The sequence below is a fragment of the Lathyrus oleraceus genome, chromosome 7, assembly GCF_024323335.1.
Source record: "Lathyrus oleraceus cultivar Zhongwan6 chromosome 7, CAAS_Psat_ZW6_1.0, whole genome shotgun sequence".
Lineage (NCBI taxonomy): Eukaryota > Viridiplantae > Streptophyta > Magnoliopsida > Fabales > Fabaceae > Lathyrus > Lathyrus oleraceus.
Genome location: NC_066585.1, coordinates 127,447,288 through 127,519,376, shown reverse-complemented (window position 1 = coordinate 127,519,376; position 72,089 = coordinate 127,447,288). Strand labels below are relative to the sequence as shown.

Genomic DNA, 72,089 nt, shown 5'->3' with positions numbered 1-72,089 from the left:
TTGCTCTAATATTTTGCATGATGACTCTTCTGTATGTCTAGTGTAAGCATGATTTTTTGTAGATTTTTTAAATTCATTTTTAATTTTGTTTGATATTTTTCTTTGCTGCTTGGTCATTTGTGAAATTTTGTTGAGTGTTCAACTTCCATGACTTGTGAAATTCTCATGCCTTATCATATGAAGCTGAAATTTTGTGGATTGATTCTTAACATGTTTAACTTCATTTTGGCTTTGGAGTGACTCATTTATCTTATGTCATTTCTGTTTTACACTTGATTGAAGTTGATGTTCAATTGGATACCTTGTTTGAGTTCATTTTTGCATACCATGACTTCATGATTTAATTCCCATACTTCTTCTGGTCCAAATAGCATGAAATTTGATATGCTGCTCATTGAATGTGTTCTGTTTGAGCTTGAATTTTCTTGGAATTTATTGAGCTATTTTGATATTGGTTTGATTGTGATCTTTCTGTTTGCTCCAATGTGATTCCAAAGTGTATAGTTTGACATGTTTTGAATATGAAATGGATTTGGTGCATAGTTTTGATGTGAGACCAATTAGATTCTACTCTTGATTGATAAATCTTGATTTTGATCAATTTTCATTTGCTGTTTTGAATTTTTCACCTCCTTTTGACCCTAGGCTTGTCCTAGTGGTCTTACTTCTCATGTTTGAGTTTGTTTTTCAGGTTAAGAAGCAAATGCTTTAAGGAGATTAATGCAAGTTGATTAAACTTGATTGATTGTTATGAACTAACTTGTTTATTTTGTAGGATGCTTAGCTCGCTTGCTTTGAGCTTTGTGCTTTGCACATGTGATTGATTGTGTTGTCTGTTGGTTCTTATGCTGTTTGTTTTGACTTTGTGATTGGTATACTGATTATATTTGATTGATTTTAGGTACCATAGTTGCTAATAGTTCTTTGAGAACTTGCATTGCTTTGCTTGATAGCATTTGCATTGAGGTAGAATCTCTTGTCTCCATGTAGTCTGGAAGACCTGGCTTGTTACCTAGCCAGGCACCTGTCTGAAGTCCTCCTTAAGAGGCAATGATTGTGCTTGTTTATTTTTGTCCCCAAGCAGGTGAAGTCCTTTTAATAAGGCAATTGGTAGACAAAAGAGATATGTAGCCTATCTCCTACTATTCTGTGAGTCACTCACCTTGCTCACACTACATGTGTTGATGCCTAGTGAGTAAAAGCCCAAGATCTATAGAGTCTAACCTGTGGAGAGAGTTCCATCTTTCTGAACTCCCACACCTTCTGATATTCAATGCTCTCCCTGACCAGAGATAAGAGTGATGAGGCACACCCCTCATATCCTTTCATCTGCTTCACCTTGGCTCTCAATGTCAAGGTTAAGAGCACCATTTACCCCATTCCAATTGACTTTAAAGTCAAACCCTTTTGCTTGAGCCTGATTGCTTGGTTATAGTGTGTGATAAATGACCTTGTTTGATTATTTGCTTGATTCATATGTACGTGTTTGCTTGCATGCTTTTGTGCATTTGTCATCATTGATTGTTCATTAGTGCATGATCATCATTGCATATCTTTGTGACACATTTGTGTTTGCCCATTGAGGACAATTGTAAGACCATGTTCTTTGGCCATTGTTCCTATGATTTGGAAGGGATAGAGTGTAAGACCATTTCATTGGTCACTCATATCCTCTTAGCCTTGTGCTTCTGTTTGTTTGTTGTATGTGAGGATGCAATTATAAGTCCATGTTGTTGGCATTTGTATTCCTATGATCATCTTGTGGAGGTTGGAATAAGTCCAGGTAGATTGGCATCTGACATCCCTATTTTGTTTTGAGGAGATTAGAGTAAGACCATTTATTGGCATCTGACATCCATATTTTGTTTTGCTTTGTGAGATTGGAGTAAGACCATTTATTGGCATCCGGTATCCCTGTTTTGTTTTAGGAGATTGGTGTAAATCCATTTATTGGTATTCGGTATCCGCTTTTGTTTGTGAGAATTGGAGTAAGTCCATTGATGGCATCCGGTATCACCTTGTCTTTTATTTTGCTAACTTGCTTTGTTGCTTTATTCCAAAGGACACACTTGAATCATCTTCTATATGATTTCAAGAGGTGAACTTCTAGGAAGTTTTACACTCCATCATCCATACCCTTTTTGTTTCAAAAATCCTTTTCACATGTTGCTTTCAAAAAAAACTTTGACATAGTGTGCAAACATTCTCACCTCTTTCAAATTAGAAACCTGGACTTTAAGTTCTTGATTTTTCAAACTTCACTTTTGTTAATACCTCTTTTTGAATCAATTTTAATCATACTTTGACCATATTTTGTAAATACTCATAATCAATTAACTTCACCCATTCAATTGTTTTGTGGCTTTGTCCATTGTTAATATGTTTTCATACATTAGCCATAGGTTTCAATTCTCATAGTGGTTGATGTAAATCTCACCACATCCTTAGTGAGTTGATTGTAAGTCTTCCATACTTATTATAGGGTTAACCCCTCACTAGTATGTTGAAGCTATCCTCGCATGGTGGATTGTTGGTATTGGTTGAGTTTTCTCCCGTTGAGAATGAAAAGCCTTAGTGCTCTTGTTTTAAAATTGAATTCACTAATTTTTGGAAATCTTTTAGCCGAACTACGGCGTTTTGATCCTTACCTTTGATGGAAGGTACGTAGGCAACGGGTTCATCCGTTCGAACACAAAAATAACTAACTTGTACACTCTTTTCTCATCTTCCCATTCATGTTTGCACAATATGTCATAAACAAATAAACATTTTTCATTCAACAAGTGTGAAAAGGGCTCCCTAGGAGTACCTAGGACGTGATGGGTGCCTAACACCTTCCCATTGCGTAATTTACCCCTTACCCAGATTCTCTGATCTTTTCATTAGTTTTCTATGTGTAAAACTTCTTAGGCTTTTGTTCGCTTTTTAGCCAGTCCTTTGGATAAATAAAAGTGTGGTGGCGACTCGATTTCTTTGTATACTTTGCTTATGGTTTAATCAATAGATCATATAGTAACGAATACACCGCTACAGAAAAGTGGCGACTCTGCTGGGGACATAGATCTTGGTGGTATTGCCTACTTTTCACCCTTGTTGTGTGATATATTGTTATTTGTTATATGACATATTTTTTGTACAATTTGGGATAACTGTATTGATTGTAATGTTTGAATTGCTTGATATACATATGTTGTTTGCTTTGGTGATCTCTGTGAGATGAGTTCTATACCCGAACTCGAGTGCACCCTAGGATAGGAGAATGGCATAGTCTTGTTGACTGGTGTGGAGTATTCCTTAGCCAGTTGACTTGCGAGTCCATTCACTTGGTGGAGGTCATGTTGGATTAATAATGTCACACAAGGTATTTGTGGTTAGACATTATTCTTTCAATCATGTGCCTTAGAAGCCAAGGACCTTAGTTTACCAAACCCATCTTGGCCTATTTTTAGGACGTAGTGCGGAGGTCGTTCAGATGTAAGATCTAATGCGATTGTTACGCGATACTACACTCATAAGAGTCTCTCTTGAGAATATTCTTGGAATACGAGTATTCGTTCCTCCGATAATATCCGAGAGATGGGACGATGATTATGGGAACCTCTGGTAGAACATGTCTGGCAGGTTTAAACCCTAGTACACTCCCTTTGGGTGGTTCTTAACCGAGACTCCATGCTCGTGACTCTCAGCAAACCCGTAATCAATAGATCATATAGTAACGAATACACCGCTACACCAACCTCCAGAGACAGGTACACACAGTTCCTGTCATGAATAGTCCATCCACCTACTTCAAGGAACCATTCAGGGAGATCACAGAACCTTCCACAGGTTCCAACATCAGTACTAACATAACTCCTTGCAAGATACCAGAAAGTATCACCCATGGATCTCATCCAGAACCAGAACAGGATGCCTGCTCTGATACCAATTGAAATTCTGGTGTAGTCAGAGTTCAGATGTTATACTCCATATCATGACATCTGATCTAACATTGTTGCAAATACAGTAAGACAGTTATATAAATTATGATCCAGTACTCATATGCACACATTCACAGATGTTACAACATCTGCTAATATACCACCATGGAAAAAAGAACATCCAGTTCTGTCCATCTAGTGCAAACACACAGTAGAGATCAAACATAGCCCTTATGTTTATTTATCCTGCCCAGTTATCAGCATGATGTCTCAACATTGGTTTGAACATCACCTGTCCCAACATTACAGATGAGTGAACTGTAACAGACCAACCAGTCCATCAATATCAGCAGTCAATGATGAATGTCATAACATTCTGTTTTACATTCAAACTGCAGGCTATGTGTCATATCTGTTATTCTCTTCATAAACAGACTAAAACCAGACTGAGTTATAACAGACAAAATATAGTGTGCAGAAGGTAAAAACACAAGCAATTGTTAACCCAGTTCGGTGCAACTCACCTACGTCTGGGGGCATACCAAGCCAGGAAGAAGATCCACTATCAGCAGTATTAATTCAGAGTTAAACTCCCCCGTTTACAACTCTTCACTTAATCCCTACCCAATGCAATCTATACCTAGGAACTCCTAGATAGAAACCTCCAGCTTCCATTCCTATCACTACAATTACACTGTAATGTTTAAACAACTTGAACTTGCTTCACAGCTTCGTTCAAGAACATAATAACTCTTGCCTACAGGCTTTGAGTTACAACATAATCTCATGCTTTCTAGCACTGAGATACACCTGGTAACCTTCCCACAAGTTGGGAGGTTTACCTCACACACACCCCTAATTTTACATCCTAAGAGGCTTACAAAACCTAGGTTACACTATGCTATTTATAACCTAAGCACCCAACTGGATTTGGGCCTTCAGAAATCGCAACAAACTTCTCCTTTGTTGTTACAAAGCCAGCAGAAAGTTTTTGCTACAATCAAGGTCTTCAATCTTTTAGCTCCTAAAATATCTCCATATTTAGTTCCTAAAATATCTCCATATTTAGTTCCTCTAATATCTCCATATTTAGTTCCTAAAATATCTCCATATTTAGTTCCTAAAATATCTCCATATTTAGAAACTGTTTATTCTGATTGAGTCTTCAAGACCTCCACAAATAGCATATGCTGTCAGGAATGAATGTCACAACATTCAGTTTGACGTCCAGAACATAGACCATATGCTAAGTCTGTTATTTTCCTGAAAACAGACTGTGCTAAATATTGTACTGTAGCAGACCAATCTGTCTATACTTTAATATCAGCTTACAGTAATAAATGTCAAAACATCCAGTTTGACATTTACACAACGGCCTTATGCTAGGTCTGTTATTCTCTTGATAAACAGACTGAGATACATACTGAACTGAAGCAGAAAACCAACCTGCCTATTATTCAGTATATGATGTCGCTGATGAATGTCATAACTTCCAGTTTGACATTCAGACAGTAGGCCTGATGCCAGGTCTGTTATTTTCTTGATAAACAGACTGAAAATAAATACTGAGTTATAGCAGAACACCAACTGTTCTATTCCTCAGTATCTGCTGACAGGGATGAATGTCATAACATCCAGTCTGACATTCAATAAATCCTGTATTAGCTAAACCTGCAGTATACTACTCAGAATGTCATGACATCAACCAAGACATCAGAGTACAGTTAGATGATCTAACACATAATGCAGTCAATCAAACATCTCCACAGCATGTCACGACATCAGTCGAGACATTAGAGTCCAGTTAGTGTTTTACCATAAAATGCAGCCAATCAAACATCTACAGTCTTTGCAAAGAATCGTCTCCAAGGTTGCTCGATCGATGGCTTGAAAGAGGTAATTCTTTGCCTTCAAATCCTTTAACTTCAAAGCTTCTCTTTCTGTTTTTTGTGCATTAGTCAATGCAGTTTCATCTCTTATCTCTGGTAATCCAGATTCCACAACCTGCCAATACTCCTAGGATCTCAAGAAGTTTTCCATGAGCATGCTCCAATGGTCATAGTGACCATCAAAGCGGGGAATAGTAGCTTGCACAAAACTATTGTCGAAAGCCATGTGTGCTGAAGGAAAAACAACTCTGTAATTTCTTGGTTCTCTCCCTCACAGTGTTTCTCTCACAGTGCACTCCCTCTCACGTAACCACGCTCTGATACCACTGATAGATATTGATAACTGAATTGGAGAGGGTAATTTTATTGAAAATAGATAGCCTTATAAATAGGCAGTACAACAAAACAATTCAACAAAGCCACGAACTTAAAATTTCCTAAAAACTAGCTACCCACTAAACAAACTAACAACACTAACAACACCTGTAAAGACTAAGTCTTTTAAACATATTAAAAAACAAATAATTAAATTAACTAACATTCACTGCTATAAAAAGTACATACAACGACGCTACTATTTATCCAACTTCCCGCCGGTCAAGCATGTCGTCTCGGTTAAACAAGTAGAAGTAGTTGATCCATTTGAAGTAAAAAATAACTACCATGTCTCTAATGGCCAACCAACTGAGGGAGACTTAATCCATATTTCTTTTGTAAAATGAAGCGACACATTACTATAATATATTATGATTGTTTGATTAAAAAAAAGGAAATTTCTACTAAACTATATTTTTCTTTTGTGATTATAAAAGGGAATGGTAAGTCTAGGGCATGACTATATAAATCAAATCCACATCACAAAAACTCCCGGGGGCTGTCACAAACATCACAGGCATATGATTAAAACAATCAAACCTCATGATGCAAATGCAGACACACAAATAAAGCAAGTCAGAAAGTGGAAAATAACCAACTTACCCCAATATTGATAACTTTGGAGCGGTGAGTCCGCCATACGTCAACCTCGAACTAGGTTTTCACCTGGGGAAAGGATGCATTAAACCTTGGTCGAGCACAATCCCTAGAGACGTGCAATATTTTTTTATCGCAAACTAGGAGGAAAAGGTTACTCCTAGAGAAAGGAACCTGAGACCATAATAAACACCAAAAATTTGGTAAAAACACAAGTAATAAACTAAACTATATATATCACGAAGACAAGAACAACATATATTTACATACATTAGGTACAAGCACGTCGGTCAAAAAAAAAAGGGCATCCTAGTTCGTAAACATCTTGGAGATTTATGCCTAGGACACTTATTAGGAACTCTCTAAACCTAAAATTATTCTAAATTTAGGATAGGAGTCGATATGTCTTGTCATCATGTCGCGGAGGTGGTAAGACTTCATCCTCTAAGTCCTAGTCAATGGAAACTTCGACTTCCATTCGAGTAGGGAAGGAGTAGTCTAAATAAATTGTTTGCCCATTTGACCAAAAGGTGTACCAATGGGCATACCAAAGTTAGAGGCTCCCCCACATACAGGGTACTCGGAATGTTGACCAAAATAGAAGCAACCTGAATTTCATTCCTTATTCACTGCATTGCACCTAATTACAGAGTTACGTGAGAGGGAGTGCACTCCCTCTCACTGCATTGCAACAAAGTAGACATCAGAGTAAATCAAGAAAATGAAACATGGGAAATAAGTCTCTTGTGTCACTCAATGAATATTTTCTTCCTTTCCTTCTCCAATTTGGCATCTACCAACAAGTGGATCTGAATGCACATTTTTAGTCGGTTTCTCAACTCCTCGTCAGATGAGACAACTCCACCAACGTAGCCAAGCTACTTATGTAACACCCTTCTACCCAAACGACATATTTAAATAGATTATCAGAGTACAACATGTAGAAGAGTTTACATTTCTTACAACATAACACTTATCGCATCACAACATAAAACATATTATTTATTTTATTAAAACTTCGCAGCGGACAACAACACAAATATTATCATTCATCATATAACAATTCATAATAATGTTTCAACATTATCTCAACAAAGCATCTCAACATATTAGTCATCATAAACAACGTAAATAATAACCAATTATCTATCGAATCCCATAACCCCGGTGTCACATGACCAGAGCATTTGACTCGACTCTGTAGAATAACTCTACACTTATTCTTCAAACCTCAACAATAGCTACTCCTCTTTATCTGCACATTGCTCATCATAGATGAACATAAACACATGCAGAAGGGGTGAGAATTACATTATTAAATAATAATATAACGACAGAAATATAAACATAAATATATTTCACATATGCCAACACAGCTCATCATAATCATCATAATCAACATACTCATGAACATCAACAAAACAACATATCAAATGCAATGCACACACCCATGCATGACTCAACACGACTCGGTATACCCATTTTGTGACCAACTACAGGATCACCACTCCCAGATTCATCACCATAGAATCCGAGTTCCCCGCAAGGAACCAAGTCTCTCAACAAGCCCGGAGTTAACAACATCATTGGAACTCAGTCCGTTCATCACTAGGCATCGGCCTTTCATGAATGCATGCACACCAAACATGCATCATAATCAACATAGCAACAACAGCATCATATAGTCATTTTATCATCATCATTAATAGCATGACATACAACTCAACAAAACAACAACAACATTACAACGATATCACATCGTTACATAACACATTTATAACTAAACACGTAAATTCAACATCTCATCATCATAAACACCTCATACACAATCATATAATCACTGTTAATTGTTTATAATACAATTACAGCGACTTACTAAGAGTCTCGCAACTCAACGTACTCAAAACTCACCAACATTAGCTTCACAGCACAGTTCGCGCCGCCAACATAGGGACGCGCCGCGAACTCCTCCATTACTCCAGGACGCGCCGCGAACGAAGGATCGCGTCGCGAACAATTAATTCGCTTCAGTACGCGCCGCGCAGCAGGGTTCGCGCCGCGAACGATGCGTTACAAAACTCCTCTGAATCCTGCCCAGTTCGCGCCGCGAACTGGGCTTCGCGCCGCGAATCGCGCGCGAACAGAAGCCATCTGCTACGGAAACCAGCGCAGCTTTGCTTCTCTACTCGCCATAACTCATACCCCACAGCTAACAACCCAATATCAACATTTAACAATCATATATACACAACATACTTCGATTATAATGCATATAACTCAACAAAACTCACAGATCGGAGAATTTCCATCAAAACCCCAACTTTCCCAATCTCCCTAAAATCCCCAAAATCCATCAACAATCCAACATATATCATGAATTTGCTCGCATATTATCGTTTAATAAGGTTCAGACCCCTTACCTCTTTGGATTGAAGGAAGTTCTGAGCAATCTTTGGCCTTTTCCTCTTCCTTCTCTTTCTCTTCAGCGTTTCTCCCTTTCTCTGACTCTGAGGCAAAAATACGTGAAACACTCTGAGTTCTCACTTTGGCCTCTTTTATCAAATTCCACTTTTACCCTTCCACTCTTCATATTCCATTTATTTTATTTATTTAATTATTATTAAAATAAATAACATCTATAATAATAATAATAATTCCCAATATTATTTAATAATTCATTTTACCTTCAAATAATCATATTAAATAATATTTAAATTAATCTAACAATATTCGGGGTATTACAACTCTCCCCCACTTTAGAAGTTTTCGTCCTCGAAAACATACCTCAAGCAAATAGAGCCGGATACGACTCCTTCATCTGATCTTCACGCTCCCAAGTCAAGCTCTCACCAGCTGGACCTCCCCAAACAACTTTCACTAGAGCAATCTTCTTACCTCTCAGGGTCTTCTCTTCTCGGTCATCTATCCGAATTGGCAACACCTCAACGGTCAAATTATCCCTCACCTGGATATCATCCAACTGAACAACATGCGAAGGATCCGCAATATATTTTCTCAACTGAGATACATGAAACACATCATGCAGATTAGAAAGCGACGGCGGTAAAGCTATCCGATACGCCACTTCCCCAACCCTCTTCAAAATCTGATACGGACCCACAAACCTCGGAGTAAGCTTTTTAGACTTTAAAGCTCTACCCACACCTGTCGTCGGAGTAACTCTCAAGAACACATGATCTCCCTCTTGGAACTCAAGTGCCTTTCTCCTCTTATCATGATAACTCTTCTGACGACTCTGAGAAATCTTCATTTTCTCCTGAATCATCTTAACCCTTTCAGTCGTCTGCTGCACAATCTCAGGTCCGAGTACAACACTCTCACCTGATTCATACCAACACAATGGAGTTCTACACCTCCTACCATACAATGCTTCATATGGAGCCATACCGATACTAGCATGAAAACTATTATTATAAGTAAACTCCACCAACGGCAAATAACTATCCCAAGAACCACTCTGCTCCAACACACAAGCTCTCAACAAATCCTCCAAGGATTGGATAGTTCTTTCAGTCTGACCATCAGTCTGAGGATGATAAGCTGAACTCAACCTCAACTTAGTCCCCAACGCTTTCTGCAAACTTTCCCAAAATCTAGAAGTAAATCTGGGATCTCTATCAGACACAATACTGGATGGAATACCATGCAGCCTCACTATCTCCTCAATATACAACTCTGCCAACTTCTCTAAAGAGTGATTAATCTTCATCGGTAAGAAATGCGCCGACTTAGTCAATCGATCCACAATCACCCAAATAGAATCATTACCTTTCACCGTCCTCGGCAATCCCGTCACAAAATCCATGGAAATGCTATCCCACTTCCATTCAGGAATCTTCAAAGGTTGCATCATACCTGCCGGTTTCTGATGTTCAATCTTTGACTTCTGACAAGTCAAACAGGCATACACAAACTTAGCAACATCTCTTTTCATACCAGCCCACCAAAACAACTTCTTCAAATCTTGATACATTTTAGTTGCACCTGGATGGATACTCAATCCACTCCTATGGCCCTCTTCAAGAATACTCTTTTTCAATTCAGACACCTCAGGAACACAAACTCTACCTTTAAATCGCAGGATGCCATTCTCATCAATCTCAAAATTACCACCATTACCCTGGTTAACCATAGTAATATGATCAACTAGAGCGACATCAACTTGCTGACCATTCCGAATATCTTCCAGAATCCCACTAGTCAACTTCAGCATACCCAACTTTACACTATCAGCGGAAACTTCACAACCCAAACTCATATCACGGAACTGTTCAATTAACTCAAGCTCCCGAACCATCATCATAGACATATGTAGAGACTTTCTACTCAGCGCATCTGCAACTACATTAGCCTTACCGGGATGATAACTCAATTCAAAGTCAAAATCCTTCAGTAATTCTAACCACCTTCTCTGCCTCATATTTAACTCTTTCTGATCAAACAGATACTTCAGACTCTTGTGATCACTGAACACTTCGAATCTGGAACCATACAGATAATGCCTCCACATTTTCAACACAAATACAACAGCTGCAAGTTCTAGATTATGCGTAGGATAATTCCTCTCATGAACTTTCAACTGTCTAGAAGCATAAGCTACAACTTTACCATTCTGCATCAAAACACCACCAAGACCCATCAAAGAAGCATCACAATAAACAACGAAGGACTCACCAGGATTAGGCAAGATCAACACTGGAGCACTGGTCAACCGCCTCTTCAACTCAACAAAACTCGCTTCACAAGCTGCATCCCACACATACACTTGACCCTTCTTAGTCAACTGCGTCAACGGCAATGCCAACTTAGAGAAGCCCTCAATAAATCTGCGATAATAACCAGCTAACCCCAGAAAACTGCGTATCTCAGTAGCAGACTTCGGAGTCTCCCACTGTAATACAGCATCAACTTTAGCAGGATCAACAGAAATCCCACCACTCGAAATCACATGGCCAAGGAAACTCACTTCCTTCAACCAGAACTCACATTTAGATAACTTTGCATATAATTTCTTTTCTCTTAACACCTGCAAAACAATTCTCAGATGTCCTGCATGCTCTTCTTCCGTCTTAGAATATATCAATATATCATCTATGAACACCACAACAAAATTATCAAGGTACGGATGAAATATACGATTCATATATTCCATAAACACACCTGGAGCATTAGACACACCGAACGGCATCACAGTGTATTCATAATGACCATACCTCGTACGGAAAGCAGTCTTCGCAATATCATCTGACTTCACTCGGATCTGATGATAACCCGACCGCAAATCAATCTTACTGAAAACATGAGCTCCAACCAACTGGTCCATCAAATCATCAATCCTCGGCAATGGATACCGATTCTTGATAGTCACCTTATTCAACTGCCGATAATCGACACACAACCTCATCGTACCTTCTTTCTTCTTCACTAACAATACTGGTGCACCCCAAGGAGAAACACTTGGACGCACAAACTTCTTCTCAAGCAATTCTTCAAGTTGCTTCTTCAATTCAACTAATTCAGTTGCCGACATTCTATAAGGAGACATCGACACTGGACTCGTACCTGGTACTAAGTCAATGGCAAATTCGACTTCACGTTCTGGAGGTAAATCACTTACATCCTCCGGAAACACATCCTGAAATTCACAGACAACAGGCAAATCTACACTCACCACTTTCTTATCCGCTTGCAGAGACGCAAATAAAGCGAATATCTGAGCTTCATCTTTCACAAAATCCCCCACCTGCCTAGCAGATAGAAATCTTGCCTCATCATTCTCACCAACTTCAGAAAACCGCACCGTCTTCCTATGGCAGTTGATAAACACGCCATAGAATTCTAGCCAATTCATTCCCAGAATAATATCAATTTGGTGCAAGGGTAAGCACACCAAATCAACCACGAACTCTCTCTCAAAGATCGTCAAATGACAACCTCGACAGACAACAGAAGTCTTCACAGAACCATTAGCAGGAGTATCTATCACCATACTTCCGCCTAGGGACGACATAATCACACCAATCCTGGTCGCACACTCATACGAAATAAACGAATGAGTAGCACCAGTGTCAACAATAGCAAGCAATTCAACATTATTAATCAAGCAAGTACCTTTAATCAGATTATCTTCTTCAGGAGCTTCAGCCCCACTCAGAGCAAACACCCTACCAGTAGTATGAGCTGCAGTAGCCGCCTTCTTCGGTTTCGAGCACTGCGAACTGATATGGCCTTTCTCGCCACAATTAAAACATGTCGGACCAGCATCCTTACATTCAGTAACTCTATGACCAGCCTGACCGCATCGGAAACATCTCAGCACTTTCTTGGTACAGCTATCAGCACGGTGGCCTGGCTCGCCACACTTGAAACATTTACCAGCTATGGGAGATCCTCCCCCACTTGGCTTCTTCTCATCTACCACCTTCTGCTTACCTTTACCATTCGGAGATGCATAAGGACTACCACGATCCTTATTCTTCTTCTCACTAAGACTCTTGTAATGAGCAGTCCTAGCCTTGCTATCTTCATCAAATATCCTGCACTTATTAACCAGTGTAGGAAACCTACGAATCTCCTGGTAACCAATGCCTTGTTTGATCTCGGGACGCAACCCGTTCTCAAACTTGACACACTTGGATTCCTCAGCATCAGCATCATTATAATGAGGACAATACTGCACCAGCTCTTCAAACTTCGAAGCGTAATCAGCAACAGACATGTTACCCTGCTTCAGTTCTAGAAATTCCATCTCCTTCTTACATCGCACATCAGCAGGAAAATATTTCTCCAGAAAGACCGTCTTGAACCTTTCGCAAGTCATCTCAGCACCTGGTACTTCAATTCTCTGGCGAGTGTTATCCCACCAGTTTTCAGCCTCTTCAGATAACATATGCGTACCAAACTGCACCTTCTGTGCTTCAGTACACGTCATCACCCGGAAAATCTTCTCAATTTCCCTCAGCCAAATCTGAGCACCATCTGAATCATAGCGCCCTTTGAATGTATGAGGGTTATTCTTCAGAAACCTTCCCAAATTCTTAAACTCGTCGACCGGCGGATTCTGCTGCGCCTGCATAGCCTGCGCCATAGCAGCCAAAGCCTCAGCAATCGCACGGTCATTTTCTCCAGCCATACTCTGCACAACACAACCACAACCGTTAAATATCGACAGTGTCATTTACACTAATCGACCAACAGGGAAAACATCACATTATGACTCGACTGGACTGACCAGGCTCTGATACCACTAATGTAACACCCTTCTACCCAAACGACATATTTAAATAGATTATCAGAGTACAACATGTAGAAGAGTTTACATTTCTTACAACATAACACTTATCGCATCACAACATAAAACATATTATTTATTTTATTAAAACTTCGCAGCGGACAACAACACAAATATTATCATTCATCATATAACAATTCATAATAATGTTTCAACATTATCTCAACAAAGCATCTCAACATATTAGTCATCATAAACAACGTAAATAATAACCAATTATCTATCGAATCCCATAACCCCGGTGTCACATGACCAGAGCATTTGACTCGACTCTGTAGAATAACTCTACACTTATTCTTCAAACCTCAACAATAGCTACTCCTCTTTATCTGCACATTGCTCATCATAGATGAACATAAACACATGCAGAAGGGGTGAGAATTACATTATTAAATATAATATAACGACAGAAATATAACATAAATATATTTCACATATGCCAACACAGCTCATCATAATCATCATAATCAACATACTCATGAACATCAACAAAACAACATATCAAATGCAATGCACACACCCATGCATGACTCAACACGACTCGGTATACCCATTTTGTGACCAACTACAGGATCACCACTCCCAAATTCATCACCATAGAATCCGAGTTCCCCGCAAGGAACCAAGCCTCTCAACAAGCCCGGAGTTAACAACATCATTGGAACTCAGTCCGTTCATCACTAGGCATCGGCCTTTCATGAATGCATGCACACCAAACATGCATCATAATCAACATAGCAACAACAGCATCATATAGTCATGTTATCATCATCATTAATAGCATGACATACAACTCAACAAAACAACAACAACATTACAACGATATCACATCGTTACATAACACATTTATAACTAAACACGTAAATTCAACATCTCATCATCATAAACACCTCATACACAATCATATAATCACTGTTAATTGTTTATAATACAATTACAGCTGTAACACCCCGATTAAAATAAGAGAATTATTTAATTGAGTTAATATTATTTTATTAATTTAATTAAATAAAGTTGAATTATTGGATTATTTTATTATTATTATAGATGTTATTTATTTTAATAATAATTAAATAAATAAAATAAATGGAATATGAAGAGTGGAAGGGTAAAAGTGGAAATGGGATAAAAGAGGCCAAAGTGAGGACTCAGGTTTTTTCACGTGTTTTGCCTCAGAGTCAGAGAAAGGGGGGAGAAACGCTGAAGAGAAAGAGAAGGAAGAGGAAAAGGCCAAAGATTGCTCAGAGCTTCCTTCAATCCAAAGAGGTAAGGGGTCTGAACTTTATTAAACAATAATATGCTGAAAATGGTGAAATATTGGATGAACGAAATTGGGATTTTAATCGAAGGAATTCGTAGAAATTATATGCAATGATGTTAGGATTTGTGAAATCGAATAGGGAACTATTTGTATTAGATGATATGAGTGATTTTGTGTGAAATTTGGACTGTGGAAGGATGAATTTGGATAGATCTCGTAGCAGAGAAAGCCATTGCAGATCTGGAAATCTGGTTTCTGGTCATACGCGTATGGCACTAGGCAATACGCGTATGAGATTGCTGGTACGCGTATGAGATTGCTGGTACGCGTATGGCACTAGGCAATACGCGTATGAGACTGCTGGTACGCGTATGGCACTAGGCAATACGCGTATGGATGAGGAAGATGATGTTTTGAACGTGTTTTGGTCTCTGTTGGTACGCGTATGGGAATGTGATACGCGTAGCATACGCGTATGGACATGGGCAATACGCGTATAGATTTGGTCAGGCGTGGGCAATACGCGTATGGGCATAGGCAATACGCGTATGGGCAGACTTGTGGTCCTTCCTGGGCTGTGGTTGTGCAGTTTTTGGTTGTTAGGCTGAGCGAGGTAACTTAGCTGATGCATGGTATACGAGAGATCATTTCCCGTTGCTTTGAGTGGTATAGATATTAGTAGAGTGTGATAATACTATGTTTGATTATGTGGCATGATGTGATATGCTTTTGTGATAGAATGTGTTAATGATGATGATAACATGACTATATGATGCTGTTGTTGCTATGTTGATTATGATGCATGCTTGGTGTGCATGCATTCATGAAAGGCCGATGCCTAGTGATGAACGGACTGAGTTCCAATGATGTTGTTGACTCCGGGCTTGTTGAGAGGCTTGGTTCCTTGCGGGGAACTCGGATTCTATGGTGATGAATCTGGGAGTGGTGATCCTGTAGTTGGTCACAAAATGGGTATACCGAGTCGTGTTGAGTCATGCATGGGTGTGTGCATTGCATTTGATATGTTGTTTTGTTGATGTTCATGAGTATGTTGATTATGATGATTATGATGAGCTGTGTTGGCATATGTGAAATATATTTATGTTTATATTTCTGTCGTTATATTATTATTTAATAATGTAATTCTCACCCCTTCTGCATGTGTTTATGTTCATCTATGATGAGCAATGTGCAGATAAAGAGGAGTAGCTATTGTTGAGGTTTGAAGAATAAGTGTAGAGTTATTCTACAGAGTCGAGTCAAATGCTCTGGTCATGTGACACCGGGGTTATGGGATTCGATAGATAATTGATTATTATTTACGTTGTTTATGATGACTAACATGTTGAGATGTTTTGTTGAGATAATGTTGAACCATTATTATGAATTGTTATATGATGAATGATAATATTAATGTTGTTGTCCGCTGCGAAGTTTTAATAAAATAATAATATGTTTTATGTTGTGATGCGATAATTGTTATGTTGTAAGAAATGTAAACTCTTCTACGTGTTGTACTCTGATAATCTATTTAAATATGTCGTTTGGGTAGAAGGGTGTTACATTAGTGGTATCAGAGCATGGTCAGTCCAGTCGAGTCATAATGTGATGTTTTCCCTGTTGGTCGATTAGTGTAAATGACACTGTCGATATTTAACGGTTGTAGTTGTGTCGTGCAGAGTATGGCTGGAGAAAATGACCGTGCGATTGCTGAGGCTTTGGCTGCTATGGCGCAGGCTATGCAGGCGCAGCAGAATCCGCCGGTCGACAAGTTTAGGAATTTGGGAAGGTTTCTGAAGAATAACCCTCCTACATTCAAGGGGCGCTATGATCCAGATGGTGCTCAGATTTGGCTGAAGGAAATTGAGAAGATTTTCCGGGTGATGACGTGTACTGAAGCACAGAAGGTGCAGTTTGGTACGCATATGTTATCTGAAGAGGCTGAAAACTGGTGGGATAACACTCGCCAGAGGATTGAAGTACCAGGTGCTGAGATGACTTGGGAAAGGTTCAAGACGGCCTTTCTGGAGAAATATTTTCCTGCTGATGTGCGATGTAAGAAGGAGATGGAATTTCTGGGACTGAAGCAGGGTAACATGTCTGTTGCTGATTACGCTTCGAAGTTTGAGGAGCTGGTACAGTATTGTCCTCATTATAATAATGCTGATGCTGAGGAATCCAAGTGTGTCAAGTTTGAGAACGGGTTGCGTCCCGAGATCAAACAAGGCATTGGTTACCAGGAGATTCGTAGGTTTCCTACACTGGTTAACAAGTGCAGGATATTTGATGAAGATAGCAAGGCTAGGACTGCTCACTACAAGAGTCTTAGTGAGAAGAAGAATAAGGATCGTGGTAGTCCTTATGCATCTCCGAATGGTAAAGGTAAGCAGAAAGTGGTGGATGCGAAGAAGCCAAGTGGGGGAGGATCTCCCATAGCTGGTAAATGTTTCAAGTGTGGCGAGCCAGGCCACCGTGCGGATAGCTGTAACAAGAAAGTGCTGAGATGTTTCCGATGCGGTCAGGCTGGTCATAGAGTTACGGAATGTAAGGATGCTGGTCCGACATGTTTTAATTGTGGCGAGAAAGGCCATATCAGTTTGCAGTGCTCGAAACCGAAGAAGGCGGCTACTGCAGCTCATACTACTGGTAGGGTGTTTGCTCTGAGTGGGGCTGAAGCTCCTAAAGAAGATAATCTGATTAAAGGTACTTGCTTGATTAATAATGTTGAATTGCTTGCTATTGTTGACACTGGTGCTACTCATTCGTTCATTTCGTATGAGTGTGCGACCAGGATTGGTGTGATTATGTCGTCCCTAGGCGGAAGTATGGTGATAGATACTCCTGCTAATGGTTCTGTGAAGACTTCTGTTGTCTGTCGAGGTTGTCATTTGACGATCTTTGAGAGAGAGTTCGTGGTTGATTTGGTGTGCTTACCCTTGCACCAAATTGATATTATTCTGGGAATGAATTGGCTAGAATTCTATGGCGTGTTTATCAGCTGCTATAGTAAGACGGTGCGGTTTTCTGAAGTTGGTGAGAATGATGAGGCAAGATTTCTATCTGCTAGGCAGGTGGGGGAATTTGTGAAAGATGACGCTCAGATATTCGCTTTATTTGCGTCTCTGCAAGCGAATAAGAAAGTGGTGAGTGTAGATTTGCCTGTTGTCTGTGAATTTCAGGATGTGTTTCCGGAGGATGTAAGTGAATTACCTCCAGAACGGGAAGTCGAATTTGCCATTGACTTAGTACCAGGTACGAGTCCAGTGTCGATGTCTCCTTATAGAATGTCGGCAACTGAATTAGTTGAATTGAAGAAGCAACTTGAAGAATTGCTTGAGAAGAAGTTTGTGCGTCCAAGTGTTTCTCCTTGGGGTGCACCAGTATTGTTAGTGAAGAAGAAAGAAGGTACGATGAGGTTGTGTGTCGATTATCGGCAGTTGAATAAGGTGACTATCAAGAATCGGTATCCATTGCCGAGGATTGATGACTTGATGGACCAGTTGGTTGGAGCTCATGTTTTCAGTAAGATTGATTTGCGGTCGGGTTATCATCAGATCCGAGTGAAGTCAGATGATATTGCGAAGACTGCTTTCCGTACGAGGTATGGTCATTATGAATACACTGTGATGCCGTTCGGTGTGTCTAATGCCCCAGGTGTGTTTATGGAATATATGAATCGTATATTTCATCCGTACCTTGATAATTTTGTTGTGGTGTTCATAGATGATATATTGATATATTCTAAGACGGAAGAAGAGCATGCAGGACATCTGAGGATTGTTTTGCAGGTGTTAAGAGAAAAGAAATTATATGCAAAGTTATCTAAATGTGAGTTCTGGTTGAAGGAAGTGAGTTTCCTTGGCCATGTGATTTCGAGTGGTGGGATTTCTGTTGATCCGGCTAAAGTTGATGCTGTATTACAGTGGGAGACTCCGAAGTCTGCTACTGAGATACGCAGCTTTCTGGGGTTAGCTGGTTATTATCGCAGATTTATTGAAGGCTTCTCTAAGTTGGCATTGCCGTTGACGCAGTTGACTAAGAAGGGTCAGGTGTATGTGTGGGATACAGCTTGTGAAGCGAGTTTTGTGGAGTTGAAGAGGCGGTTGACCAGTGCTCCAGTGTTGATCTTGCCTAATCCTGGTGAGTCCTTCGTTGTCTATTGTGATGCTTCTTTGATGGGTCTTGGTGGTGTTTTGATGCAGAATGGTAAAGTTGTAGCTTATGCTTCTAGACAGTTGAAAGTTCATGAGAGGAATTATCCTACGCATGATCTAGAACTTGCAGCTGTTGTATTTGTGTTGAAAATGTGGAGGCATTATCTGTATGGTTCCAGATTCGAAGTGTTCAGTGATCACAAGAGTCTGAAGTATCTGTTTGATCAGAAAGAGTTAAATATGAGGCAGAGAAGGTGGTTAGAATTACTGAAGGATTTTGACTTTGAATTGAGTTATCATCCCGGTAAGGCTAATGTAGTTGCAGATGCGCTGAGTAGAAAGTCTCTACATATGTCTATGATGATGGTTCGGGAGCTTGAGTTAATTGAACAGTTCCGTGATATGAGTTTGGGTTGTGAAGTTTCCGCTGATAGTGTAAAGTTGGGTATGCTGAAGTTGACTAGTGGAATTCTGGAAGATATTCGGAATGGTCAGCAAGTTGACGTCGCTCTAGTTGATCATATTACTATGGTTAACCAGGGTAATGGTGGTAATTTTGAGATTGATGAGAATGGCATCCTGCGATTTAAAGGTAGAGTTTGTGTTCCTGAGGTGTCTGAATTGAAAAAGAGTATTCTTGAAGAGGGCCACAGGAGTGGATTGAGTATCCATCCAGGTGCAACTAAAATGTATCAGGATTTGAAGAAGTTGTTTTGGTGGGCTGGTATGAAAAGAGATGTTGCTAAGTTTGTGTATGCCTGTTTGACTTGTCAGAAGTCAAAGATTGAACATCAGAAACCGGCAGGTATGATGCAACCTTTGAAGATTCCTGAATGGAAGTGGGATAGCATTTCCATGGATTTTGTGACGGGATTGCCGAGGACGACGAAAGGTAATGATTCTATTTGGGTGATTGTGGATCGATTGACTAAGTCGGCGCATTTCTTGCCGATGAAGATTAATCACTCTTTAGAGAAGTTGGCAGAGTTGTATATTGAGGAGATAGTGAGGCTGCATGGTATTCCATTCAGTATTGTGTCTGATAGAGATCCCAGATTTACTTCTAGATTTTGGGAAAGTTTGCAGAAAGCGTTGGGAACTAAGTTGAGGTTGAGTTCAGCTTATCATCCTCAGACTGATGGTCAGACTGAAATAACTATCCAATCCTTGGAGGATTTGTTGAGAGCTTGTGTGTTGGAGCAGAGTGGTTCTTGGGATAGTTATTTGCCGTTGGTGGAGTTTACTTATAATAATAGTTTTCATGCTAGTATCGGTATGGCTCCATATGAAGCATTGTATGGTAGGAGGTGTAGAACTCCATTGTGTTGGTATGAATCAGGTGAGAGTGTTGTACTCGGACCTGAGATTGTGCAGCAGACGACTGAAAGGGTTAAGATGATTCAGGAGAAAATGAAGATTTCTCAGAGTCGTCAGAAGAGTTATCATGATAACAGGAGAAAGGCACTTGAGTTCCAAGAGGGAGATCATGTGTTCTTGAGAGTTACTCCGACGACAGGTGTGGGTAGAGCTTTAAAGTCTAAAAAGCTTACTCCGAGGTTTGTGGGTCCGTATCAGATTTTGAAGAGGGTTGGGGAAGTGGCGTATCGGATAGCTTTACCGCCGTCGCTTTCTAATCTGCATGATGTGTTTCATGTATCTCAGTTGAGAAAATATATTGCGGATCCTTCGCATGTTGTTCAGTTGGATGATATCCAGGTGAGGGATAATTTGACCGTTGAGGTGTTGCCAATTCGGATAGATGACCGAGAAGAGAAGACCCTGAGAGGTAAGAAGATTGCTCTAGTGAAAGTTGTTTGGGGAGGTCCAGCTGGTGAGAGCTTGACTTGGGAGCGTGAAGATCAGATGAAGGAGTCGTATCCGGCTCTATTTGCTTGAGGTATGTTTTCGAGGACGAAAACTCTTTTAGTGGGGGAGAGTTGTAACACCCCGATTAAAATAAGAGAATTATTTAATTGAGTTAATATTATTTTATTAATTTAATTAAATAAAGTTGAATTATTGGATTATTTTATTATTATTATAGATGTTATTTATTTTAATAATAATTAAATAAATAAAATAAATGGAATATGAAGAGTGGAAGGGTAAAAGTGGAAATGGGATAAAAGAGGCCAAAGTGAGGACTCAGGTTTTTTCACGTGTTTTGCCTCAGAGTCAGAGAAAGGGGGGAGAAACGCTGAAGAGAAAGAGAAGGAAGAGGAAAAGGCCAAAGATTGCTCAGAGCTTCCTTCAATCCAAAGAGGTAAGGGGTCTGAACTTTATTAAACAATAATATGCTGAAAATGGTGAAATATTGGATGAACGAAATTGGGATTTTAATCGAAGGAATTCGTAGAAATTATATGCAATGATGTTAGGATTTGTGAAATCGAATAGGGAACTATTTGTATTAGATGATATGAGTGATTTTGTGTGAAATTTGGACTGTGGAAGGATGAATTTGGATAGATCTCGTAGCAGAGAAAGCCATTGCAGATCTGGAAATCTGGTTTCTGGTCATACGCGTATGGCACTAGGCAATACGCGTATGAGATTGCTGGTACGCGTATGGCACTAGGCAATACGCGTATGAGATTGCTGGTACGCGTATGGCACTAGGCAATACGCGTATGAGACTGCTGGTACGCGTATGGCACTAGGCAATACGCGTATGGATGAGGAAGATGATGTTTTGAACGTGTTTTGGTCTCTGTTGGTACGCGTATGGGAATGTGATACGCGTAGCATACGCGTATGGACATGGGCAATACGCGTATGGATTTGGTCAGGCGTGGGCAATACGCGTATGGGCATAGGCAATACGCGTATGGGCAGACTTGTGGTCCTTCCTGGGCTGTGGTTGTGCAGTTTTTGGTTGTTAGGCTGAGCGAGGTAACTTAGCTGATGCATGGTATACGAGAGATCATTTCCCGTTGCTTTGAGTGGTATAGATATTAGTAGAGTGTGATAATACTATGTTTGATTATGTGGCATGATGTGATATGCTTTTGTGATAGAATGTGTTAATGATGATGATAACATGACTATATGATGCTGTTGTTGCTATGTTGATTATGATGCATGCTTGGTGTGCATGCATTCATGAAAGGCCGATGCCTAGTGATGAACGGACTGAGTTCCAATGATGTTGTTGACTCCGGGCTTGTTGAGAGGCTTGGTTCCTTGCGGGGAACTCGGATTCTATGGTGATGAATCTGGGAGTGGTGATCCTGTAGTTGGTCACAAAATGGGTATACCGAGTCGTGTTGAGTCATGCATGGGTGTGTGCATTGCATTTGATATGTTGTTTTGTTGATGTTCATGAGTATGTTGATTATGATGATTATGATGAGCTGTGTTGGCATATGTGAAATATATTTATGTTTATATTTCTGTCGTTATATTATTATTTAATAATGTAATTCTCACCCCTTCTGCATGTGTTTATGTTCATCTATGATGAGCAATGTGCAGATAAAGAGGAGTAGCTATTGTTGAGGTTTGAAGAATAAGTGTAGAGTTATTCTACAGAGTCGAGTCAAATGCTCTGGTCATGTGACACCGGGGTTATGGGATTCGATAGATAATTGATTATTATTTACGTTGTTTATGATGACTAACATGTTGAGATGTTTTGTTGAGATAATGTTGAACCATTATTATGAATTGTTATATGATGAATGATAATATTAATGTTGTTGTCCGCTGCGAAGTTTTAATAAAATAATAATATGTTTTATGTTGTGATGCGATAATTGTTATGTTGTAAGAAATGTAAACTCTTCTACGTGTTGTACTCTGATAATCTATTTAAATATGTCGTTTGGGTAGAAGGGTGTTACAACAGCGACTTACTAAGAGTCTCGCAACTCAACGTACTCAAAAACTCACCAACATTAGCTTCACAGCACAGTTCGCGCCGCCAACATAGGGACGCGCCGCGAACTCCTCCATTACTCCAGGACGCGCCGCGAACGAAGGATCGCGTCGCGAACAATTAATTCGCTTCAGTACGCGCCGCGCAGCAGGGTTCGCGCCGCGAACGATGCGTTACAAAACTCCTCTGAATCCTGTCCAGTTCGCGCCGCGAACTGGGCTTCGCGCCGCGAATCGCGCGCGAACAGAAGCCATCTGCTACGGAAACCAGCGCAGCTTTGCTTCTCTACTCGCCATAACTCATACCCCACAGCTAACAACCCAATATCAATATTTAACAGTCATATATACACAACATACTTCGATTATAATGCATATAACTCAACAAAACTCACAGATCGGAGAATTTCCATCAAAACCCCAACTTTCCCAATCTCCCTAAAATCCCCAAAATCCATCAACAATCCAACATATATCATGAATTTGCTCGCATATTATCGTTTAATAAGGTTCAGACCCCTTACCTCTTTGGATTGAAGGAAGTTCTGAGCAATCTTTGGCCTTTTCCTCTTCCTTCTCTTTCTCTTCAGCGTTTCTCCCTTTCTCTGACTCTGAGGCAAAAATACGTGAAAACACTCTGAGTTCTCACTTTGGCCTCTTTTATCAAATTCCACTTTTACCCTTCCACTCTTCATATTCCATTTATTTTATTTATTTAATTATTATTAAAATAAATAACATCTATAATAATAATAATAATTCCCAATATTATTTAATAATTCATTTTACCTTCAAATAATCATATTAAAATAATATTTAAATTAATCTAACAATATTCGGGGTATTACAACTTACAACAGGTTCTTCAAGTATAACTCCTCATGTGATATGTGATAGGCTCTCTCCTTGTAAACATATGATCTCACCCTCATCAAGTAGCGACTTTGGGTCTAATACTTATTGAAGATGCTCATGGACACGGGTGGAGGACCAGGTTCTAAGTTATAGATCTTCACACGCACTTCTTCATTGAGACGAGTTACCAGGTAAAAATGATCCTTGAATTGCTTCACATTGTACGAATAAATCTTTAACTATCTAATTTTTTTCCTCAATGAGAGCTAAAAAATTCAACAAATGCCCAACTCATTCGATGTAAATATGAAAGGGAAATAAGCAAATGATTCAATATGCTGACTTCAAGTTCATTGAAAGGAATGGAATAACCTATGAGGGAGAATATCCATTCATAAAAGGAAGGGTAAACCCATTGAATTGGCTGCAGATTTTCTTCTCTTCTTCCGATAGGGAACACTCCCTAGTAAGTTATAAGACCCATGTCAGTCAAAGCTTAGCCAAAAACATCTTCACGAACAAAAGCGGAAACATACCCCAATATGTTTGGATCCACCCAGCCGCCTGAAATATCCTTACTGACCTTCTTGGTCGAGGTTGACATAATCTCTATGACTAAAATATGTGAAATAAAACAAATGCAAGTGAAATATAGTAAGAAAGAAATCCCAAACACTATCACTGAAAAGACAAAAACACTGACAACAGAGGAGATTTCCCAGGAAATAAGATAAGAGATCAAACAATCACTATCTTAGAAACCCTGGAAAAGGAAACAAGAGCAAAGCGAGAATGTTGAACTTAGGGAATCAGGTGAATAAGCAATAAACATGTAAGATCAATGCCAACGAATAAAGTCGTATGAACTTGATCAAACACTAACAAGAGTTCCCTTAGAGAATAAAGATAAAGGAAACATAAATACTCTTTTTTCTCTTTTTTCCAGATCATTAATAGCAGAAAAGGTAAAAATGACGCTTTAAAATCCCTTAATTCCCTATTCAAACATTAGAGATTATACGATCACCCTGCACCACCAATAGTTGAGATCTCCTAAAAAACAATTCAAAAAATATTTGAGTACTCTAAAGAAAAGGAAACATTATTACAGGCTAGCTCAGGGAGGCATGTCAATCACTTTCAGCAAAACATTGATTCTTATAATAAAAGAATTTAATGTGTCTATTCCTGAGACCGAAGATGTTCCGTTAAAGCTTTCACGTCCGTAGATTCTATGGCCCAATAAGAAGGCGTGTTAGAAACCCTCATTCTGCAAAATAGATTCAAGGGCTTGAGGGGACACTATTATGGGTTGTCCCCAAGGTCTAAAGAACGAAGGCCCAATAAAGAAGCAACGGAGCATCCAACGCAGAACATGTAGACTCATATCCCTATTGAACATGAAATCCTTCTCTCAAAGACGTTGCCGATCATCTAAATTAATCTAACGGTTGACCTACAACCTACACCTTGTCACACACATTCAGTTTCCAACCATTTCTCATATTTAAATAAGGAAGCACGCCATTTCTCAAATATTAAAATTCTTTCTCATTCAAACACCATGTTTCACTTTCATACTGACTTGAGCATTGGAGTTCTAACCTTGCAAGGTAGTTCATCTTCTCCACCGTATCGAATGCCCATGATCATCGCAACAAACTTTACATCCTAACTTTGCGATCCATTCTAGTTCCACTACTGAACACTTTCTACTACACTTATAATTTAGTGGGATCAAATTTATGGACGAGGAATAAGTGTCCTCAATAATATGTTATTAGATTGAACATTCGATGTTTATGCCCAAAATGACCTCTATTGTCATCTTGAAAAATAATCATGTTCCTCTGAAATGAAGAAATATTTTAGTAAGTATTCTCAATATACTTGTATTATATTCCGAGCATAAACATATGTCGGAGATTGTGATGACCAAGATAGAGAATTTTCCCAAGGTTTATATTGAAGAACATGAAGAATGCTAATTAGTTTATATTCCGAGCATAAACTAATATTTTATTAATAATTTATATTATATTTTTCTCTTGACCTTTATAATGTAAATTTGGCTCTGCCCTTATTGAAATAAGTAAGAGATATAAATTTTGTTTGGGATAACGTACCTTTATTTTATTATATTAACAACAATTATCATTATTTAATAAATATATTTTTCACCAAATCAAAATAAAAAAATTATACTAGTTTTTTCATAATCGTGTTAAATAAGAAACGACTATAAAAGCGAAAACACAGAACAAAGCAACTAGCTTCATCATACTAGAAGAATACGAATCGCTGTCTCTTGCATCATTTGAGTCGTATCGAATTCTACTCGCCGGAAAACTCTACCGGAATTGTTCCTCAGCTACAAGAAACACCGAGAAACTCGTACAGGTTTTCTCTTTTGTTTTTCATTTTCGAATTTTTCTTCTCTTTTCTTGTTGCGCACGCAATAATGCGATTCTGTCGCAATTTGTGGCAGCGATAACCGCTCCGGCAAGAAAATGCACCAGTGATTGAACTCCATCATCGCAAGCTATAAAGCGGTGCCATTGATTACTTAGGAATTCATTATGCAATAGGTTGATTGGGAGAACTAGCTTGCTGTGTTCTTTCATATATCGTTCTGTTCATACTAAGTAGAATAAGCATTGCTGTCTTTTGCATCATATGAGTCGTTTCGAATTCTACTCGCCGGAAAACTCCGCCCGCAAGAAACACTGAGAAACTCCGTTCCGGTTTTCCTGTTTTATTTTATTTTTCCTATTTTTTTCCTTCTCTTTTCATACCGCGCATGCAATGTTGCAGCGAATGGATTCATCACAAAGTCCATCTGATGGGGGAAATGGGATGCCGCCGATCTTTCAAACTAACGATACTGCTGCTTCTATGCAAAACCTGAAGCAGATCAACGAGTCCATTGAGAAAACCTTGGCCCTTATCCATCAACTTACCCTTACTGTCTCTAATTACGATGATGCTCTGCAAATGCCACTCCTCCAACGCATGTATGTATTTCATTTGTTTTACTTTTTGTTCATTTCTCTCTATTTTGATTTTTTTTTTCTCCAGCAACGGTCTTGTTGCGGAGCTTGACAACATGATGAAATTGGCGGAAAACTGCAACATCGAGGTTCCTATGGAGGTTGTAAAGTAAGTCTTTTATGTAGTTCTATGTTTTTCTTTAAAGCACATGAGAATATGTTTCTTTTAACTGTTGAATTATTTGTGGTTGTTAGTTTAATTGATGATGGGAAGAATCCAGACTTATTTACGAGAGATGTTATAAACAACTGTATTGCAAAGAATCAGATCACCAAAGGAAAAACGGATGCTTTCAAGGTTGATTATGATGCTTCATTTTTATTTGATAAATAAGCCATGTTCTTTTTGTTGAGCTTATTTAAGTCCAACTTAACAATTTTGTTTGTGGCAGGATTTTCGCAAGCATCTATTTGAGGAATTAGAACAAAACTATCCTGATGAAGTTGAGACATTTAGAGAGAGTCGTGCTGCGTCCGCTGCGTCTGCTTCTGCTGCATCTGTGTCTGTGTCCGATGCACTTGCGTCTGCTTGTGCGTCCGATGCACTTGCTACTGCTTGTGCGTCCGATGCGCCTGCTTGTGCGTCCGATGCGCCTGCTTGTGCGTCCGATGCGCCTGCGTCTGCTTGTGCGTCCGATGTGCCTGCGTCTGCTTGTGTGTCCGATGTGCCTGCTTGTGAGTCCGATGTGCCTGCGTCTGCTTGTGCGTCCGATGTGCCTGCGTCTGCTTGTGCGTCCGATGTGCCTGCGTCTGCGTCCGTTGCGTCTGCTTCTTCTGCATCTGCGCTTGCGTCCGATGCGCCTGTGTCTGCTTCTGCATCCAATGCGCTTGCTTCTGCATCCGATGCGCCTGCTTCTGCTGCATCCGTGTTTGCGTCTGATGCACCTGTGTCTGATTCTGCGTCCATTGCGCCTGCGTCTGCTGCTTCTGCTTCTGCTGCATCCGTGTTTGCGTTCGCTGCGCCTGTTTCTGCATCAGCTGCGTCTGCGTCCACTGCGTCTGCTTCTGCTGCATCCGCGTATGTGTCCAATGCACATGTGTCTGCATCTGCGTCCGCTGCTGCGCCTGCGTCTGTTTCTGCTGTAAGTGTTACCTTATTTAATCTTTTATATATCATAGTTTATAAATGATCTTCCTACACGATAGTAAAATCTGTTCTAGGAATTCAACTGAGCCATGGTAAATTACATGGGAGATGATGGAAAGATCTGTTGTAGGAGTTGATGTGAAACATGGGGAATTGAACAATCGCTTTTCACGTATTGAACTCATTCTATCATTCCATCAAACAAACCATAAAGCCATCTAAGCTAGAAAATACCAACAATTACCATAAAAGCTAGGCTTAAGGGTCTCGTAATGTAGCATTTCCTACTTACTTAGAAGCCGGTACACTGCCATTTGGTGCACAAGTGCAGGTTGAGTTGTAGAAGGTCTAGGCGAGAGCAGTATTACTATTATATTTCACTGCCATTGAAGGGATTCTGTTTTTCTCATACTCAATCACTCTTATCCATGTGCTTCTGGTTCACTTTCGATTCTCACCATTTTGCCTTCAACTTTCTCAAATCATGCCAAAAGATACACCCGATCAAATCAAATAAAAAAGATCTCAGTTCTAAATGTACTCGTCCTGTTTCATTTCCATGCTTACTCCATCTGATTTTTAACATAAAAAAAAACATTTTTTTAATTATATTGAATATTCAATGTAATTCAGATAAGTTAGTTATTCAATATAAATAAAAATTAGATTTTATTTAATAATAAAAACTAGAGATGGAGTATAAGATTAAGGATATTTTGTTATTTTCCATTATCACTAATTATGTCCTTATTACATCTGAATAGGAGTTGAATCGGCTCGGACAGAAAGTGTATTGCCAAATGGAGATGTTAGTGTTAAAGGAGTTTGATGTCTTTGTTTCATTTGTAATTTATAGTTTAGGATTGAAGATATTTCTCTCTTTTATTTTATTTTACCTTGGTTTGCATAGTGAATTTCAACACTGATTCCTTATTCTCGTTACATCTCTCATTTTTTTACCTTTTACTTTTATTTATGGATGTAATGTCGTTATTATGAATGTCTTTTATATGTATGAATTTATATCAATGATTGGGAGTAGAATATTTGTAGGTTAGTTACTTTGCCTTTAATTTTTATATCCTTTTATTATGAGTTAAAAAATAGATCTGGTCCGTTGGACATGGTCCATTTTACTCATATTTTAGTGTGGGACGTACTAAGGATTTAAGTCCTCGTCATATCTCGTGTCATATTTCGCGGATTTTTTCGTGGATTTTTATATCTTTGATTTTGTTATGCTTTGTCACATAATTAAAGTGTGAACCTTCATATTTTGTGTTTGGTACGACCAAAATAATGACACAGGAAACTAAGATTGATATGATCGAAGAAGATTCAGCTTTGGGCCTAGAGAGAGAGGTAAGGTCTAAAAGGAAGAAGAGAAAGCCCAAATACTTGAAAGATTAAATTTGACAAGTGAGATTAACTCTGCGATGTCACATGCTTTTTCTTACATTTTGTAATTCTTGTTGTTTGTTGTAATTGCATTGCTGTCTCAGACTCCAAATTTTGTACACATATTTTTGTAAAGCACGAATATTGATGAAACCATTTTCTAGTTTTTCTAATGAAGGGTATTTTGAACATTTCTTGCAAAGGTTATGGTAATGTCCCAATATTAGAGTAACTGCAGTATTAGTGCAGTTTCTGCGGTAAATAATTAACTAATTGTTTTAATTAAACTAAGTTTCTCTATTGTTCTACCTCGTGTGGTTAGATGCACAAGGACGGACACATGTGTAACAAGAGTACATGGGTCAATGCCCTCACTTATAATATTCATATCTATATACCTCTATAGTACTTTATTTAACAAGACAAATCTATAATTCGAATTAGAAATACATAATAAAAATACAAAACCTACATTCAAGATTTGATTCGAGTCAAGTCTTTTTGTGATTCAAATCAAGACTCCATGATTTGAGTCAGACTTTTTTGTGGTTTGAATTAAACACGCAGAAGCAATCCTATTTTTCAGATTTCATATTTGATTCAAGTCACCCCTTTTTCATGATTCGAATCAAACACATATAATCAGTTTCTAATATTCACATTCAATTTTGATTTGAGTCACCCAATTCCTTTACTCAAATCACATTTCAAAAAATTCAAACTTTAACAAAAATGAAGTGTTTATTTGAGTCGAGGCTTAACACGATTTGAATCATGCTCTAATGTGTTTCTTGATCCAAACGTCTGACTAATTAACTAGAAACATATTGCATTAACTTTAAGCAAATAGTTTGATTTGTGATTAAAAAAAAAATTAGCACTCAATCCTAAAATGCGTAGCTATATGAGGAGATTCAATTAGCAACAAATAGACCAAAATACTAAATTGACAAGTAACAAAATATAAACTAGGGCAAACTCTAGGAGACCGAGAAACTCCAATTGACTAGCGCTAAAGTCTATTACTTCTTACTCAAGTGAGGTCGTGGGTTCGAAATTTATAATTAATTAATTTATTAAAATTTTTACATATAATTGACACAACTTTTTTTAAAAATAATTTAAAATTTTATGATAATTTAAAAATGAAAATTGACATCTAAATGAAATGAAATAGAAGGACCAAAATATAAAAATTGAAATAGAAGGACCAAAATATAAAAAATTTAAGGTTAAATATGTTATGGTCCTCCTAAATATCTCAAATTTCGGTTTTAGTCCATCAAAATATTTTCTTTAACGAATAGTCCTTCTAAACATTTTCATCCATACTTTAGGTCCTTCCTGCAAATTAGCGACGATATTTACAACTTAGTGACATAATTAGCGATAGATTTAGCGACGATTTATTACTTAGTAAGTGAATTTCAACAGTTTTAGCGACAATTTTAATATTAGGGAATGAAAATTTTTAAAATGATCATTCTTTAAAAAAAATATTTTGAGGGATTAAAAACAAAATTTCAGATATTCAGAAATACCACAAACATGATTAACCCAAATTTTTAAATGAATATAAAAATTAAAACAATGAAAATAATACAGATATAAATTTAATATGTGAATAGAGTGAATACCATAAATATTCACAACAATGTATTGTCATAATTCTCTCCTATGAAACAACTACACTACATACAAAAAGACAACTCATGCCAACAAATTTTAATAATATGAAAATCACGTTTAGATTGAAAAAATTATAAATTTTAATTTTAAATAGAATCTCATAAAGTAAAATCAATTTTAGTTTTAAAATATGAAAAATTTAAAATTAATTTTACAAACTACAAAACAAAGTATCTTTCCAAAAATAATTATATATATATATATATATATAATATATATATATATATATATATATATATATATATATATATATATATATATATATATATATATATATATATATATATATATATATATATATATATATATATAATTATATATATATATATATATATATATATATATATATATATATATATATATATTGTCAATGCGATCACCCTCCCAAGGTTTTACTAGTATTGTGATAGTGCAATAGTTTTTACCATCTATAAATGTCTTTTCATGATAGTCATGACATTTCAATATAACAGGTTGTCGTTTTATTTAGATTCAAATATTTAAGGGTTAAATGTATACGTGGTTCCTAAATATTTTAAATTTTATTTTAAATTTGTTAAAATATTTTTTTAAAGAATAATCCTCTTAAAAAAATTTATATATATTTTTGATTCATAAAATTAAAAAAAAATCGTCATAGAATTTGTCGTTAAATAATAATCTGTTGCTAAAACCATTGTTAATTTTGTCATTAAATTGTAAAAGCCGTTGCTAAATTGCTAGAAGGGTAAAAAATATGGATGAAAAATTTTAGAAAGACAATTGTTTAAAAAAAATATTTTAAGGGACTAAAAATGAAATTTGAGATATTTAGGAGGACCACAAACATATTTAACTAAATATGCAATTATAAATAAGAGTTAACTATATTTGTAGTCATCCTAAATATCTCAAATTTTGTTTTTAGTTTTTCAACATATTTTCTTCAAAGAATGACTCTTCTAAAAAATTTTATCCATATTTTTGTTCCCTAATATTAAAGTCATCATTAAAATTGTCATTAATTTAATCGTTAAGTAATAAACAATCGTTAAAATCGTCGTTAATTATGTCGTTAAGTTGTAAAAATAGTCGCTAAATTGCAGGAGGGACAAAAAGTATGGATGAAATTTTTTATGAGGATTATTCTTTTTGAAGAAAATATTTTGAGGGACTAAAAACAATATTTAAAATATTTAGGAGGACCACGAATATATTTAATCTATAAATAATGTTATTTTTATTTTATTTTATAAAACTATATAAAAAACAGTTTTAAAACAGTTTTTATTTAAACTTTTAAATCAATTTGTTAAATATATTTTTTTATTCATTCGATTTAGATGAGAATAGTATGGCAACGAGATGGGTCGGAGACGGTTTTTACCTCACTCAAACTCAAACTCAAACTCGAATCCCCAAACAATTTCGATTCTCTGCCAGGATCACTAATGAGGATGGATAATTTAAACTCAAGCTGCCTCAAACGAGTTCGGGTTGGGTTCAACTATCGCCGTCCTACCACTAACCATTTTAATAAAATTATTTTTTTTAGAAAAAATATTTCTTTTTCCAATATCAAATTATATTGGAAATAATAAAATCAAACTAACTCAACAAATTTCATATATATAATTCAAATATTTTAAATAATAAATACAAATCAAAATATCAAAATGTTAATCATATATTTAATATTATAAATTATCAAAACTAAATAATAAAATACATAATAAAATAAGTAAGACGAGTTCGAGATATGGATATGAACTAATGTCATAATTACCATACATATTTTTATCTTTTGCAATAAGAAAAAATTCAAATCTATCAAATTCAAAGTAGATTATGGGTCTTTTGGGGCATGGAATAGGGTTATCATGGCTCATAGTATCTTAAGTGAGTGAATGTGTGAATTTGGAACATGGATCATTTATAATGGTTGAATTGTCTTGCTCCATCTTAACTTTTCATTTTGGTCAAATATAAAAAGTAATTAATATTGAAGTAATATGAAAAATATGAGAGACCAGAAAAAAAGGATATGTGTCCGTAAATTTGTGATTGCACTAGATCATTATCCCTTGATCAACACGCTAAGTTTGTTTGAAGAGAAGTAAGAAAGAGAGGAGAGATGGCCACTTTCTCTTGCTTGGAATGCAACGAAATAGGAAAGAGAGATTTAAAATAGACGGGACCCATCACTTTTTATCTTCTCTTCATAATGGAGAAGAAAGAAGAAAGATTAACCTTTAACTTTTATTATTCCATTTTTACCCTTTCTTCAAGTGTAACATTTCTTCCTTTAGGCATGCTAGTCACACTTAAGAAATAAATTGCAAATTAAAATGGTCTCCAAGTATTTCTCATCAATACACATATCAAAATTTATTTTAAAATAAATTGTTAAACAAAAAAGTGAATAATATAATTGAGGTTTTTTTATATATTTTTTTACGTTTTTTTTAATATTTATTCTTTCATTTCTTCCTTTTGTTTTATATAAGGTTCATTTCAATTTTTTGGTTAAAGTAAAAAATAAATTTAATTAATTTAATAATAGTAATAATAATATTCATTGATTTAAAATTAATTATTTTTATTAAATTACTAAAATTTAAATTAAATTATTTAATAAAATAATTTTTGTGTAAATTTTTTAATTAGGGACATTTTTGTATTTAAAAAAATTAATACTTCTTTATTCCATATTTCTTTTTTTTTTTTCTCTTATAACAATCAACACATCAAATCGTCTTTATTTTTCATCTATTTCTCCCTTTCCACAATCTTTCCCACTTATTTCTCTCTTTTCATATAAGAGATAAATATGTAAGAGATAGATGAAAAAGAGAGAAAAATGTATAAAATAAAGAGGATTCAATGCATAAGAGAAATAGAAAAGAGAGAAATGTTAATGATTATTAAAATTAAAAAATAATTCTTAATAATAAATTTTAATTAGGAGAAAATAAAGGTATAAATAACAAGTTAGTATCAGATTAACATTTCCTTTCTCTTTCTTTCTCTATTTTGAAGAGACCGAATAAAGTGGTGAGTTCCACACATGTCTTTCTCTCTTCTCGGTCTCTCTTTTAAATCAATTAAGAGAAATAAACTCTCTCTTCCACACTTCTCTCTCACTTTACTCCCTCTTTCATATATCTCTTAAACCAACCACCCCATAAATACTCTCCATTTATTAAAAAATATTGTTGGATCTAACTCAATCCTACAAAATTGTTGATAGAATGAGGATTGTTCCCACTTATAAACATATGTTCAAAACATATATCATCCGATTTGAGATTCTTAACACACTGCTTCACCCTCAAGACTAGACAACTGGAGCGTGAAAATAAATGGTGGATGATCCGATGGCGGAAACCATAGTAGACTATCCATCAGATCTTAAACCGAACTCTAATACGATGTTAAGAAATATTATTGGGTCTAACTCAATCTTACAAAACGGTTGATAGAATGACGATTATCCCACTTATAAACATATGTTCATACCATATATTATCTGATTTGAAACTCTTAACATTGTTCTGCGACGAGAGACTCAATTAATCATTTTATATAAATTAAAATAAATAAATAAATAAAAGAGATACGATAATAGTTTTACCAAAATACCTCTTAATTAGAGAAAAATATATTAAAAATTAAAATTAATCATTCATTTTAAAATAATTTTTATTTAAATGAATTATTGCTCGTGGAACAAGAGAATATTTATTTTGACAATGAGTTCAAATCATTGCTAAATGTTGCAAGCATCTCGAAGTTTATAGAACATTTTAATGTGACATCAAAGACGAGTCCTTTAATGAAAGAGATTGACAACTCGATGTTGTTTATGTGGGGCAACCCTTACCCTTGTTGTTGGTCAATAAACCCCACACTGTTTATGGTGTGTTAGATGAGGCAAGAAAACCCATCAAGCTTCTCTATCCCTGGTCACAATCGATGTTTGACCACACATATATTAATTGTGAATTATATTTCTCACAACCTGTCCAATAATTTTAATTGCTTCAATTTTGTTTTAAATTTTCACAATTACTTTCTTGTTTTAAACTTTAATCTTAACACGTTTTAACTCAATAAAGTAACTACTTTTAGCTTTAGATTGAGTCATTTCTAGAGACATAATGAATTTTATATTTTATAAAACATGTCAAAGTAAATTTTATATTTTATAAATTGTTTTTAATTATTCCAAAAATAAAAATCAAACATTAACTAAAACAAGTCAAAATATAAATTTGATTTCAAATAGTTTTGGTGTAGTTTCTTCGTATTTTAATTTTATTTTGCATTTGAATTCTTTAGTTGACAACTTTATTATTCTTTATATAATCAAAAAATTAAATCTACCTTCAATTTTAATTTAAATCAACATAAATTTTTCTAATTCAAATTGAAATTATAATAAAATATAATTCTTAAATTATTTATAAAAATCAAATTTAAACTAATGTTCCCCCAATTCTTATTTAAAAAAAATTAAAATTTATTTAATGATCATGTGGAGTGAAAAAAATTAAAATTATAATTGAAATATCGACGTTTTATTCATAGAATATAAAGGTTGGTTGGTTAGGTAGTGTACTCGCTAAAAGTATAAATATGTGACAATCCCAAATGATTAAGGATTTCCTCAGGATTTAAGGTTGTTGTATGGTTGAGAACTAGCTCACGTGGAGTGAAAAACTCATGTATGTGTGTATTTCTATGTTGTAAATCTCACTTAGTTTATCACAATACTAATATATTTATAGTTCCCAAGGTTTGGTCCCGAGTCTTTCTAGGATGTAGCAATCACTCCGGAAATGAGTTTTTAATTTCTTAAAATCTAGGATGTGTGTCTGTATGTGTGTGTGCATGTGCGCACACGCATACGTGCATGCGTGCGAGTGTGTGTGTGTGTGTGTGTGTGTGTGTGTGTGACTGTGTGTGTGACTGTGTGTGACTGTGTGTGTGCGTGTGACTGTGTGTATGTGTGTGACTGTGTGTGTGTGTGATTGTGTGTGTGACTATGTGTGTGTGTGTATGTTACTGTATGTGTGTGTGTGACTTTGTGTGTATGCGCGCACGCGTGTGTGTATGTGTGATTGTGTGTGAGTGTGTGTGTGTGAGAGAGAGAGAGAGAGAGAATGTGTGACTGTTTGTATATGTGTGATTGTGTGTGTGCGACTGTGTACGTGTGTGTGTGATTGTGTGCGTGTGTGTGTGTGACTGTGTGTGATTGTATGTGTGTGTGTGATTGTATGTGTGTGTTGTGACTGTGTGTGTTTGTGTCTGTCTGTGTGAATGTGTGTGTTTGTGTAATTGTTTGTGTGTGTGTGTGACTATGTGTCCGTGTGTGTGTGAGAGAGAGAGAGTTATTTAATAGAAAATAAAAGGGTATTTTCGTATTTTAAATAACTCATACAATGGACAAAAGAGTATTTTTGCATTTTTATATTATAAGTATTAATTAGAGAGAGAGAGAGTATTATATTTTTAATTAAAAATAAAAGAGTATTTTTGTATTTTAAATAACTTGTACTATGGACAAGATGATATTTTCATATTTTCATGTTGTAAATAGTAATTGAGTAGAGAGAAACAAAGAGGGGAGGGAATATATATTTTTGTTAAAAAATAAAAGAGTATCTTTAATAACTTGTACGGACAAAAAGTTGTTCTATGATTTAGTGAGGGACAAGTATTTCAGTTTTTGTCCAATCATTTATCTTGATTTTTGTCTTGTCCCATAAATAATTTTTAAATCATGTGTAGGACAATTAGAATTGTGTTGTCTAATCCTTTATTTTTTAGCAAATTAAACGTACCCAAAGGGTCTGCACGACAATTAGAATTGTGTTGTCCAATCCAGTGATTGTGTGTGTGTGATTGTGTGTGTGTGGTTGTGTGTATGTGTGTATATGTGACTGTATGTGTGTGTGACTGTGTGTGATTATGTGTGTGTGACTGTGTGTGTGTGTTAGAGAGAAAGAGTTTATTTAATAGAAAGTAAAAGGGTATTTTTGTGTTTTAAATAACTTATACAATAGACAAAAGAGTATTTTCGCATTTTTATATTGTAAATATTAATCACACACACACACAGAGAGAGAGAGAGAGAGAGAGAGAGAGAGAGAGAGAGAGAGAGAGAGAGAGAGAGAGAGAGAGAGAGAGAGAGAGAGAGAGAGAGAGAGAGCAAGAGAGAGGAGAAGAGAGAGAGAGAGGATAGAGAGAGAGAGAGAGGAGAGAGAGAGAGAGAGAGAGAGAGAGAGAGAGAGAGGTAGGAGAGAAGAGAGATGAGAGAGAGAGAGAGAGAGAGAGAGAGAGAGATTTATATTTTTAATTAAAAATAAAAGAGTATTTTTGTATTTTAAATAACTTGTACTATGGACAAAATGGTATTTTCATATTTTCATATTATAAATATTAATTGAGTAGAGAGAAACAAAGAGGGGAGGGAATATATATTTTTGTTAAAAATAAAAGAGTATTTTTTAGTATTTTTAATAACTTGTACGGACAAAAAGTTGTTCTATGATTTAGTGAGGGACAAATATTTCAGCTTTTGTCCAATCCTTTATCTTGATTTTTGTCTTGTCTCATAAATAATTTTTAAATCAAGCGCAGGACAATTAATTGTCTTGTCCAATCCTTTGTTTTTTAGCAAATTAAACGTACTCTAAGGGTATGCGCGACATATTCAATAAAAAGGCGTCATATTCAAAAGACAGATGCTCGAACCAATAAAAGGATGAGTTGTTGGGAAGAATGATGAATGAAATATATGTGTTTGCCCTACCCCAAAGATTCCTTCCAATTATATCACTACAAGTAGAGTTTGTTATAAGTTTGTTAATTTGTTAATGTCTTAGATGATATATATATATATATATATATATATATATATATATATATATATATATATATATATATATTATATATATATAATATATATATATATTATATATATATAATATATATATATATATTCATGTAATTATTAGATCCCTTCAATGGAGTACCATATTTTAAATAAAATTCAATATGAATTCATTTCTCATTTCTATTTTATATTTTTTTAATTTTTCTTTCATACATGAAAGTTATATGGTATAAGAGAGATACTTGTTTTGATAGATTTATTCTTCAACAATTTATTTATCATTTTCACCATTTTACTCCAACCCAAAACACATCAAGTTTATCATAACATATTCATCAATATAATTCATATATGTTCATTCTTCCTTCACGGTGTTGATTTCTCTAGGTTTAGTAACTTGAAAAAGAAGAGTTATTGACAACAAATAGATAAGATTCAAAAGATCTATTCAAGCCCTTCATTTAAAAGTTGTTTATCTATAAAATTCAAAGAAACTCAGAAAATATTTTTTCGCTATCATTGATTATATATTGTTTATCTATAAAATTCAAAGAAACTCAGAAAATTACTTTTACATCTTTCCTATAAAACATGCGTTAAAAAAGATAAAAAAATATTTTTAACTTTTTTAATAAGTGTGAAATATTATTTTTTTTTCTTTTAAATTATTATGGAGTAGTATTTAATGTTGGTAGTTGAATCATCAAATAAAGCTAGAGATATTATACTAATAAATTTTACTTTTATGATATATGAAATCAAGAAAATTAATTAAATTAATATGAAAAGTTATAAATGTGGACGGATGCAGTATAGAGATTAATTTATTAGTTAGTTAGAATTTATTACAAGTTAATTAGTTTGTTAATGTCTTACCTACTATATAGAGCATCTCATGTTTTAATATAATTCGATACGAGAATTCAAAATATAATATATACTTTTAATATAATTTAATAGGTTTTTTCTGTAAGTAAAGTTTGATCAAAACTCAAATACAAAAAGAACCCTAAAATTAATTCGGAAAAGAAAAATTCAAACATCAGCAACAATCAAGGAAAACAAGAAAAAATATTCTTGCAAAAATCGTAAAAGTTGTCGTTGGAATGTGAAAATTTTCTATAACAGACCATTTCCAAACTTTTAACTTAATGTTCCAAATCAAATTCGGGACATCGTAAATTGTCCTGTTGAACATTATGTTGTTCCTATGAATCCAAATACTCCACATAACAGCTAACCAAAGCATCCCCTTCTTTCCCTCTATACGCCTTCTGAAACTTGCATATTCCAACCCAAAACAAGAAATTCTGCCAAACTGAACTAGTTCCCGTCGCATTAACATTTAACCAATATGTAATCTTCTGCCAAACAGCCGCCTCCCCCACACACCGAAAGAAAAGATGATCCATATCTTCGACATGTGATTTGCACAACACACAAAGAAGGTCAATTGGAGAACAAAAAAAAGCCTCTCGGGTGAAGCTTATCCTTTGTCAATTAGATCTGGTACCCAAGTAAAATCATCCATCATCTGCATATTTGGGCAGAAATTATCCAACACTGCACAAAGATCCTATAACAAGAGAACACTAAAATTCCCCAAGGCATGGGTAAGACCAAGATAGCCCCATCGTCACTGGCCCTGCTCCTAGCTACCCATGGCAGCCACTACACCAGTCTTTCTGCTACTAACAAGAAACAACTCAAGAAATCTAATAGAAAGATATTATGGACCTGTCCATACCGCCGTCCAAAAGGGAATATAATTATTGTCACCAAGCGAACAACATATATTACCTGTAAAAATAGTCCCGAAACACAACAACGATTTATCTACACTTAATATATCCTTCCACCACGCCGATTTTGGGTTCCTTCTACCTTCTCTTTATCCTAAAATAATTTTAACACGAACATCTCCATAACAGGCCTCAAGAATCTTGCTCCATAACGCCTCTTTTTCTTAGAGGATTCTCCATTTCCACTTAAGAAAAAGGGCAAAGTTCACGCTCTTGATGTTTTTCACCGCCAGGCCACCCAAAGAAAACAGATAACAAATCTGCTCCCACCCTACCCAATGGATTTTCCTCCTAGACTCAAAATCCCCCCATAAAAATTTGCTTTCGAATATTCTCAATGTCATTCCAAATCTTGGTAGGAACTTTGCAAAAAGAAAGAAGGAAAATAGACAAACTGCTCATAGCCGATTTGAGCAGAGTAATTTACCCTTCCACTTTGCAAACCTCACTCTAAATTTGTCCACCAAGAACTTCTACAACTTTAAATGACGAGGGTTGATTCCAATAGGGATCCCAAGAAACGGGCTCTTTAGATGCAATCCTGCATGAGAGAAAGTTAGCAGCAACCGACAAGAAATTTTGATTGACATTGATCCCAATAACTATACTCTTGTGGATATTGACCCAAAAACTAGAAACCAACTCGAACCCTCTCAGCATAGCTTTGTTGCCCATAAGTTGTTCCAACTACCTTCACTATGATAAGCGTGTCATCAACAAATTGCAACAAGTCAACATTATATAAACCTTTGAAGTTGAACCCTTTGAACACTCCTATCTTCGAAGCTTTCCTAAGAAACCCCACAAGCCCTTCCGCAACTATCACAAACAGAAAGGGAGAAAGGGGATCTCCTTGCCTTAACCTCATATGAGCCTCGAAATCCTTTGTAGGGATGCCATTCACCAATATCGAAATTTGACTAGAAAAAACAAAATCCTTCATCCACTCCAACCATTTTTTTATACCAAAATTCATTCTCTTCAGCATATACCTAATGAACTCCCAGTTAACCATGTCATACGCCTTCTCGAAGTCAACTTTGAAAAGCAGGCAATCCTTTTTAGTTCTTATAGCAAAATCAACCACTTCATTAGCCTCCAAAACCCCGTCAAACAATTGTCTACCTGGAACAAACGCAGACTGACTACTAGAAACCAGTTGACCCAAAACTTTCTTAAGCCTTAACGCGAGCATCTTAGATAAAATCTTGTGAACACATCCAACCAAGCAAATAAGCATGTAATCGTCTAAACCCAAAGGAATTTTGTTCTTAGGAATAAGGGTCAAGAAAGAAGATGAAAAAGCCTTGGGCATCTTCGAGTTTCCACAAAAGTCCCTGAAAAACTTGCAGAATTCCTTCCCAATTAAACTCCAACAGTTCCTAAGAAATACAAAATTGTACCCGTCTGGACCAGGACTCTTTGAGTCTTCACAATCCCAACCTGATGACTTGATTTCACCATCAGAAAAACTATTTTCCAACAATACGGTATCTACTTCTAAGAGAACCTTAAAATCCACACCATCAAGGTCAGGTCTAACAGCAAAAGGTTCTAAGAACTTCTCCATATAATTTAGTAGGTTAAATTATAGTTTTGGTCCCTCTATTTTATCTGATTCACGAAATTCGTCCTCCTATTTCAAAATCAAATAATTTTGGTCACCTTTTATTTTATTTTTACACTATAAATGGATAAAGTATCAATTTTTTAAATTATATTTTTTATTTATAATATTTCACAAAATATTTTTATACGATGATTTGAATTTTTTTCACAAATAACATATCATTTAAAAAAGGATAAATCATCAATTTTAAGTAAAAAAATATGAAGAAGAAAAAAAAACTAAAACTATTTAAGATCAAACTTGTAATTCATTTCTCATTTCATTTTATATTCTTTCACTCACGTAAACAATAATATCAAAGAGATGATTATTTCATCTACCAACTCCAAATTTATCAAAATGGAATGCTTCCAAATTTTAATGCTTATCCTCATGGTTGGATACTGAGTATCTTTCAATAGTCTTACCCTAGTAGTGTTAATAATAACGAAAGTTTATCAAATTGGGAAGCTTCCAAAATTTAATGTCAACACCACCCAACCAAATTAATTACCAATCAGGCAGGTAACTAGATATAGATGTCCTGTTTATGATCACCAAAATATTTAAAGCATATGACCTTGATGTTTAATAATGGGTCCCCTTTTTTTATCCAATTAGTTGGAAAAATTAATCACACAGATAAATGGGCCCTAATTTAAAGAAAAAACAGACAATACATTATCTTCAATCTATAGTTCTCAAATGATAATATTGACCTATATATATCAATATATTCTTTTATTAAAATGTTCACATCTTGATATGAATAATCATATTTCAAATTATGAAGAAGTAGGAGGCTAAAACAAATAGTGAAACTCCATAAAGCACCTTTCCCTCTTTGCTACCACTCTTGACTTGACCTACTCCTGTATTTGTTCCTTTTCCAGTGGCATTACTGGCTGCAATCAATGAATTAAAAGTTAAAAATTATAACTCTTAATTTTTAAAATGAATTTTACATTTCAAAAGGTGATCCTTGAAAAAAAATTGAAAAATTCTAAAGTGGTCCTTGAGACAAATCAAGAAGAACAATTTAGCCTCTCATAAATAAAAAGGTACAAACTTACCATTTTAAGATTAGAATAGTTTTGTAAACAAATAAGTAAGTGACCCTTTTGATTGATATTTGGGATTTTAGAGTATTAAATTAGTACTTTTGTTTATTAAAGACTTAATATTTTGGTTGATAAAAAATAGCAGTTTGTTTAGCAATGAGTTTATAGCTGTTAACTAAAAATTAAATATATAAAGTTGAGTAAAATAATTGTTAAATTAACTAAGAAAATAATTGTTAAAATAACATAAAATGATATTTTTAATATTTTTTTTTCAATTTTAATATTAAATATATAAATGAGTGAAAATAAAACATATTAAAAACTATAAATTCAAGCACTATTTTAAGTAACATATTTAAAAAATTAATTTTAACTAACAAATTAATATTTTATTTATTTAATGATTAAAATTTTATCTCCTAAAATTAAATAAATAAATGAGTGCGCTGTCACGAATTTAAATACACACTTGTGTATTTAAATATCAACTATATCGAGACAAAACAAATATATTTTTATAATTATAAACATAAGCTAGCATTTTATTATTGTGATAATATTACTTTATTTTTAAAAAAATTATATAAATATTCTATACACTGATAAATAATGTTTACCTGAAGGAACTGGGGTAGTACTATTTTTCTCCAGAGTTTCCTCAAAGTCCTCAAATATCTTAGCCTCATGAGATTTAGGTGACAAATGCAAAAGATCTGGAAAAAAATAAGAGAAACTCATCAACATATAAGAGTAACAAAATAAAAATCATAGATTAAGTATAAGATATTAACTTACCAATACACTGAGTTACATTAGTAGGTGACTTACAATCAGCTGGTAACTTAAGAGCAAGTGTGACATTAATACTAAAACCAAGGTTAGGGTCATCATGATCCTTAATAAGAATACACAAACATCTTTTACTCTTATTAACAACATCCTTAACACCAGTGCAACAATCTATGGTTGGTGTTTTGGACTGACCACTTACAAAAGGAAGACAATTGGCCAAACCTATGAGTTTGTCTGTGCATTCTGCTTTGTCTTGGTTCACATCTGAGGTTACAAGACCAAACATAAGGACTAGGAAAATCAAGGAAGAGAAGAGTGATGATAGATTTTTTGCACTTTTGTAAACCATTTTGATGATGAAAGAGTAGCTCAGAAAGTGAGAGAGAGAGAGGGAGAGACAAAACAAACAAGAAATGTGTGATATAGAATGGAAACACCTACACCTCTCGTTTTGATATATGTTTTTATTTATGGTATAAGGATTTGTTTTTTTGATTGTGAATTGTGAGTTGTGACTTGAATTGAATGTTACCTACTTTTATTTATTTATTTTGTAAAACTTGTTGGATAAAAGATGGGGGAGATTAAAACTGGCTGGACAAAGTTCTTTACTTGTGCTATTCTTTATAGATTTTTATAACTTGTGCAATAATGACCAGTAATTGTTCACTTTTAATTCTAGAATGAAGAGAAAAGTGATGTGTAAGAAAATAAAATACAGTAAAATTATCGTTAATTGTTCACCATAATTCTTTTACCCAAGTCCAAGGATGTTGATAGTATTGACAGATTTAGACCTATAGCAATGTGCAATTTCAAGTTCAATTTTTTTTCCAAAACTCTTGTTGACAGCTTAGCTTTTATCATGGCTTTGATTGTCTCTAAAGAGAAAAAGGGATTCATTAGAGGGAGAAATGTTATAGATTGTGTTTGCTTAGAATCTGAGACCTTTAATATATATGCTAGACAAGAAGTCCTTTGGTGGCAACTTGCCTCTAAAACTGGATGTGAATAAGGCTTTTGATACCTTGAACTAGAGTTTTCTTCTCAATGTGTCAGAGAAATTTGGCTTTGGATCTACCTTATGTCATTGGATAAATGTTAATAGTGTTTCTCATGGTTACTTTTTATGTGGTAGAGGATTTACGCAAGGGAGACCCTCTCTCTCCAATGTTCTTTTGCTTGGCTTTAGATGTTTTCACTAAAAGTACTGTAAATTTGGTGGATGAGGGTCATTTGAAACCCATGACAAGACATATAGCCATACCTACTCATGTCGTTTATGCTGATGACATCTTGGTCTTTTACAAAGGAATTATTGAAGATAATAGGTGAAATGTTTGTTCTATTTTATTCCTCGACCAAAGACGGGTTTATAAAGTGAGAATACAATCAATACACTTAATTATCTTTTTAATGGGGAATACAAAAATAATAATAAAAATAAACAGAAACAATCAAACAGGGAAATAAATTATTTTCCAACACCCTCTCAAGTTGGTGCATAGATATCTATTATGCCCAACTTATCTATCAAATGCTCAAAGGTAGGTCTTGCCAAACTTTTGGTCAAGATATCCGCAGTTTGCTGACTTGAAGTCACGAAAGGTAGACATATGATTTTAGCATCTAACCTCTCCTTTATGAAGTGTCGATCAATCTCAATATGCTTGATTTTGTCATGTTGAACTGGATTATGAGTTATGTTAATATCAGCTTTACTATTAGAGTACAATTTCAATGGAAGCTCAATTTTCATCTTAAGTTCTTCCAGGACTCTAAGGATCCATAATCCTTCACAAATACCTTGAGATATAGCTCTAAACTCGACTTATGAACTACTCCTTGCTACAACTCCTTGTTTCTTGCCCCTCCATGTCACAAGATTATCCAAAACATAAGTACAATATCCAAATGTTGATCTTTTATTTGTGACTGAACCAGCCCAATCAACATCGGTGAAGATAAACACATTTCTTTCACTGGTTTTCTTAAAAAATAATCCTTTTTCAGGATTTTCCTTCATATATCTCAGTATCCTATAGACTTCCTTAAGATGTTCCTCAAAAGGACAATGCATAAACTGACTCACTAGACTAATTGAGAAAGCAATACCAGGTCGGATGTGTGACAAGTAAATCAGTTTCCCAACCAATCTCTGATATCCTCCAGTATCAACCGGAACATTACGTTCTCCCCCAAAGTTTAGCATTAGCATCCGTAGGGGTATCTACAGGATGACATTCATTCATTCTTGTTTCTCTCAATAACTCTAAAATGTATTTCTATTGTGAAACCACAATACCATTATTTGACCGAGCAACCTCCATACCTAGAAAATATCTCATGAATCCCAAGTCCTTGATTTCAAAGTCTACTTCCAATTTCTCTTTTACCCTTGTCATTTCCACTGGATCGTCTCCAGTAAGGACAATATACAAACAATAAGGGAAGCAATTTTCCCATCGTGGGAGAACTTTCTGAACAAGGTGTGGTCAACATGTCCTTGGATTTACCCTTGTTTCTTCATGGACTAAGTGAATTTTTCAAATCAAGCTCTAGGGGACTACTTTAATGCATACAAAGACTTATTTAGTTTGCATACATTTGATCCAAATTTGTTTTCAAAGTCAGGAGGAATGTCCATATAAACTTCTTCTTCTAGATCGTCATTAAGAAAGACATTCTTAACATCTAACTGATGTAGGGGTCAACCCATGTTAGCAGCAAGAGATAAAAGAATCCTTATAGTATTCAATTTTGCAACAGGAGAAATGTCTTTGAGTAGTGTATACCATAGGTCTGAGTAAAGCTTTAAGCCACCAAGCGAGCCTTGTACCACTCAAGTTCATCTTTTCATTCTAGACAAAAATCCATAAATAATTTTTTCATAATGAAAACGAATATATCTTCAGCAAGAGGTTTTGTAAAGATATCAGTTTATTGATGGTCTATATCAACAAATTTTAAGTGAAAAATACCCTTCTGAACATAGTCACATAAAAAGTGATGTTTAATTTCAATATGCTTAGCCCTAGAATGTAAGATAGGATTCTTAGACAAACAAATAGAAAAAGTATTATCATAGAGAATAAGAATGTTACTCTTGAATATCTGATAATCTTTCAGTTGACTCTTCATCCAGAGTATCTGAGTGTTGCATCCATAAGTTGTGATATATTCAACTTCTGTTTTTGAAAGCGCAATTGTCGATTGTCTCTTGCTGGACCATGAGATCAGATTGTCTCCCAGAAGTTGACAACTTCCAGAAGTACTTTTCCTTTCTATTCTGTCACCAACATAGTCAGCATCACAATAGCCTACTAGTTTATATTCACTTAATTTTCTATAAACCAAACCAAGGTTAGTAGTACCTTTCAGATGCCTAAAGATTCTCTTAACAACTGTTAAGTGAGTCTCCCTAGGGTCTGATTGAAACCGAGCACATAAGGAGACACTGAATAAAATATCAGGTCTAGAAACATTTAGATAAAGGAGAGAGCATATCATACCTCTAAATAGCTTCTGATTTACCTTACTGCTTACATCTTCTTTCTCCAAAATGCATGTGGGATGCATTGGAGTCTTTGTTGGCTTGCATTCTGACAAGTTAAACCTATTTAGAAGTTCCCTTATATACTTGCTCTAATGAATGTACGTTCCTTTTGAATGTTGACCAATATGAATTCCTAGAAAGAACTTGAGTTCTCCCATCAGACTCATTTCAAACTCTGCCTGCATTGAGTTAGCAAAATCCTTGTACAACGAAGCATTAGCAGAACCAAAAATAATATCATCAACGTAAATTTGCACAACTAGAATATCATTCTTAAAGGTTTTACAAAAGAGAGTTGTGCCCATTTTCCCTCTAGTAAAATCATTTTCCAAAAGGAAGTTACTTAGTCTATCATACCAAGTTCTTGGAGCTTGTTTCAGACCATATAACGATTTTTTCAGTTTGAAAACAAAGTCAGGATTTTGAGAACTTTCAAAACCAGGAGGTTGGTGCACATACACTTCTTCAGAAATGTATCCATTTAAGAATGCACTTTTAACATCCATTTGATAAAGAATGATGTTATGATTGACTGCAAACGAAATTAAAAGATGAATAGACTCTAACCTAGCAACTAGAGCAAAGGCTTCTATATAGTCTATACCTTTTTGTTGACTATAACCTTATGCTACCAATTGATCCTTGTTCTAACGACTTCACCCTTCTCATTGAGCTTGTTTCTAAAGACTCATCTGGTTCTAATAACATGGAAACCCTTTGGTTTCTGAACAAGATCTCAAACTTCGTTTATGGTGAATTGATTCAGTTCTTCTTGCATAGCCAAAATCCATTCATTATCCAGAAGAGCTTCATCAATAGATGTGGGCTCTATCAGAGATACCAAACCCATACGAGTTTCTTTAGAAGGTTTGAATGAAGATCGAGTTCTGACTGGTGCGTCTTTATCTCCCAAAATCAATTCTTTAGAATGAGAAGTTCTTAATCCACTCTTATTCTGATGAGTTGGACCAACAATGGCTTATGTTTGAGTCGCTTCTGAGTCTTTTGCTTCAAAGTCCTTTGCTTTTCCATCTGAGTCTTTATCTTCAGATTCTGAGAAGTTAATCTTCATATCTACAAATTTCTCAACTAGCTTTGACTTTTCATGGTCAAGCTTATCATTGAATGTAACATGAATTGATTCTTCAACAATTCGTGTCTCGATGTTAAAGACACTGTAGCCTTTAGAATATCCTAACAATAAGCAATTTTGTGCCTTAGAATCAAACTTTCTGAGATTCTCTTTAGTGTTCAACATAAAATACTCACAGCCAAAAGGATGAAAGTAAGAAATGTTGGGCTTTCTGTTCTTCCATAATTCATAGGGATTCTTACCCATAATGGGTCTAATAGAAATCATGTTCTGAATATAACAAGCCGTGTTAACTTCTTATGCCCCTAAATGCTTAGCCATATCAGTTTCTTGGATCATGGTGCGAGCCATTTCTTACAAAGTCCTATTCTTCCTTTCTACAACTCCATTTTTTGTGGAGTTCTAGGACATGAGAAATCATGGGAAATTCCATTTGTATCAAAAAGATTTTCAAAATGTTTATTTTCAAATTCTCCACCATGATCACTTCTGACTCTGACTATTTTGCAATTCATTTATGTTTGCACTAGTGAGCAGAAGGTAAAGAATACAGAATGTGACTCATCCTTGTGTTTCAAGAACTTTACCCATGTCCAATGACTATAGTCATCAACGATGACCAATCCATACTTCTTACCACTGATATAGGAAGTTTTCATTGGCCCAAACAAATCAATGTGCAGAAGTTCTAACGGTCTAGATGAGGACACAACAGTTTTCTCTTTGAAAGATGTTTTAGCAAACTTCAGGTTGGGTAAGCCTCTATGACTAATCCAAGCTTATTTAGATGAGAAATACTTCTCATTCTAACATGGCCCAAATGTATGTTCCATACCCATTGCTCCTCATTAACAGACATTAAGCATTTTACATTTTGATCCTTAATATCAGAAAGTCTGATTTCATAAATGTTGTTCTTTCTTTTTCCGTTAAAAAGGATTGTACCATCTTTCTAACTAACATGCTTATAGGACTTTTGATTAAAAATTATATCATAACCATTGTCACTAAGTTGACTAATGGACAATAGGTTATGCATCAAACCATCGACCAAAAGAACATTAGTAATAGAAGGAAGTTTACCGTTACCAATAGTTTCGGAGCCAATGATCTTCCCTTTCTGGTTTCCTCTAAAACCAACGAATCCTTCAGGCTTAAGTTCCAAATCTTGGAACATAGACCTTCTAACTATCATATTCGTGAGCATTCACTGTCCAGGTACCATGAGTGGTGTTTCAACTGAGTTGCTAAGGATGTCTGCAACATAGATGATCTTATCCTTAGGTACCCACTTTATGGGTCCTCTTTTGTTAGTTTTTCCCAGAGTTTCTTACAACTTTGGGTCTTTATGCAGAAGGAAAACCACAGGGAATTTGTTCATGATACTTAGGTTTCAGAACTGAGTTCTTACCCTTTGTATATTTCTGTGCAGAAAAATCAAGCTCAATGCCAACAGGCACGAAATGCTCATAGAGAGGTTTCGGTTTAAACTTCTGACTTTCGTTAGGTTTTATAGTTTCTGTACAACCTAAACCTTTCTTGTCATTTCTTCTAACTCCATAGATCAAATAATCCATTTTTCTTCTATCTATGCTTTTAGCTAGAAAGTATTTGAATATTCTGTCATATTTGAATGTTCTGTCATATCTAATGACCCATTATTAGTGTTCCCAAAATGTCTCAATTAATAAAAGGTCAGTCCCAATTAATATTAATTAAGTCAATCTGAATTCACTATGTACTCTATTTATCCCAACTGATAACTTTTAGAGCACATAGGAACTCAATTGATCTCAATTAATAGGAATTTGAGTGTTTAAGGAAATACGGGGTATTACATCCCCCCTAAATAAAATTCATCCTCGAATTTGAATATTACCTGGAAGAGATGAGGGTAAACTTCTCGCATTTCAGACTCTAGTTCCCAAGTAGCATCGCCCGCATGTGATTCATCCCACTGAAACTTAACCAGAGGGATCTCCTTATTCCTCAATACCTTAATTTCCCGTCCTACAATACAACTTGGTAGAGGTTCGAAAGTTAGGTCTGCTTCTACTTCTATTGAATTTGGAAGAAAACGCTGAAGAGAATCTGGAATGAACTTTCGAAGTTGAGATACGTGAAAAACATCATGCATTTTTGATAGAGAATGTGGTAAGGCTAATTTGTAAGCTACTTCACCAATCCTCTCTATAACCTGGTATGGTCCTACGTATCTCGGACTTAACTTTCGCGACTTAAATGGTCCCTTCAGTCTCAATCTCGGAGTCACCTTTAGGAATACATGATCACTTTCATTAAATTCTAATGGCATTCTTCAGTGATCTGCGTAGCTCTTTTGGCGATCTTGTGCCTTCTTTATCTTATCACGAACCATCCTTATCTTTTATGTAGTCTCTTGAATAATCTCCGGTCCTAAGATTCTTTCTTCACCAACTTCCGTCCAACACAAAGGTGTTCTACATTTCCGTCCATACAAGGCTTCATAAGGAGCCATCCCGATACTTGCATGGTAACTATTGTTGTATGCGAATTCAATTAATGGTAAGAGCTCCTTCCAAATTTTCCTCCACTTTCAAGTACACAAGCTCTTAACATATCCTCCAGTGTTTGTATCGTCCTCTCAGTTTGACCATCTGTTTGAGGATGATTAGACGTACTCAAACATAACTTCGATCCCATAACTTGTTGGAATGCCCTCCAAAATATTGAAGTAAACTTTGGGTCTCTGTCAGACACAATACTAGTTGGAACACCATGCAGTCTTATGATTTCTAAAATGAACAACCGTTCAAGATGACTTGCATTATAAGTAGTTTTCACGGCCAAGAAGTGTGTAGACTTAGCTAACCGATCCACAACCACCCATATTGAATCATAACCACCTTGGGTCCGAGGTAAACCTACTACAAAATCCATTGAAATACTATCCCATTTCCAAACTGGAATCTCTAAAGGTTGCAATAAACTGCCTGGTTTCTGATGTTCAATCTTTTCTTGCTGGCACACTATGCATTCCAAAACATACTCTGCAATATCCTTTTTCATTCCAGGCCACTGGTAGTCCTTCTTCAAGTCTTGATACATCTTCGATGAACCTGGATGGATGGTAAATGCCCCCTTGTGGGCTTCCTCTAAAACTTTTCTTTTCAGTTCGGCATTATTTGAGACACAAATCCTTTGATTAAAAAGAATAACTCCATCTGGTGATTGAGTGAAACCTGGTTGAGTTAACATCTTTTGCAACTTCCCATCTATCGTTTGTCCTTGTTGGATTCCTTCCTTTAGGTTAGAAGTAACATTTAAATTTCCCGTTATCACACCATTCTGCGTCCAATTAAACTGAAGGTTAAGATCTCGGAACTTTTCCAACAATGTGTATTCTAACATCATTAACTCCGCTTTATGCATCTCTTTCCGACTTAAGGCATCTGCAACCTTATTCGCTTTCCCTGGGTGATACTTAAGCTCAAAATCAAAGTCTTTCAAATACTCCATCCATCTCCTTTGTCTCATGTTCAACTCTTTCTGGTCAAATAAGTATTTCAAACTCTTATGGTCACTAAACATCTCAAAACGTACTCCATACAAGTAATGTTGCCACACCTTCAATGTAAAAACAACAACAGCTAATTCAAGATCATGTGTTGGATAGTTCTCTTCATGAGTTTTCAACTGACGAGAGGCATATGCTACAACCTGACCACTCTGTATTAACACCCCTCATAATCCTTTCTTAGAGGCATCACAAAATACTTCATAAGACTTACTAGGATAAGAGATGATTAAAAGAGGAGGAGCTGTTAGTTTTTCCTTCAAACTCAAGAAACTCTGCTCACACTTCGAATCCCATTTAAAAGAAATTTCCTTTCGGGTAAGTCTAGTCATTGGTAAAACTAACTGAGAAAGCCCTTTAATAAATCTTTGATAGTAAATTGCCAAACCTAAGAAACTTCTGACTTCGGAAGCATTCTTCGGTCTTTCCCAATTAATAACTGCTTTGACTTTAGATGGATCTACTGATACTCCTCCTTGTGATATGACATGACCAAGAAACCTCACTTTGTGTTGGTGTAAGCCCTAGAGGCCAATACTTTTGGTACTTGTATCGAATTATTTATTAATAATAAAATGCTTTTTCTTTATTATGTTTGTCTAATAAAGTCCCTAGAATAAATAGTCCGTTTAATGTATCAAGTGTGACTTAATCATGAGATCACATTAAACATAAGGACACTATTCTTAAAGTATCCATAGTCAAGCTTTATTGTGAAGTGGGATAACATTAAAGCATTAAGACTATTATGTATATAGACTGATGATCACATCTCATGGATCATGGATAAGGAGTTATCAAGTCTTAAACATAGGTATGAATATTAAGAGTAATATTTATACTGGATTGACCCGCTATGGGAATACTATATAGAATGTTATGCAAAGTGTCATAAGTTATTCTCATGGTGATAATGGTGTATACCACCCTTCGACCTGAAACCACTATGGACCCCAGATGTAGAGTCAGGTGCCTTATTGTTGATCAAACATTATCCGTAACTGGATGACCATAAAGACAGCTGATGGGTACTCCACGAAGCGTGCTAAGGGACATGAGTGACCTAGATAGAATTTTCCCATTCTGCGTAACAGGATAAATGTCTATGGGCCCAATATTGAACTGGACAAGGATGACACGGTCTATGCCTTGTGTTCAATATAGACATAAGGGCAAAAGGGTAAATGTACATATAAGTATTATCACAAAAGTACTTGTCAGATCACATGACATTTTCGTGTCTTAGGTAGCAGTGATGTGTTGCTATATACCGCTCACTGTTTATTATATTAAATACGTGATTTAATATAATTGTCAATGCCACGAAAACCTACAGGGTCACACACAAAAGGACGGATTGATGAGAGATAAAGTAACTAAGGAATACCGTAATGTACGGTGTCCTTAAGTGAATTATAGAACATCATAAGGTACAATGTACTTAAGTAGAATACGAAATATGGTAAGGTACCACGCACTTAAGTGATTTTGGCATATTATAAGATATGGGCCACATACACTTGAGTGGGCTTTTTAGCTTGCAACCCACACAAGTGGTTCTATAAATAGAACCCTTGTGTAGAAGCATTTGTGCAGTTGCAATTTCGTTTCTCTCTCTCTCTCTCTCTCTCTCTCTCTCACTCAAAGCCTTCATTCGTAGCAGCTAGCACTGAGATTGAAGGAATCCGTTCGTGTGGACTGAGTAGAGGCGTTGTCATCATTCAACGTTCATGATCGCTCCGTAGATCTGCATCAAAGGTTACAATCGCCACAAGAGGTAACAATTTTATCACTGATCATGCCCATTCGTAAGGATCACTAAAGGAGAAATTTTTAATTCCGCTGCGTTTTGGATCACCCTTCTCCTTCAGTGGTATCAGAGTCACTTACGAAACCATGCATCTGATAGCTGTTTATTTTCTGTATTTTTTGTATTAATACGATTAATAGACATAATGAATCAAAGAATAAACGAGTAATTAAATTTGGCATCATGTGTGTACGATTTGGATGATTGATGTCGACTATGCTTCGGAATCCGACATTAGTATGGTGAAGCAGCGATACATCGATCGTCCATAGGTTATGCAATTGAGATCGATCAAGTTATATATATGATATAAGTAATCTTGATGCAAAATACGGTATATATGATATATTATTTCTGTTTCATTCATTCAAACACTTAATGGTTGTTTTCCTTTGAGCGATCAGTGGTCGTTTGCTTCTTGATCCGACATTAGTATGGTGAAGCAATGACGTGTTGATCAATCATACAGAATCAACAATCGAGATGTGTTTGACGGTCTGAAATTGGTGCATTAGGATTAATGACGGCACAAGGGTTGTGTTGTCAAAGAGTTATGCGATTAGGGTTGTGACTGTGCAAGAGTTGTGCCTTAAAGTATCAAGTGTTGATGCGAAAAATGACGTCGATTTCAAATGAATTGTTGATTAAAATTTTCGGCTGACCGGAAAGCGGAACCCCCGTTCCCGCTGATTGGGCATCGGACCCCCGGCTAACTCTGCGTAGTGTGATTGGTCGCCGAAATTTAATTTAGTTTTAATTAATTAAAAGAATTAAAATTAATAATAATGTGTTTATTATTATTGTCTTGTGGTGATCCGTTATGGCCTTAGTTTTCCTTTATTTTGTTTTGGGTTTTTAAAATACGACCTGTGTGTCGTGCCTCTCTTTTAATCTCTTAATGTAACTTCTTTTCTCATCTCACTCCCTCGTATGTAAAACGAGTTTCTTTTATGTAATGTAATGTTATGAAGAAAGAGAAGAATTCAATATCAAAGGAGGACAACCTTGAAGATCTTGCTTGGAGAAGCTTAGATCATTATTAGGTCAGCTTAGGTTCTCTCATTGGCTTGGGAGAACAATTGCGCTTGGGGCCATAACTGTTTCATTATGTATGTTGATGCATGTGAATGCATGTTGATGCATGTGAGAGACGATTTATATGATAAATAAGCCGGTGAGATCAGAATAATTGCAAATTCCCTCAAATTAAATATTAAGTTTATGCTTTCCAAGTTTTAGCACTCATCAAGACTAGTATCGGATAATGTAGGTTTCGCCTACGCGAGGTGCATGTTCTATATTAGTAAGGTGCGATGGGATAATTGTAATATCCAATTGCTAAAACAATGGGTCAAACTTAACTAAACAAATTATAATAAGATTATATATGTTTAGAAGCAAGAGGTGGAAATGATCCATGTAATGGATTGGATCAAGGAGTTATTCACCCAACTAAAATATTCGAGAGTTGTATTAGATACAATTGGAAGGAGTTCCTACCTAAATAACCTAGTTTTGTGTAATCCGCCTACGCGGACATAAAACAAAGTGAAATGTGGATCTCGACCCACTAGAAAATCTTCCAACGGGATTTTCCGAATCAAATGGTGAGGGTCATTTGTTTTGAGTAAAATAGTGGAAGCATATTTCATTAAAGGCCTAATTAAATATGTTATTGATACTTATATTTTCATTATTTTCATGTAGATTACCATGACAACAAACACCTCTAGCAACATTTTGCGATCAATCCTTGACAAGGAAAAATTGTCTGGGACAAATTTTTTGGATTGGCACCGAAATCTGAGGATTGTCCTCAAACATGATAGAAAGATGTATGTCTTGGCGAAACCTGTTCCTGAAGAGGAACCTCCTAGTTCTGCACCTAAGGCAGAAAGAGATGCTTATAAGAAGCATGTCGATGATGCCAATGAAACTGCTTGTCTCATGCTAGCTACCATGAACTCAGAGTTGCAAAAGCAACATGAGAACATGGCAGCGTTCAATATGATCGAACACCTGAAGATGCTCTATCAAGAGCAAGCAAGGCATGAAAGATTTGAAGTTTCAAAAACCCTTTTTCAAGGCAAGTTAGTTGAGGGAGCCCCTGTAGGTCCCCATGTGCTCAAGATGATTGGGTATGTGGAGAACCTTGAGAGGTTGGATTTTCCCCTTGGAAAGGAACTTGCGACTGATTTAATCTTGCAATCGTTGCTAGATAGATTCAGTCAACTTGTCCTAAATTTCAATATGAATGATATGGATAAATCTCTTCCTGAACTGCTAGCCATGTTAAGAATTGTTGAGCAGAATCTGAAGTCAAAAGGGAAGTCCATTCTGATGATCGGAAATGGAAAGAGACAGAACAAAAGACCCACCAAGCAGGGTGATAAAGGGAAGGGCAAGGAAGTTGCCAAACCCAAACCCACTGTTGCTGCTTTGAAGCCTAGTGGAGGCATAGCAAAGGAAGGCACCTGCTTCCATTGCGGTAAGACCGGACACTGGAAGAGAAACTGCCCAAAGTACTTGGAAGATTAGAAGAATGGAGTAGAGACTTCAACTTCAGGTAATTTTGTTATTGAAATTAATTTATCTACTTCTACATCATGGGTATTAGATACTGAATGCGGTTCTCACATTTGTACCAATGTGCAGGGGCTAAAAAGGAGTAGAGATTTGGCAAAAGGTGAAGTTGACCTACGAGTTGGCAATGGAGCAAAGGTTGTTGCTTTAGCCGTAGGAACTTATGTATTGACTTTACCTAGTGGTTTAATAATTCAGTTAGAGAACTGTTATTATGTACCTGCAATTAGCAGGAATATTATTTCCGTTTCTTGTTTGGACAAGTTTGGTTTTTCATTTATAATAAAGAATAATTGTTGCTCAATTTATTTGAATGATACATTCTATGCTACTCCACAAATGAACAATGGATTATATGTCCTTGATCTTGAAATGCCTATTTATAACATTAATACTAAAAGGATGAAACCTAATGAGTTAAATCCAACTTACCTTTGGCATTGTCGATTAGGCCACATAAATGAGAAACGCATTTCCAAACTCCATAAAGATAGACTCTTGGACTCTTTTGATTATGAATCATATGAGACATGCAAATCTTGTTTAATTGGAAAGATGACAAAGTCTCCATTCACAGGAAAAGGTGAAAGAGCTAATGATCTTTTGGCCCTCATACATACTGATGTATGTGGATCACTGAACATACCAGCCATAGGAGGTTTTCAGTACTTCATCACATTTACTGATGATTTCAGTAGATATGGTTATGTGTATTTAATTAAACACAAATCAGAGTCCTTTGAAAAGTTCAAGGAATTCAAGAATGAAGTCCAAAACCAACTAGGTAAGAATATTAAAACTCTTCGATCAGATCGAGGTGGTGAGTATTTAAGCCTAGAGTTTGATGACCATCTGAAAGAGTGTGGGATCCTATCCCAACTTACTCCTCCTGGAACACCCCAATGGAATGGTGTATCTGAGAGAAGAAATCGAACCCTGTTAGACATGGTCCGATCCATGATGAGTCACTCCGATCTTCCAAACTCCTTTTGGGGACATGCACTATTAACAGCAGCTTACTCACTTAACCGTGTTCCATCCAAAAAGGTTAAGAAGACACCATATGAGATATGGAGTGGTAAGAAACCACATATGTCTTACATGAAGATTTGGGGTTGTGAAGTTTATGTGAAACGACAAATTTCAACTAAGCTTGAGCCCAAATCTGACAAATGCTTATTTGTGGGGTATCCTAAAGAAACAAGAGGGTGTTACTTCTACAATCCTTCTGAGGGCAAAGTGTTTGTCGCTCGAACTGGAGTTTTCCTAGAAAAGGATTTTATTTCCAAAGGAATCAGTGGGAGGATAATAGAGCTTGAAGAAAGTCAAGAATCACAAAGCATCGATACACCTATGGAGGAATTAGAGCAGGAAACACAAGTAGTTGTGGAAGAGCAACCTGCTTAAGTAGAACAAGACCAACGTAGGTTAAGCAGGATACGTCACCAACCTGAGAGATATGGATATCTCATAACTGATCAAGGTGATGTATTACTCATTGATCAAGATGAGCCTGTGACCTACCAAGAGGCCATAACTGGTCCCGAGTCTGAGAAGTGGCTAGAAGCCATGAAATTTGAAATGGATTCCATGTACACAAACCATGTTTGGACCTTAGTAGAGCCTCCTGTAGGAGTTAACCCTATAGGATGCAAGTGGGTCTTCAAAAAGAAGACTGACATGGATGGTAAGGTACATACCTATAAGGCAAGACTGGTTGCAAAAGGATATAAACAAATTCATGGGATTGACTATGATGAAACCTTTTCACCAGTTACAATGCTTAAATCTGTTCGGATTTTACTTGATATCTCTGCATATCATGATTATGAAATATGGCAGATGGATGTCAAAACTGCTTTCCTTAATGGGAATCTTCTCGAGGATGTGTACATGACACAACCTGATGGATTTGACATACCAGAAGAAGCCCAAAAGATATGTAAGTTACAAAGATCAATCTATGGATTGAAGCAAGCTTCCAGAAGCTGGAATCTTCGTTTTGATGAAACGGTAAAACAATATGGAATCATCAAGAACGAAGATGAGCCTTGTCTCTACAAGAAGGTTAGTGGGAGCATGATCGTTTTCCTGGTACTATATGTAGATGACATATTACTCATTGGAAACGATGTCCCTATCCTGCACCAAGTAAAGTCTTGGTTGGGGAAATGCTTTTCTATGAAGGACCTAGGTGAAGCAGCCTATATATTAGGAATCAGAATCTATAGAGATAGATCACAAAAACTGTTTGGCCTAAGTCGGAGTACGTACATAGACAAAGTGCTGAGACGCTTTAATATGCATGATTCTAAGAAAGGATTCATACCTATGCAACATGGCCCGTGTCTATCAAAAATACAATCCCCTTCAACTAAGGAAGAAAGGGATCACATGAATAAGATTCCATATGCATCTGCAATAGGATCTATCATGTATGCCATGTTATATACTCGACCAGATGTCTCGTATGCTTTAAGTGCAACGAGTAGGTACCAATCTGATCTTGGTGATGCTCATTGGGTAGCTGTCAAGAATATCCTTAAGAATTTGAGAAGGACTAAAGACTCATTCTTGATATATTGAGGTCAGGAAGAGCTGGCTGTCATACCCCAATTTTGTCCGGCCATTTGTGGTTTACCTATGAGATCTCTTTGTTTCAAAGGCCCATTTGCATGAGTGTGTTCATAATCTAAAATGTGGTTTGAATCTTTTTACATTACTAATCCAAAACCTATTTTTTTATTAGTAAGTATTAAGAGCCATGTTATTATTTCTATGATCACTATTTACTAGTCCATTTACACATCCCAAATATTTATGCCAAGTTCTAAGTTCTTCATAGGTTCCCAAATTAAATTTGCATTTTTTTGAGGCATGTATGTGTTTGTTTTTAAATTAAAGTACCATATTTAGATTTATGTGTTGAAATTAGAATATGTGTTGTTTTTTTAAATTAAAAGTTCCATATTTAGATTTTTGTGTTTAAGTTAGAATTGTGTTGTTTTCAAATTAAATCACTATAGTTGGTTTCTTTATACTTAAGTTAGAATTGTGTTGTTTTTTAAATTAAATCACTATATTTGGTTTCATTGTACCTAAGTTAGAATTGTGTTGTTTTTTAAGTTAAATCACTATATTTAGTTTCTTTGTACCTAGGTTAGAGTTATGTTGTTTTTTAGATTAAGTCACTATATTTGGTTTCTCTGTACTTAAGTTAAAAGTGTGTTGTTTTTAAAATTTGAAATTGCATTGGCATGCCTCATGTTAAATTTCTGGTCATAGTTAGATTTTGATTAAATGATAACATGCTAGAAATAATTTTTGGTTGGATGTTCATGGTGGCCCAAGTAGGTTGCCAATTGAAATAAGATGACAAAATTCAAAATACTCTAATTGATTAGCATAAATAAATATTGAGTTAAGTTTTGAAAGCTTAAAGGGTAATTACATAGTTAAATTTAATTCAATAAGTTACAAATAATCCAAGCACACATTTGTCTTAAAAAAAAACCTAAGTAATTACAGTGAAAAATTGCTACAGATGGAAACAAATCCTAAAGACCAAAACCAACACTACGCCAAATAAGGGAAAAGAGGGCGCTTTTTTTGGCCTATAACAGCGCTTTAAAGCGCCCTCTAATCTGGCGCTGGCATAGGTAAAGACAACGCTTTTTTTTCTGGTGAAAGCGCTCTCTAAAGTGGCTCTTTAAGCCCTTTAAGGGCCACTTTAGAGGGCGCTTTTTAAAGAAAGCGCCCTCTAAAGTGGAAACTTTTAAGGGTTTAGAGGGCGCTTTTACTGGAAAATGCCCTCTAAAGTGGAAACTTTTAAGGGTTTAGAGGGCGCTTTTACTGGAAAGCGCCCTCTAAAGTGGAAATTTAAAGGGTTTAGAGGGCGCTTATTTTGGAAAGCGTCCTCTAAAGTGGGTGGTTATTTAAACTTTTTTATTTAAAAAAAAAGCGCTATATTTATTTATTTATTTTAGACAACCTGTATATTGAAGCAGTACACCTAAAACTGTATAATTTGAAGCCCTTTTTCACACATTACATTCAACAAGCCTTATATACAACAATCCATACATATACAACAATCCACTGATATATAATCGTTTAACTTCTAAAGATTCTAAATATACAACCAATTCTTAACTTAAAAAGAAATAAAACTAAGTAGCAAAAGTATCTCTGAGATGTATGTTTTTTTTGCTAGCCGCAGTCTTCTTAGGGTCCGCTTCCTGAATCAAAGTTCATTTCTAGCAGCCATTCCTCGCATGCCGGTTTGAATACAAACAGCTTTGGAATAGGTAGTTTTATAAGCACATGTCTTCAAAGATACACTACATTTTGTTTTCGGATCAATCAAAGATATATTACTAGATAGGAAGATAAAATAGGAGAAAGTATCTTTCAAAAGGAAACAGAGTTAAAGAAAAAGCAACATTTAATACCATCAAGACTAACCTGTTTATGTTAATGTACTGTGCCAAATTCTTTGAAAGTATAACAAGTGAACCAGATGCATGTCGGAAATACCTAAAAACAAAATAAATCAATAGAGATGAGATACACATTGTAAAAATAAAGAAGTTCAATATGGAGATCCATACTAAAAAAGAAAAAAAAATCATGTGCAATATTTATACATTAAGAGACTTCAGTCAAAAGTATCCAACATGCATTTTCCGTCAGGAGTTATAACTTATAATATCATAGAGATGAGTATGCTGAAGTTAAAAATTATTTGTTGCCTCTAATATATGTTAGTACTTGGCACTGATGTGATATATTGTGAAGACTGAAGATCATTAATTTACCCATTCAATAAGATTTGGTTTCAACAAATAATATATTAAGCCATAATCACATTGAAGATCATTCCTGAATAAACAAAAAAAATAATAATCACCAAATATTTTCTCATCTAAATGGTATTATTACTTACGATTTTTCATCCCCAAATTTCCACCAATCAGGTTCATACCAAGGCTTTCCCCTGGAAAAAAAAGGATAAAATACAGAGCATATAAGTTGAATACAAAATCACAATTGAAAAGGTCAAATTTGTAAAAAAATTATGAAACAAAATGATATTGTAGTTATGAAGGAGAAAATAACATGCGATAAAGTAATATAATTGTACTAAGAAAAGATTAAGTACATATCAATTCAAAATAGAAACTTTCATTACTCATTAGAAATTAAGATACTGGTTGGGAATATCTAAACACTAGGGAATGCAAATTTTATTGGCAAAAATGAGACATGCCTAAAGACTTGCAAAGGGATGAAAATTAAGATAATCAGTTACATCTACAAATGTGGTAACTTCAAAGTATTTACTGAAAAATAAAAACCTACAGTAATAACTCGACAAAAATGGATAACAGATAATAATGAATAAAATTCAACACATGTTCAATTTTTAAAAATGAACAATTTTAGACATCTTAAAACAAAATCTTCTGGGACCATCTACACATAAAAACTGGCAACTATTTCCTCAGATCTATCATCATAAATAAATAATCAGAATTAATTCAGATAGAGGAAAGTACTCTTCTGTTATCACGTCTCCTGACTTCATGCATCCAATATATGCGCCATCCTGGCCACGACAATGTTCAAGAAGTTTAATTAAACCCTCTGTTAGGCCAGTGAGTGGGTAGGGTAGCTCAACTGGTAAGTGCTAGTTTTATAAAACATAGTTATTGCTCAAAGTATATATATTTGCATGCGCTAACGCCACTTTACATTATGTAAAATGACATAAACAAACCATTAACTATAATACAAATATTTGAACTATTGTCATTTAATACATACCAGGCCTCGTCCAGAAGAGCAATAACGCCGCCAGGTTTCTGAAGTTATAAACAAGAATGAGATGACAAACTGATAGAACTTTTCTAAAATGACAAAAATGCAAGGGTGAGTTGCACCTTCTCAATAAGATCGAGAACATCTTGATTATCAACGAACTCTATATAACTCCAATCAATTTCTTCCTTTGTATATTCCTCTTGCTCCATTTTGAAGACATGCTGCATAATGAAATAATGAAGTGTTATTTGAGTCTATAGAAATTGTTTACCAGGAGATAGTAGAAAAATCAAACCTAGTTACTGTTAGAACAATAACTGTGGTTCAAAAGTAAATAGATACGAAAAATGTAAATAGAGAACACAAAAAATTCGATCACAGAGATTGGCCAAATGTGCATACGTCTATAAACTTCATATAAAATTAGGCAAGAGGGTGGTTAAGATTAAGAACCTGTTTGTCTTGAAACTCTCGAATTCGTATATATCTAGAACTCCAATTAAGTTCTTCGAAGTCAGAAGAGAAACCAAAAATGAACAATAGCGAACGTCAGAAGAGAACCCAAGTAATATGAAGATTAGAAAAATACCTATGGTGTCAAAATCGAACAGCTAACAACGAATTAATAGAAGGAGGAAACGTTGTAGATCTAACAGAGGTGGAAGGAGAACGCCTTAGAAGTAGCGAAAATCGTAGCAGTGAGAACCCTAACATGAAAAAGAACGAAAATAACAGAGAGTGAAATAACAAAACGCGCAGTATGTTATAATTTTAATGTTTACTAAAGGGGACCTTAGAGGGCACTTGTGGAAAAAAAAAGCGCCCTCTAAAGGGGGCCTAAGAGGGCGCTTATGAAAGCGCTCTCTAAGGCTTTCCAAAAGCGCTTTATAAACTGGAAATGCACATGGACTTATAGAGCGCTTTTTTAAAAACGCCCTCTAAGGGTAAACTTAGAGGGCGCTTTCTAAAAAGCGCCCTGTATTGTTGTCCCTCTATCTCCTCCTTATTTTTTCGCTTCACCTTAGAGGGCGCTTTATTACAAAAGCGCCCTCTAAAGTGTGCTGTCTATTCCAGTTGTTCGCTCCTTATTTTTTCGCTTCACTTTAGAGTGCGCTTTTGTAATAAAGCGCCCTCTAAGGTGCGCTGACTATTCCAGTTTTTGGCGTAGTGCAAGTAATCAGGATCAAATCTCTTTGGACTTGGGGCACGCCTCCAAACTTGCTTTCTTACAGCCCACTTTTCCATTCCATCAAAGTCAATTCACCTGTAACCAGCAAAGAGAAAAAATAGCTTAAATAAAAATCACTTTTCAAAAAGCACTTAAAGAACTGAAAAATAACTAATTAAATTACTCAGTTCAAAGCTTTATCCAGAGGACTAATTTGAACATCTGAAAAAGCATTGCAACAATAGCTTAAAATAGTAACAAATTATCAAAAGTAGAATCCCATATAATCTGGAGAAAAAGTGTAACAGCAGAGAGTTTTTTTTGAGTCTCAAGAAATTCACCATAAAAGATTCATGAGAAGTTAACAGCAAAGATAGACAGCAAGATATTATTTCTCAAAACCCTAAACAAGAACACAGAGCAACATTTCAAAAAGCCCTAAAAAGTTAACAGTAAGAACACAACAACATTTTCAAAAAACCTAAAAAACGAACACAAGAACAGAGCGATTTTTTTCACACATCAGAACAACAACAGCAAGAAATTTCTCAAAAAACCCTAAAAACTTACGGAAAAGCAAAGGGAAGGTAAATTACCTCACTGAAGAATCGCTCGCCGAAGAGAACCGTTGCCGGCATCCGGAGGATCTCACCGAACCCGGAGATTTTCAGAACTTCCAATTTGGTAAACGATTCACACCTGTCTTCTTCCATGAGTTTCCCTTTTTGTAGATATTTTCCATCACACTTTACTGCAACCGTCATCCTTCCGTGTTGAACTAAATCCGTGGTAGTTGATAGCTAGTTTTCCTTTGAAATTTTATGTGATTTTGCTGTGTGCGTGTTTGAGAATCGTTTTTTTGGTTGAGTTTGTTTTCGCATGATTTTACGTTGTGTGTCTCGAAATTATGAGAAGGAGAAAGAGGGAAGTGGTTCATGAAACAAAGTTAGAAGAGAGAGAGAGTGAAGCGACAGAGAAGAGCGGAGGCTCCGCCGTGAGCCGCCGCCTCCGGTCGTCTTCTCCAAGAGAGAAGAACTTTAGGGTTTGCAAAGGGAGTCGCTCTGTACAGAGCCTTTCGTTTGAGTTGGTTTGAAGAGAGGGAGTGGAAACTAAAGAATGACAATTTATTTTTCCTAGTTTTGTTTTTTAAAACCGTGTTTGGTTTGGTGAGGTGGCGGTGACAAGTGTCACCAACCCTGGACACTTGTCACCGTTTAGAAGATGAAGCCCCCTAGGTCAACAAGTTTGACCAGACCCTTCATGGGTTTTCCTTTGCTCTTAGGCCCATGTTCCCTGATTGTTCACACTCCCACAATTTAGAATAGAACAAATACTATTGTTAATATCATTTTATTTTATTTTCGAAATTATAATTATACTGTTGTTGATATTATTTTATTTTATTTTCGAAATTATAATTATACTATTGTTAGTATTATTTTATTTTATTTTCGAAATTATAATTATACTATTGTTAATATTATTTTAATTTTTATATATATAGTAAATATGTAATTATATTACTATTATTATTATTAATAATTCTTTTAAAAATAAATACACAATTATATGGTTGTTATCATCATTAATATTTAATTATTTGGTTATATTCATTTTTTATTACTACTTATTATTTAATTAAAATAAAATAATTCGTTAAACATTCAATTAATTAATTGGTTATAGAATCACAAGTGACCTTCATAATTTAGATGTTTATTTATCTTAAGGAGTGTATGTGCATGATTATTCTTTATCTATTTGTTTATATTGAACCTTGAGTCTACACGAAATGATATGTTATAATTGTGACAAAATCACGTCGCTTTCATCGATTTTAAAATAATCCGAGCCGATTTCAAAATAAATCACATACTTCTCGATTCAAAGTCGATCCCATTTTCAAAACACCTCTGTAAGTCGATCGCTTGTAAAAGCATCGCCATCAACCTCACATGGCTTACTCTTGGGCTTTCTTACAATGAGATCTATTCGGTTTTAATTAATCAATTAAATGGATTATTCACCAAATAAATTCAATTCATTCACAAGAATGCAAATTTTAGAACCTCGGTCCGACATCGAAAGTTAAATTAAAATACTTAATCGCATCTAAACAACACTTCATTTGAAAATGAAAAGGGGGATGGTTTTGAGTTTTCAACTCCTCTCCTCGATTATTTGAATACGAGTTTTCTTACTCGGTTAGTCAAATGGTCGTCATTTCTAAATCATTTAAGTACAAACAAATCAAATCCTTTTATAACAAGAAGCCAAAAGGGAGATAACTTTGAGTCTTCAATTTTTCTTCTCGACTACTTGAATACAAGTTCTCTTACTTGGTTAGTCAAATAATTGTCGTTCCTATACCAACTTCCAAACTCTGATTAAATCGAAATATTTTCACAATAAGCTAAATGAAAAAGGAGTTGACTTTGAGTTTTCAATTTCACTCCTCAACTGTTTGAATACGAGTTCTCTTACTCGGTCAGTCGAATAATTGTCATTTTTTACCAACTCATACTTAATCAAAACATTTTCATAGTAAGCTAAATGAAAAGGGAGTTGACTTTGAGTTTTCAACTTCACTCCTCAATTGTTTGAATACGAGTTCTCTTACTCGGTCAGTCAAACAATTGTCATTTTTCACCAACTCATACCGTAGGTCAAATCATTCTCAATCAAAACGATACGAAAAGGGAGATGGTCTTGAGTCTTCAATTCCTCCTCTCAAATGCTTGGATATGAGTTTTCTTACTCAGCCATTCAAGTACTTGTCGTCTATTCTAAAATACGTCAACCATGTACAACCTTATTTTCATAAATATTCAGATGAAACAGAAAGCGGTCTAGAGTGTTCTATTCCCTTTCCCAATTATTAGGATACGAGTTGTCTTACTCGACTATCCGAGTATTCGTCATCTGTTTAAAATACTGTAACCATCATTCAAATCCTTTCCATAATTAAGGATGAAAAAGAAAGTGGTCTAGAGTCTTCTATTCCCTTTCCCGACTGCTAGGATACGAGTTGTCTTACTCGACTATCCGAGTAATCGTCATCCAACCAAAATACCTTAACACATCAAACCTATCCTTTCTCGCCCTCGTGCGATCGAAACCAATCAAACAAAATATCCAACATATTAATCCAATTTGTCACCTTCGTGTGACCTAAACTCTTTTCAGAAAGAACACTGTTAATCCTTTCTAATAGCATAACAAACCAATGCTGAAGCCTCCGCCGAGAGTAGACAAGCCAACGTTTAGCCTTTAGAACGCGATCTAAGAAGTTGTTCACTAAAAGACACCAACCAACCGTAGTCCCCGAACTACGAATGCTCTGATTTCCTTATTACACCATAAGGATATGTAGGCAGGAGATTGATGTATCTTCGCGAGCACACTAATAAAAAACCTCCCCTTTCCCTTTCTGAGGTTCTCATCCATTTCTATTTTTTAATAACCTAAAGATAAACAAACAAACATAAATTAACACTCGAAACACACTATTGAACTAAAAGGTTCCCGTTGAGTACAACGGACGTGAGGGGTGCTAATACCTTCCTCTTGCGTAATCCACTCCCGAACCCGAATATGGTTGCGGCGACCATTATTCCATTTCCTAAAGGTTTTGTCGATATTTTCCTATTCCTTCATTGGGATAAATAAAGTTCGATGGCGACTCTGTTCGAACATAATTTTTCCGCGACCATCGCGAGGAATCGTATTTTTCGAGATGCGATAGATGGCGACTCTGCTGGGGACTAGCTCCAATCACAAGAGAGTGAAGCCTAATTTAGTTTAGTTTCTGTATTGTGTGTTAATCTTGTTTGTTTGTCTGTTATTTTTCTATTCTGCTATTATTATTCTGTCATAATTATTATATTGTAATTTGTTGACTATGTCTTATTTGGGGGCCTCTGGTTGGTGATACTTTGTGAGATATGCTCTCCACCCGAGTCTGAGAAAAACCATAAGATTAAGTTGGTGGTTGCGTAGTGGGCGCCCGCAAGGAGTCTTCCTTGTTGGGAAGAAACGAAGACCCCGCCTAGAGGAGATTCTCTTGAAATATTATTGCCCGACGAGTTTTCGTCACGACGATAGTATTCTCAAGTTGGATCAATGACTCTAGGGACCTTTTAACCCACTATATCCGGTGGTTATGTAGTATTAACCTACGAAGTTTCATACTTGTTGGTTTAATACGAAAGCCCCAATTATATGAGATCCCTTGGACGTATTAATATCTTACAGTAATATTTCCAACCTCGATCTATGACTCTGAGAACCTTATTAGAACCTTGGAACTCGAGAGTTGTGTAGTATGGACCCACTAGGAGTCTTACTCTTTGGGACTATACGAAGGCCTCGCCCAAACGAGACTCTGTTTAGGGATGTTATTAGCGGATGAGTTTTCATCATGACAATAATTTTCTTAAACATTGATTGATGACTTTGGGAACTTCTTACCGTTAGCATTCTACCAAAAGGGTTTTGTATAGTAACCAAGAATACCCGCCCTCACGACCTGTATATTAACCTACATGTGACACGCATAATACCATTCATAGCATAGCATTCATATTTTTTTTATTTCTAAGGGATCTGAGTATCATGAGTTGCAGGAATTCAAGAAACATGGAATCAAGCAAAAGAAACATCTACTCCTTCAAGTTCAAAGATCCCGATCTAAAGAGCTTACGTAGCCTGGTCTCTCAGATGCACCAAGTATACAGAATCAACTTTGGAAAGAATTATGGCAATTTGCTCAGCATCCTCAATCAACAAGTGGACCATACAACCTTGATCACTTTAGCCCAATTTTATGACTTACCTTTAAGATGCTTCACATTCCAAGACTTCCAGCTAGCACCAACGTTGGAAGAATTCGAGCGTCTTGTTAGGATTCCTATGAAGGACAAATCACTATTTGAAGGGACAGATGAATCTTTGCCCCTCGAGGTCATTGCTAGTGCACTTTGTAGCGGGGTATTCGTTACCATTAGAGATATTGACTAAATCCAAGGTAAACCATACAAGTCGAGTCGCCACCGCACTTCTATTTATCCAAAGGAATGGTTAGAAAGCGAACAAAAACCTAAAAGTTTTATCGAATCAAAAACTAGTAAAAATGTCAGAGATCTGGGTAAGGGGGTTGGTTATGCAATGGGAAGGTTTTAAGCACCCAAAACATCCTAGGTACTCCTAGGGAGCCCTTTTCATAAGTGTTGTTCTAGTCTAAAGGGTGTAGGTATATCTAAAGTACTATTTACTAAAAGGAAGGTTAAAAGAAAATGACTCGCAAGGATGTCGCATCCACTGCCTACGTATCTCATCTGGGTATGAGAATCAGAGTCTTCATAGCTTGGCTACCTATGGGTTAAAGATAAGTGTGCTCGGTAAGACGTCGCGTCTTATGCCTACGAATCTCATCTGGAATGAGAATCAGAGCAAAACGTAGTTCGGCTAACTAGGGGTTAAGGATTTCCATCTGAACATGGACTTACAAAAGAGGACACCAGCTGTGTCAAAGGAGGGTGGGCAGTGTGTTCAACGTCCTAGCAGTAGGTGTCGCAGCTCGCTGAATCGAGTCTTAGGCAGTTACCTCTTTGCAATTGAACGGACTGATATACCACAAGATCGGAGACGCATGGAAGGTCTAAAAATGGGGAAGCTCTGCTCTAGAGTTGTCATGCAATATGGACCTATGTGTTAGGATTTACAAAGGGGAACATCTACCTAATGTTAGAATGCAAAGAATAGGGGAATTCTACCTATGTTATCATACAAAGGGTTCTACTTAATGGGTGCTACCTAAACGGAACAAGAGTCGACGGATGGAGCGCAGAGAGGAGTTACGGATAAGGGTAGATGGCGATGCCGGAGGCAATCGACTTACAGGTAGATGGCGATGCCTGAGGCAATCGACTTACAAGAGGATGGATGAATGCGTGCTGGTTCTGTTAAGTTTTGAAAATGATTACTCGACGTTGGATCAAGCTTTTGATCTTATTTTGAAATGGTTATCGGATGTTCGTTTTAATTCTTGTATTAACAGGTGAATAAATAAATAAATAAATAAATATTATACACTTTATGGGAGAGGGGTACATTTGTTATGAATGGGGATTGTTCATGGCAAACAAACAATAAGAATATATGCCTCATACATCATACAAGTAGGCAACAATTATCAATCAGATCGGATAAATAAATAATATATAATCAAACCAAAGAATAAAATAATGGAGCATTTAAACAATGCATGAGAGTATGAACATGTTAAATAACCAAGCAATAGAAAGCATGAATGAGAGAAACAAGTATAAAAGATAACATATGAATCAAACAGATGAAAATATGCACACGAAGGGTCCACTGAATAATTTAATCAGGAAATGAGGTAAGGAACAAATAAAATCAAGTTAAAAGGCCTCTAATACATGGCATATGAGATGAACGAGGGAGGATCAAAAGATCTCTTCAATTGCCATAAGCAATCCCTAAGTCAAACATCGATCATAAAGAAGTCAACTGAAAATTCAAGTCAACTTAAAAAATAACAAATAAATAGCAAATTAATCAAGAAAATTATGAAAAATTAAACTAAATAAGGTGGGGTCAGGACATCATCATCCCCCAAAAATATTTTAAAAATAATGAAAATTGGCACGTGAATTAACTAAAACAAAACATAGGTCAAACCAAAAGTCAATTAATAAGACTAGGTTAGAAATAAATCAAGAATAAATAGTAAATTAATCAAGAAAATTATGAAAAATTAAAATAAATAAGGTGGGGTCAGGATATCATCATCCCGCAAAAAGATTTTTAAAATAATGAAAATTGGTTTGTGAATTAATTAAAATAAAACAGAAGTCAAATTAAAAGTCAACCAACCAAACTAGGTCAAAAATAAATACAAAATAAATTGAAAATGTGAAATAAAATTCCAAGAAAAGGTCAGGTTGACCATGAGACAGTGGTCAACCTTCATCCCAAAAATCAAATGCTAACAATAATTTTAAGTCATAAAAATAAAATCAATAACAAAAAGTGTGTTAAAATGGACCATTTAGAATAAATAATGAAAATAAAACATTAATATTAAAAAAATACAAAAATAAAAATTATATAAAATTAAATAAAATGTTAAGAAAAGTGAAAAATATTTTTGGATAATTTTATGATCGAATAAAATATTTTAAATAAGAAAAAGAAATATGAAAATGGAAGGATTAATGGTGATGAACATGATAAGCAAGCTTAGATATATCAAAACATGGCCATGGAAGAGATGATCACCTAATGGAGAATAGAAGTGGAATGGAATCTGATATGTGATGAAGCTTTGCCTCCTTGCCACAAAATTCTAATACTCCTTTAGGGTTAGGGTTTCAGCTTCTTAAATAGGGTGGATTAAGTGTTCTCATGGGTTTTTTAATAAGTGATTTATCCATAAGAATAAAAGTGTGAAGTGAGGTGTAAAATGTTGTTATTTTGGGCCAAACTTAAGTGAATGGATGTCCAATGCATGGCCAAAAGAGGTAAAAAAACGTGTCTGGTTTGTGCAGCATGCTTAAAAAATCTGATTGGGCCAGCCAGGCCCAAAATCTGCCTAGAAAATCAAGTCATGGTGCCCACTTTAAATGAATGTATATCTCAAACCATGGATTCAAATGAGATGATTCCAAAAGGATGTGAAAGAGGACATGGCAAGATACAATTGTTGTGAAGAAAGTATTTTCAAATAATGCCTTGAAATGCAAGGAAACTGGCCAAGAAGTCTTGACAAATTTTGAAGATTTTGGACTTAGAAATGTTTCTAAGTGTCCTAAAAAAATGTCTCACTTTGACTAAGCATAACTTTCTCAATTCTAATCCAAATGGAGCAAACTTTATATACCTAGAAAGCTTGGAACAAGAGGAACAACTTTCATGTTGGAGAAATTTTCAAATGGAGCTTTTATCTTGATGCAAAATGGGCTTAAACTGAGTGCAACGATCATGAAAACTTGCCCTAAATAGAAAGTTAACCATTTCCAAATTAAGTAACTTTTCCAATTCCTGATTAAATGATGAATCCATGATCCAACCTTGATCAAATTTCACATGTAGGATCCCCTAGGCATGGATTTTGAGATTCCACTCTCAAAATGTCAGGAGTTGACTTTTCTGGCCCCACAGTTGACTTTTCCCAAACTATCCGATTCTTGATTCCATTGATCAATTGAAGCACTTCTAGCTCAAATAAAGAGCTGATTTTTAGTATGTAGACCCTTGTGGACACATGGAGGGCCATGGAAAAGAGTTTCACCCAAAGAATCAGAAATAAATTGATTTTATACCAAACCCTAGTTTTAGGGCAAAATGATCAGGAACTGATTGCACTGATTGCCAATGGATCTTTCTGAGATAATTGTGAATCTTCCTAGGACAAGATGCCTCTCTAATCATGACATGGATGGGCTCCTCTACTTCCAACCAAACATTTCTTGTTGCAGGTATCCATGAAACCCTAATTTCTGATTAAATCCAGATGAACACTCTGATAGCTTTCAATCCTTCACTGATGAACTGAGGACCCTAATAAGATACTTGGACCCCCCCTGAGACCCTTGAGACTTGTATACTTAGAAAATGAAGTCCAATTCTCAATCTTGCTTTGTGTGGGCTCCTTCTGTTAAGGAGTGATCGATCAAAACCTGATCTCCATGTCACTAATGCAGTATGCAATGAGTATGACCTAATATGATGCTAATGAAGTGTAAAACATAATCCCATGCTTCCAGGAAAAATGAAGGGTGAATTTTGGGGTGTTACACACTTCAGATGGATGAAAAGGAAGAAAAAGATAACTTAGAGACCAAAGGGAATACCAAAGTATTTT

The 72,089-nt window shown here is 35.8% G+C and overlaps 2 protein-coding genes and 1 long non-coding RNA gene across 4 annotated transcripts; 1 reads left to right on the top strand and 2 right to left on the bottom strand.

Moving 5' to 3' along the window:
• Positions 1 to 26,467: 26,467 nt before the first annotated feature.
• On the top strand, positions 26,468 to 29,399 carry LOC127107819 (uncharacterized). Of its 2 annotated transcripts, XM_051045145.1 has the most exons (6): positions 26,468 to 26,639; positions 27,054 to 27,253; positions 27,318 to 27,398; positions 27,485 to 27,587; positions 27,682 to 28,371; positions 29,141 to 29,399. In XM_051045145.1, the coding sequence occupies exons 2-6, from the start codon at positions 27,057 to 27,059 to the stop codon at positions 29,300 to 29,302; spliced, it is 1,233 nt and encodes a 410-aa protein (XP_050901102.1). In that variant the 5' UTR covers positions 26,468 to 26,639; positions 27,054 to 27,056; the 3' UTR covers positions 29,303 to 29,399. The 2 variants fall into 2 exon arrangements, with proteins under 2 accessions (XP_050901102.1, XP_050901103.1); XM_051045146.1 differs by lacking the exon at positions 27,054 to 27,253.
• A 13,012-nt stretch (positions 29,400 to 42,411) lies between these two features.
• Positions 42,412 to 44,343, bottom strand: LOC127107818 (non-specific lipid transfer protein GPI-anchored 13). The gene is made up of 3 exons (XM_051045144.1): positions 43,614 to 44,343; positions 43,436 to 43,531; positions 42,412 to 42,659 (listed from the first exon to the last, which is right to left on the bottom strand). Exons 1-3 carry the CDS (start codon positions 43,957 to 43,959, stop codon positions 42,535 to 42,537), a joined length of 567 nt encoding a protein of 188 aa, XP_050901101.1. The 5' UTR covers positions 43,960 to 44,343; the 3' UTR covers positions 42,412 to 42,534.
• Positions 44,344 to 60,531: 16,188 nt separating this feature from the next.
• On the bottom strand, positions 60,532 to 61,320 carry LOC127107817 (uncharacterized). The gene is made up of 3 exons (XR_007795827.1): positions 61,154 to 61,320; positions 60,673 to 60,744; positions 60,532 to 60,548 (listed from the first exon to the last, which is right to left on the bottom strand). It is a non-coding gene; the product is annotated as an uncharacterized LOC127107817 (long non-coding RNA).
• Between the last annotated feature and the right edge of the window lie 10,769 nt (positions 61,321 to 72,089).

Bases quoted from the DNA above. Each gene is read 5' to 3' on its own strand.
- LOC127107819 (XM_051045145.1), top strand. From the start codon at position 27,057: ATGGATTCATCACAAAGTCCATCTGATGGGGGAAATGGGATGCCGCCG. The intron at 27,254-27,317 runs GTATGTATTTCA...TTTTTTCTCCAG, and splicing joins ATGCCACTCCTCCAACGCAT to CAACGGTCTTGTTGCGGAGC. The intron at 28,372-29,140 runs GTAAGTGTTACC...ACATCTGAATAG, and splicing joins CGCCTGCGTCTGTTTCTGCT to GAGTTGAATCGGCTCGGACA.
- LOC127107818 (XM_051045144.1), bottom strand. From the start codon at position 43,959: ATGGTTTACAAAAGTGCAAAAAATCTATCATCACTCTTCTCTTCCTTG. The intron at 43,532-43,613 runs GTAAGTTAATAT...ATTTTTTTCCAG, and splicing joins TAATGTAACTCAGTGTATTG to ATCTTTTGCATTTGTCACCT. The intron at 42,660-43,435 runs GTAAACATTATT...CATTGATTGCAG, and splicing joins TACTACCCCAGTTCCTTCAG to CCAGTAATGCCACTGGAAAA.